Source organism: Peromyscus leucopus, chromosome 6, assembly GCF_004664715.2.
Source record: "Peromyscus leucopus breed LL Stock chromosome 6, UCI_PerLeu_2.1, whole genome shotgun sequence".
Classification (NCBI taxonomy): Eukaryota; Metazoa; Chordata; class Mammalia; order Rodentia; family Cricetidae; genus Peromyscus; species Peromyscus leucopus.
In genome coordinates, this window is record NC_051068.1 from 55,211,170 (window position 1) to 55,283,258 (window position 72,089).

Genomic DNA, 72,089 nt, shown 5'->3' on the forward strand with positions numbered 1-72,089 from the left:
GTCTCTTTTGCTGTTAGTTTGTGTCTTTCTTGTCCTTTCCCTAATATAATTATTTAATTTTAGGCAGACCTTTTAGAAGCAGTCCACTGATGACAGCCATTTCTATTTCTAATTTAAAATAAATTACAGGAATTATTTCAGTAGGGAAGGAGAAAATGTGGTAAAAAGGGAGAGACCAACAAAAAATTTCTAGCAAGAAAACTGCCTACAGGCATCTGAGAAAGTCCATTTTCTATCAACTACACTGTCCCATCTACATCTTCCTGTTGTCATTTTTATTTGCTCTACTTTCATTAGACAATTAATGTCATATGTTTTTTTTTTCTTATGCTGTCGGTAATTCCTTCAGTGCTCACAAGGTAACTACATACTATTGTAGATAGCTAAACCTTCCTTTAAAGATGAAAATAACCATCTTTTTGTTTATAGGGTAGAAATTTACACAAAGAGACAGTCATGAAGGTCTGTGTCATCCACAACTGCCCTCACAGGAAAGTGCATTTCAACACATACACACACACACACACACACACAGCACGCACACACACATGCATATTCACACACACAGTCAAATTGCCAGTTGTTAAAGCAATATTTCCAACTAAAAGAAATCAGTATTTTTCTGTTTCCAAATGCTTTCTGGTCTCTTTTCCATTTCTCTGGGTCAGGCATTTTCAATCACAGCTATTCTGAGCATTTTGAAAGAAGAGATAATTGATTTGTTTTTTTGTTTCCCCCAGTTAAGACTATATGTAATTGGATGGGGAAGAAAAATAATCATACAAGGATACACCATATTTTACAAAATATGAGCCCTAAACCTATACATGTGTTTGTTCTATGTGTGCATGATACACACACACACACACACACACACACACACACACACACACACGCACTCAAACTCATATATGTATGTGTGTATGTGTCTCTGTGTGTGTACATGTGTGTGTGTGTGTGTGTGTGTGTGTGTGTTTCTCTCTTGCTATAAACTACATAAGTAAAGATTCCTCTCAAAGTTTTAGTATTGAATTTCTCTTTATTCAGGTTTGGATGATTTAAGGAAGACTGATACCAGATCTATCATGTTCAAAAAATGTTCCCAAACAAACACAACTACAAATCCTTAAAAAAGGTCACAGATGATGCAAAAGTCAATAGAAATAGGAGATTATGTTAGGCAGACTTTTTGTCCCTGTGACAAAGAAGCTGTCAGGGATGGTTTAAGGGAGGAAAGATTTATTTCTTATTTCTGCTCATGTTTTTAGAAGTTTGAGTCCATTGTAGCTGAAGAACACGGTGGAACACAGCAACTAATATTGTCAGAGTGGAAAAGGGAAAAGAGGGGTTGTGGGGAGCATATGCTTACACTAACATGGTCATTTAGGCTCAACCCCTTTTAACTATGCTGGACTTCAGCCCATTGGATAGTGCAAACCAAATTCAACACATTTTCACCCCATTACTCTGGAAACACTTTCACAGACACAGCCAGTGTCACTCTTGAGGAATCTCCTAGCAGTTTCTCAGTTCAACTGACCATCAAGATTAAGTTCTCGAAGATAGAGAGATTAAAATGAATATTAATGTAGCTCCCTCCAAGTATTTATTTTTGTTCTTTTTTATATCCAGTTGTCTAGATGCTACTAAAATGATCTATCCATGATATTTTAATAATTAGCTGACTATAGTAACACTTAGGTGTATTATTGGGTGTTTTGCTATGAATTTTGACTCTATTCCTTCTTGTGAAAAGGCAATGCTGGGTATTATTTATCTTCAACTATCAAATAGAATTTCTATATTTGTTGTCTCTATCTCATTTCTGCCCCTTGCTCTAAAACATACCTTGAGTGAGATGTGACTACCTACCTCATAAAATTATTCTTATTACAATCACCCTGCAGGCCCAATACTCAAATCTCTTCATTCAGTTGATTCTACTTACTAGCAGTGATTGAGATTCTTTGTGCCTTGATCCCAAAATGCATTATTGGCTTATCTTTAGGAAACAATTCTAGTCTATATCTTATTCTTACTTTCTTACATCTCAGTTTTCCTTGCTGTTCTGCTCTGTCTACTCAATCCATAATCACCAGTAGGGATCATATCCAGCTTTTCTACCCAACCGGATCTGGTACGTCCATCTCTGGTGACTTCTGGACCCTAACTTCCACATACCCTCCCCAGCTGCCAGATCTAACCAGGGTCTGACATCCAGAGCTCCTGCCTAGTCTTTCCTCTATTTCTTGCACTACAACCAAAATCCAGGCTTCTGAAATGACCCACCCTGCCTGTCCCTGAATGACAGGCCCCTCTGACACCCATAGAATCTCCCTACCAAACCAGATCCACCTCCACACTACAGGCTTGGAACAGTACAGGCATCCTGCACATCAGTTCAATCTCTTCCGTCCACCTGAATTCATTCCACCGAAGTCATTTCCAACCTCTAGGCTCAACCTACTCTCACATACTTTCTTCTGCTCCAACCTCCTCTGTCCATACAAGACATCGGAGTAACAAAAAAAGTCTATATGTCCTGATCTTTTCACAAAAATACTAACCATATGAAAGATCAATCCAGTCTCCTTTCTCCAAAACCTACCAGTCCTGTAGAAATGTTTGTCCAAGAGAATTATCTAGGTGGGTCTGAGGACACAGAGTTTAAAATAACAATCATTAACTTCATAGAAGAATTCAAGGAGTTTAAAGAAGACGCAAAGAAATAACTCAGTGAAATTAAGGAGAAATAACTTAATGAGAATAAATGAGTGACATCCAAGAAAACACAACTACAAGGCTGATAGAAATGATAAAGGCAATCCAGGACTTGAAGACAGAATTCAAGAAAGAAATGGGAGCATAAGATTGGTGGAAATTATAAAATGATCTGATTAGGTAAATGTGAAAATGGGGGAAAGGCTCTGAATAGTGCAGAAAAGGGGATATCAATACGTAAAAGTAATAATACTGATGTCTGGAAGGTCATCAAGAACCATACTATTAACTATCTTCCTAACATACACATAATATACCTATAATGTATACAAATTGTGGTATAACTGTGTACACACACACACACACACACTCACACATTAAATAAAAATTTCCCCTCTAGGCTGACAATGCTTCCTCTAAGAGTCAAAGACCATCTAACAAAAACTTCAACACTAGACACTAGAGACCTTCTTTTAAGTTGTTCCTTGGTTTAACTAAGGGACTGCTGAAGTATCACAAGTTATTGCTTTTGCCTTTCTTTGACGCCCAGAGGTAGAAAGTAAATCTCTATTGCTGAAGACCCCATGCACTTCACAAACAGGGCCCAGAGCCCTTGAGCCAGAACTGACTTGAAAGACTTCATCCTGAGTATTAGATTTCATGATACCAGTAGACACCAAAACTTCCACAGGAGGGAAACAACCAAAAGACTTAGCTAGCTTTGATGTCTATGAACCACAATGATATACAGCATAGCATGATAAAACTGAGCATGCAGTAGTGGCACTCATAACTTGGTAGGAGGCAGAGGCAGGTGGATCTCTGTGAGTTCGAGGCCAGCCTGGCCTATAAAGCAAGTTCCAGGAAAGGCGCAAAGCTACACAGAGAAACCCTGTCTTGAAAAACCAAAAAAAAAAAAATAAAATAAAATAAAACCATGCTTAAAAGAGGGAAATTATACCTGTCATCAGAAATCTAGCCAACTACACAGGGCTAAGGAAGTCTTTGGTCTTGGAGAAGAACCTACAACACCAATAGACTAAATCAGCATAATCCCTAACTACATTATAAATACTCATCCTTAAACTCACACAAAGGTCTCTTCCAGCTAATGAAGGCCATTACACAAAACCACAACCAATCAAAATGCATAATTGTGGATCCTGTCCCAAAAATGCATCTACAATATAACTCCTACATCTACGGCTCATGGATCATTGAGAAAGAGATGGTGGAAAGGCTGTAGGAGCCATAGGAATAGGGTATTCGACCAAAACTGTGTATCCTAGAAATGACAGAAGCTAAACCCATAAGTTCCACTTAACATGACTGTCTAAACATTAGCAGAGCATGGACAACAATAGACATGCTAATGGCAACAGAGGAAACCCATGAGACATCAACCCTACCCAAAAAATTACAGCAATTAAGGAATATTGAGAGTAGAAGAAAGTATTTCGCAAGAAAAAGCACACCAATTGATTATCTAATACTTAACAGTAAGCACTTATAAAATACATATGTAAAACTATACAGACCAAGCAGGTTGAACTTACACATTTAGGAATACACACACACACACACACACACACACACACATACTCACTCACACATACAAACATAAGTTACACACAAAAGTGTGTATATTATATATACACTGTGTGTGTGTGTGTGTCTGTGTTTGTGACAACAATTAATTTAAAAAGAGGTCATGGATTGGAAAAAGGGAAGAGAGGGTATATGAAAGAGTTTTGATGGAAGAAATGAAAAGGGAAAGTAATGCAATTTTAGTCTCAAAAATAAAAGAAACAATATATTTTTAAAAAATAACAGTATGCCCAGAACTAAATTGATATCTATTCTCTTTCACTTACGCCCAACCTCTAGGAATGAAGTCATCTCAGGGACATTAAATATCATATATTCATGTAAAAAAACAATTACTTATTCATTCTAGATATTATCCTTGAATTAATGCTCAATGTATCCAATAGCCTCCTTACAATTCAACTTGAATGTATAAAAAGAAGTCATATTCAACACGGATGAAGTCAAGATGATTTAATGACAGACAAGTATCAGCTCTTTATCCCATATTCTTGGGCTAATGAGTAAGCAGCACCCAGTGAGAAAGTATATTTCCTAGTAACCCTCCTCATGTATTGCTAAGTGACCCTGTTTACTTTGTATAACAGTATTCAGGGAAGTATTGTCATCGTTCTGGAGCTGGAAGGAGGAAACCTGGGTACTTTGATGTTCTGCCAACTGGCAGAGCAATGGGGTCATCCTAAAGCCAGGAGGTGATCTTCATCACAATTTTTACTAAATACCTATTGCAGATATTTAGAATTACCAAACTGAAATATTCATAAGGGGTTATATGTCACAAATAATAATCATTTACTTTCCTAATGAAAGTTTCAATAAAATTATCAGTGATAATCTAGTTGTTAATCTGTAATAGAGGTAAGTTCTTAAGAAATAGGATCAATTCACAACTACTTAACTTGAGTTGGATAGTTTTCCTGGGTACTTCTCTTTTTTGCCCACATTTTATCTCCAACTTACCTACAACTTCAGCTGAAGAAAAAAACCAAAATAAACTCATGTTCTCAGTATCTTAGTACATTATTTGATCTATCCAGTATCCTGCTTTATGTGAACTGTATTTTTCTGTTCATCTTTTGCAATTCTAGATTCTTTACCTGCAACAGTTGTTCATAGACATGTTAAACACTGTCTGGTCATTGGCAAGCATAGTAGACACTGTTACAGAGATAAATCTGAGGAAACTTATTAGTGAATGGCGTGGGGACAGTCACTTACGCAAGAGATGAATGCAGGAAGATGAGCTGCAGTGCAGTGGCATCTAAAGCTTCAGCTAACAACCTGGAGAGTTCACTTTGAAAGTGACCGTGGTCATGAGCAACTTTTTGAAGGTTAAGTAGGGATACTGAGTACAAGAAACCACAGCCATTCAAAATACATAGTTGTGGCTCCAGTCCCAAGGAATGCATCTACAATACAAGTCCCACACCAAAGGCTCATGGGTTATTGAGAAAGGTACAACATATCCTGCAGCATGGTTGCAGCTGGCCACAGGAAAGAGGCTCTGCTTAGGGCAAGGCATTTCTTCACTTACTACAATAAAAATAAAAAGGAACACTAATAACAAGCATTTCCAATGCATCAGGAATAAGGTCTTCAGGCCCAAAGGGGATAAAGAAAGTACATAGTAGGGTCCAGACACTGAGTCATATCACCTCATGCCTTGTAGAAAAAATTCCACTGCCATCCCTTCCAACTTGTGGACAAGTTTGCATACCTTTCCCACCACTTAATGATCTGGCAACTGACTTTTGGACATCATTTTTTTCCACAATGCCAACATTATTTGCTTTGTGTCAGTCTGGCAGTGTGTGTGTGTGTATGTGTGTATGTGTGTATGTGTGTGTGTGTGTGTGTGTGTAACATGAATCTTAAAGGGTCTTATTAATAAAAATAAACCCAGAGCCAGATATTGGGATGGATGCTGAATGATCAGAGAAAACAGAACAAGCCACAGTCACCTCACCTTGCCAGTACCTCAGCTGATCCTGTTTCCTCAGAATGGAAGCCTCTGAGTCCTCATCCAAATGGATCTCAGCTGAACTGCTGCTCAAAAATCTAAAAGCTTAACCAGACTCTAGTTTCTGGTCCTCACGCCTTGCCTTATATACCTTTCTGCTTCCTGCCATCACTTCCTGGGATTAAAGGCATGTGTCACCATGTCTGGCTGTTTCCAGTGTGGCTTTGAACTCACAGAGATCCAGATGGATCTCTGTCTCCTGAATTCTAAGATTAAAGGCATGTGTGCCACCATTTTCTGGCCTCTATGTCTGTCTGGTGCCTGTTCTGTTCTCTGACCCCAGATAAGTTTATTAGGGTGCACAATATATTGGGGAACACACTATCACTGTGTGTGTGTGTGTGTGTGTGTGTGTGTGTGTGTGTGTGTAAATTTCATAGCTGACATCTGATTTTCTGGACATCTGTGCTTGCTCATACTTACTTTTCTACCTGGGACAATATGGTTAATCTGTATATTACATAAGTTTTACCCTTACTTAAGTCCAGTATTTTTCCCCATACAAAAAACATTGGCAAATATTTAAAAATTGTGGGACATATGGTGTTTGTCACAATATCTCACAATTACATCCTAATGCCAAAGCATATCCCAACCTGTGCAGTAGCACGATATACAATGTACAACATATGAATGATTGTGTTTGGCTGTATTCCCTAAATACTTTGTTTACAAGAATATTTGGCTGGAGTAGACTTTGCTGACCTCAACTTTAGTCAGCTCTTGGCTCAAGTATGTACTCATGGTGAAAGGCAAACAGATGGTCAGTAACTGATGATGACTTGATTTCTAATTTGTTGACTTAAGATGTTGCAAAGTTGGTACACATTCAGAAGCAACCATATTCTGAGCCTGAATTTTGATCTTTGTCTGGGCTAACTATAAGTGGTATGAGACTCTTCCTTAGTGATGGATGGTGGCAGAAAGCCAAAGCCATCAACCAGCCTGGCAAGCACAAAGGGAGGCACTGTTGATTCACAATGCAGTGGGCCAAGCTGTACTATTTGTAGGATAGCTCGATGGAATGCATATTCACATTGTGGGGTTTTTCATTTATTTGGGGTTTGTTGGGACATAACCCACTCATAAGTTAGGAGAGTTAGAGGCCATTAGCTAAGGAGCTTATTATGAATGCTACTTGCTTAAATGCCTATTCTGGCCCTAACGATCACAGCCTGTGCTACCTTAGGTACTTTGTGCCTTGATCCAAAATGTGGATCATACTTTCTGTATCAGGTTCTGTTTAGGGTTGAATTATTTGGAACATATACAAGTAGTGTAATGATACTTGACACAAGAATAGATCCAGTCAACAGGTACTGCCATTGTTCTCAATCTCATCTCATGACTTTGTCCTTACTATTTACACTTAGGTTTTAAAATCCTGTGAGATCTTTCACTTCCTCTAATTTGCCAAGCATAGTGATAGCAGCATTCTCTGTTTTATTCAGTGGTAAATTGCCCAATATTTCCTCACATAAAACATACCTTCAATAATATTTTTGAGGGAATAAATGAAACAAGAAAGTTTTGGATTTTGATAGTTTTATATTAAATTGATGTTGATATTAGAATGATGGTGAACAATAGACTAAGGGCAAGAGTTTCCTACCAAATGTACCAATAGTTATATTTGTGGCCCATTCACTTACCCAAACAGCTATCTTTATTTGACAACATAATGGTTACTCAATGAAGAATAATTCACAGCAAATAACAAGACTATAGGTCAAAAGTAGCTTCATTTTCCTTTGTCTCAAGATCATGTATAGATGCATGGACACACATCTGAGAATGGTATTCAATGGTCAGGTGTATTGATCTACGCCTCCTGCTTTATCCTGGTATCTTAATGAACATCAGCAGCAACACACACAAACAGGTACAGTGGTGATGGTTTCCTGGAAAGGTAGGATATTCCCTCCCAAGTCAGGATGTGCAAAGCCTAACACATTAGTTAAATTAAACTAAACACTCCCCTACTTTAAACCTCATTTATGAGTCATGAGCCCTGTTACAAGTAAGTAAACTTTAAACAATTTATTTGACAATCTCTGCTTTATTGAAGTTCCAAGGGAAAAGTTAGAATGATTCTTATTTATAATGTTCCTTGTTATTTCTATTCTAGAAAGTCCTGTCTCTTTTTTGTACATGTCAAAAACCTGCCTCGTGTCAGCCCTCCTTTTTCCTCTGCCAATGCAAGGAACTGTAGTAAATCTGTCACCTGAAGACACCCTGCTGTCCCCTTCATGCTGCAGTTATAGTGCCCTCATCCCAACATTGTTTTTCAAAAATGGTTTGTCATCTTTTTAATATGGTACAGCAGTATAATCTGTTCATGAGTTTATTTTGTGTTGCCTCCCTCCCTGGAACATAAGTTCCACAGGGCAGCAATGTTCGTAACTGATGACATGCCCTGAGTGCTGGCAACATTATCTCACAGGCACTGTGTCTGACTGAGTGTGTACTGAGTATCTTTCCCTTAACACATTGCTGTTCTGCTCATTTTTCATTTCATTCATTGTTTTTGTTTTTGTACTCTCTGAATGGATTTGTGCTTATTTCCTTCCAAAATTAGATCATTAAGTTGAGAAATGACATATCTCTTCTCTACATGCCCCAATGCAAAACAATTAAGAGCAATATTGCCAAAGTCTGAGAACCCCAGGAACCATTTGAATTCCTGGGTAAATGGATAAATGAACAAACAGCACTTCCCAGACATGCCATCCTCCCAGCTGCAGCAACTCTAAATTCAGGAATACTGTCCCTGTTCTTTGTTCTTGCATTTAAATAGGATGGGTGTAAATTTGCATTAACATGTGTTCTAATATTTTCTTTGAAGAAATAATAACCTTTAGCTGACAAAAGCTGAAGTTTAGCTTCAAAGGCTTTAATAAATCGTTAGTGTAAGTGAGAGTTTCCACAAACCCTGAGGCATCAACATTGCCAGGCCAAACTGGAGGTTTAAGAGAAAGGAATTATTACCACAGAAAGTGGTGTTTCAAACTGTTTGTTTCTTCCCACAGTCTTTTTTTATAACTTCATGTGAGCACTGCATCCACCACACACTAGCCTGCCTTTCCCAACTCAAATTCAGGAGTTCTGCTTATTATGCTCACCTTTGTGAGGGTTTCCTTGTTATTTTCAGTCTCAGTGATAGAGAGATCAAAGGGAAGTTGAACTATCATTCTGAGACTGTGCAGTGAAGAAGGGCTTGAAACCTCATGGTCTGTGCAGAAGTGATTTTCAAGGAAAATATTCACATCAAGATGTTTAATTGTAAAAGGGAATAATACATTCTGGGGTCTCTAAATCTACCTTCTTAACTGATTTAGAAATATAGCTAAACAAATTGATTAGAATGGTATTCATCTTACTCATAAACATGTATGAAAGCAAAGATTTTACATTTACTTAATTTGTCCTACACTGGAATACATATTTTCATGCTGCATCAAATCCTACCTATGAACCATTTTTGCATTTATTTAGTTAGTCCTATAACAGAATACATATTTCATATTGTATTAAACTCTTCATATAAGCCATTACTGTAGCTTCAGGCTCACAACAGTCTCAGACTATTGTAGCCAAGCAGAAAGATGGCAACATTAACACAAATTGACAATATTTGCATATTATTAAATTTGCAAGCAGCAGAGTAATTCTGATAGTCAATTTTGAGAGTTAACAATCAATAGAAATTTACCTAGGGAGAGTTAACATTTTTCCACACAACTGCTGAGAGTGCTTTAGATAATTCATTTTAAACCTGAAGAATCAAATGAAGTTCATGTTTAAAATATTATCAATATTTCTCTATCTTAGAGAATAAGTTCTTTAGAAAAATTGAATTGTTACATGGCTATACCAAGACTCACTAAAAATCACAAATACGAATGTTTTATTTGAGAGAAAAGCTAAAATTTAACACTCAGATTTATCACTTCCAGTATCATGTTTCTATTCATTGTAAGAAAATGAGCCATTTCTCCCAAGACCCATCACCAGAGAATAGGTGTCCTGTGCTAACTTTGTATCTTCATTGTTGTTCAATTAGTAGGATTTTTTATTGGTGCTATGATGCTTCACAAGATTCCCTAATACTATGTACTATCAGCAGCTAAGAAGAGTTTTAGGTATAACACACAGAGTCTTCACTGATAAAGTCATAAAATATATTCACAATTTTAGCCACATTTGCTGTGGGATGTCTTTCATTATGCTGTGAATATGTATTGCTTTGATTGGTTGATAAATAAAGCTGCACTGGCCTATGGCAAGGCAGGATGGAACCGGGTGGGAAAATCCAAGAGAGAGAGAGGAGAAAGGAGAGTGGGAGGAGATGCCAACCCCCAGTTCAAAGAACAGCCTGTAATGGGACACAGGTAAAGCCACGGAACACGTGATGATACATAGATTAATAGTTATGGGTTGAGCTAGCTAGCAAGAGGCCTGCCATAGGCTACACAGTTTGTAAATAATATTAAGCCTCTGAGTGATTAGTTCATAAGCCAGTGACCAAACCTGAGGTTCCACCAGGTTTCTTGTGTGATTTCCTTAAAAAAAAAAAAAAAACCATCCTGCTGTCCTCTGTATATATTTTCTCTCTTTCTTCCCCAAGTTTCTCTTTCTGAAGGGCCTAGATTGTCCCTTCATACAAGCATAAGCAAATAGTCAGTGAATCTGTTTCATAGGTGAAACTCACTGGGAATTTGTGAGAAATTTCATTTTCTTTCACACCACTCTTCCACACCCTGCAGTGAAAATGAGAGAAAGGAGGAAATGTATTGGAAATTTTATCAGCTACAAACAGGTTTACCATACTGCATATTTATGATTCAGCTTTTTTTTTAACATTTCTGCTGCACTTTATCAATTTAGTTAATGATTAGTTCAAGTGTACATGTGATTTATTAAAATTTGAGAAATAACATCATAATTTAGCATAGGATATAATCATGAAATCAAATAGTATTTGATGTCTTTATTTCACATACACAAAGTATTTCTTTCTGAGATGGTGTGACGTGGCTCAAGCTGCTTAATATTTGCATTCTAAGTCCATCCATTCTCTTCTCACACATGCAGAACCAATAATATATGTATGTATGTACAAAAAATATAAAGTTAAATGTAAATGGGTGATAAAGCACTGAATTCAGGCAATGGACACATGTTATGAAAGAAGATATAAGATTGTTTTTCTAGTTCAAAATTGGTCATGAATTTTTGTTTTGTTTTCTTTTGGTGGTGGATAATTGTATAAAGCATATTTGATAATGAAATTTAGAATGTAATCTGAAGCTTCACAGCTTCTGTTTCTAATTACAGTTCTAACTATATGTAAGTTCATTAAGTTGTACATAATTTGGGTCTGGTTAGTTTGCATGTATGATGTCTATTTATTTGCAAATTATTTTATAATAAAGTATATTTTAAAAATAATGAAATCTTTTGGAAATTTTGATTTTATTTTCTACCATTTTGTAGAAATAATGATCTTTAAGTGTTGAGAATTTATACATTATCACAGAAATCAACCTATGAAATTCTTTTCTGGGTACCAGGGAATTGAGACAGAATCTTCCTATGTGGCTCTGGATGGTTTAGATCTCAACAAGTAGCTGAGGTTGGGTCCAACCTAACAATAATCCTCTGTCACTCAAGTGCACATACATGCCACCAAACTCAGGAGTTGTTTATTGGCTTTAAATATGAGATTACTAATAGTACATACATGTAAGAAGCTCTCATGATAGATATCAAAATGAAAAACTAGCATGGCTTGCATTTAAACTAATTTATTTGTTTCTATTTTATTATTTTATCATTAAATTATTCTAAAGACATTTATTAAAAATCTATTTCTTTTCTAATTCTAATTTTTCATAAGTGCATGATAAGGGTTACTGTCACATAAAATTGGAGCTGAGTCAGCATGTTTTGAGTAATGCCATGCACATATTTTCATATGATTCAGTGGATCCAAATTATCTGGAAGTCACACAAAAATAACGGGGTAGCAATTTTATTTAAACAATAAAACAAAAGCAAAATGTCTCTCCAGATTTGAGTGTAGCTGGCTAGAAACACAGTGGACCAGAAGAGCCGCACAGACATGAAAAGGAAGGCCTCCTTGCAGAAGTCCAGCCATCATGATATTCAGAAAAGCAGCAGAGATTTTCACTGCTCTCTTTATGAGTGTTTTGCTTAAATTGAGTATTGATGAGTTTGGTCCCCATTGCTAAGTGGATAACAAAATCCTTGCTCAGAGCAATTAAAAGGAATAAGGGGATGACAGATAACGATGTCTGTGAAAAGGGAAAGTGGAGCCTAATAGGCCTGCCAACGGACTGTACTCCACAGCAAGAGCCTTGTTAGAAGATTTGATTATGTAGTTTTGCTGCAACAAGTCCCCAGGGAGCAGACTGCATCTCTGCTTTGCATTACCACTGGGGCATTTAATCACTACTGCTACCTTGTGCTACACCATTTCCTGGAAACCTGCATACATCACTACGGGAGTTCAACTTCTTACTCTATTTATTAGGTTGTGTGTGTGTGTGTGTGTGTGTGTGTGTGTGTGTGTGTGTGTGTGTGGTGTTAGTCTCTTCCAATCTCTTCTATTTGGATTGAGGAAATGAGTTTAGGAGTATTTAGATAATTCCAACCTATTGAGTAGCTTCTCCAGGTCCTGCCAAGGCAGGAACAGGACTAGTTACCAATTTCAGAAAATAGATGTGCCCTGTGTTCTCAATATGGCCACAAGGATGAATGATATGTGTGGACCCAGGGCAGTAGTCTCTCCTTCCCAGAGATTATGCCCTTGATATTTCCATCTGCCCAGGCAAGCAATCCGTGATGCATGGTCCTTTCCACACTGTTTGTCCACATGTTCTGGCTTTACATCACCTGCCTATGTCTCCTCTAGGAGAACATGACAGTGCGATCCAATCTGTCTTTTCCACTCCTTGAGAACAAATTCTACACCTGAAAATTGAGTCAAGCTATATATAGTTGTAGCTCAGTTCCAAGTTCTGTTAGTCAGAGAGAAAAACTATTTCTCAGGATTGGGATGCTATTGGAGGAGGTGTTGTCCTAAACCCCAGCAGCAGGGCACACATTTCTGTCTGTCCTTGAAGAACTTTATCTAGGTGACTTGCCCAAGCCTATCTATCTCTCTTCAGTGTACCTAATGTACTTTTTTTAATCTGGCTGTTGCACATTCTTTTGACAACAGCAGTACAGAAAAATTGACTGTAAGGTGAAATGTTTCCCTAGGAAGAACTTTGCATACTCTAGGTTGTTATTTTTATGGCATTATATCCATAACCCCTGCAGTGTTCAATGAAATTACAAAGCACATTGCTGTCAGTGTTTTAAGCAAATGAACACACCATATAACCAAAGCCGGAGAGCCTGTAAGTCATTAAAACACATATATTGCCTAACAGGCCAGCTCCAATGCAGCATCCAATCCAGAATTGAGGTAGGCAAGAACTTTCCAAAATTCTCCACTGTTCTGCAGTTTCTCTAGCAGAAGTCCAAATCGAAAGGAAATCTAGAAAGACAAGAAGAAATGGAGGAAGAAGAAGAAGAAAAGAAAGGCAAGGATGAAGATGAGAAGGACAATGAATGAAGTACTAAGAAACAAAGTGGAGCTGAAAACCTGACTGCATTTTTCTAAGAGGATATCCTAATATTCACGCATCTAAGAAACACTAGTTTTTACCTTAATCATGCTACTAACAGGTGACACTGGGGTCTAATTTGAGGAAGGCTGTCATTGTCTATAGCAGTTAGCTGACACCAAGACTTTTCTCTTAGAAAAATGCACATACTTAATTACTTCTAGATGGTGATTACTGAGCAATTTTGTTGAAGAGAGGCAATGATAACAGATATACATTCACTCCACATGGACCAACTGATATGACTTATGGAAGTAATTATCAAAAGCCTTTCCAAGATGTTCATGAACTCATAGATGAAAGGAACCTAGAAAATGCACATAGTTAAATGATGCACAAAAACACAGGTATTGCAAAGCTATGAAAATAAAATTTATCTAGAGACTGCAGCATACCAGACACCTCTTTAAGTTTTTCACACATATAAATCGTTTTAAGTAGGGTGACTATTGCTGTGATGAAACACCATGCCCAAAACAACCTATAGAAGAAGGAGTGTATTTCACTCACACTTACAAGTAACAGTTTATAATCTAAATCAATTAGGACCTGGAGGCAGGAGCTGATGCAGAGGCTATAGAGGGGTGCTGCTTGCTGGCTTGCTCCGCATGGCTTGGTCAGCCTGCTTCCTTATAGAACCAGGATCGTCAACGCAGAGTGGTACCACCTACAGTGGGGTGGACCCTTCCACTCTCCCCAATCAATCGCTAATTAAGATAATTAAAAGACTGTACTGTCTTACCTATAGCACAGTTTTATAGAGACATTTTCTCATATTAGGCTCCTTCCTCATGTAAAACTATAGCTGTGTCAAGTTGACATAAAACCAGCCAACACCTAAACCAATTCGCATTTATCACCAATGTAGAGACACATAAGATCCTAACGTCTGTTTTACAAAGAAAGTGAAGCAGAACCAAGTGAGATATGTAATGTTAAAATGAGTCCCATGGGCTCATGTGTTTGAACCCTTGCTTCTCAGATAGTCATGGTCATTTGAGAGACTATAGAACCTAAGTCATAAGGCCTAGCTGGGTGAGTTAAGTCATTAGGGAAAAATGACAAGGATTTCAACACTAAATGTGGTACACCATGTGAACACACCACAATGTAAGGTCCTTAGCCTCACATTATGCCATTTCAATAATGCACTGACCCCTGTAAATTGTGAGCCAAAATAAACCCACAGTTGCCTTTGTGAGACATTTGTCACAGCGTTGAGAAAAGTAACTAACCCAGTCGCCCATGTTAGCACAGCTACTGTGAGCCAAGGTGACAGTCTGACACTTGAATCTTAAAAATAGTACAAAATGTGCTTCCAGCTTGTGATGCACAGGCCTCCAAAGTGCAGAAGTGACATATGTGAAGATGTATCAGGAGACGTGACATTTTAGCAGAATTCAAGAGATGTTCGGCAAGATGTTCTCCAGTCCGTTCTGAAACATCTATGTAAGTACAATATTTCCTACACAGTGCTCCTCTTAATGCATCTTAACCCTCCAATGGCTTCCAGTCTAATAGTGCTGCTTTTTTTTTTTTTGCTTTACATGAGAATTCATTTTCCTTTCCTGAATTCAAAAGTCAGAAATTGGCACGAAGAGGATCATTTGAGAACATGGACCTAACTTACTTTCCCATCAAGATTTGTTTTAAGTTTAGAAATACCTATTTGTAGAAGGTGGGGAAATTGTCTTTGAACCTTCATATGTACTTCTTTAACATTTACAATAACCCAACACCCTCATGTCACATGGTATCACATGATAAATCTCTACCCGGGTCTGAAAATGAAGTAAGGAGTTGTTTCCTCTGATGTCTGCAGTATGGACTTCCTCTTAATGTTGATGCTTAGAAAACCTTACTCTAAGCTGTTTATAATTTTATAATCCATCATATGTTCTAATAACAATCAGCATGGAACATTTCTTAGGAAGGACAGCCTGGAATAAGGTATAAGCTGATGCCAAGTCAGACAGACACTTGAAGAGGCTGACAGGGGCTGAGAATGACCTGTAACTGTAATGGGAAGACAAAAATAGTTCTAACCACAGAAGGGATTCATTGTGGCTTTCATATGTAAAATGTTGCCTTTGGATGCTTTATAGGGGAAGAGTTCCACAGAAGCAAAGGCAAAATCAGAAATATGCTACAAGACCATAAAAAAAAATGACCAGGTAGCAAGAGATAGGGTCATGCACCAGGCTAGTGACACAGGCAGAGAGAACCAAAGATAAGTGTTTAAGCACAGAAAGTAGATGATGTCAGGAAGCAAGGCAAAAAATAAATTGGGGCCATGAAAGAACCTCTGTTTTTCACAACCAGGGAGCAGCCTAAAGCTGGAGTTGAGGGCATAGGGCTAAAGGAACAAGAATCATAATAACAATCTTGTTGGGAGAAGGGGGTCAAACAGATAATAGAATACTTATATAATGATATTATCTATGCACCACCACTGACATCTGTACAGAAATTAGACAAAAATATAAAACTTCAAATTATTTAACAGACTTTTAGGAATACAAAAAGGTTTATTTCTTCAAAGTATAACATTATTTTTCATAGCAGCTCCAATGATGATCTCACCTTTAAAATAGAAAAAAAAGATTATGAATAGTAAGTTCCAGATTCACTGACTTTTCAAAGCACCTGTCTCCCATCACAGGTGTGCAGAAAATGTTGGAGATGTAACTCCCTCGTGCTGTTAAGGAGAATGGAAGCTTTGCTTCCCCCCTCCCACCCACCCAATGATGGATGAGGCCAAGATTCTTCTCTGGTCCTGAGTTATTTAGTTCTTGAGATTTGTGCCTTGTCAGCTAAGAAGAAAATTCTGTTTTTTACAAACAGCTCTCTAATGATAACAAATGGTCAAGTTCAACTTGGCAGAAGCCCTTTCTCTGGATGTTCTTTCTGGGGATTGATGACGCCACCTCGGTGTGCCTACAGACAGAAAACCTCCTTAAGAAGATGACTAAAATGACCAGCAACGCAGTATCCTAAGTAAGTGTCTCTTCATTTAGGTCCTCTACACACGCCATCCCATTTTCCATAACACTGTAGCTGATTAGACTGCCCTAATTTTAAGTAAATCAGAATGCATGTTTTCAGAGACTTCAGAAGACAAAAGCTCAGGTGACCCCTGAACCAGTTTGTCTCCTATTTATCCTTTAATGCTGAATAAATAATAAATAAAATGTATCATGGAAATCTACACAGGTGCTGTGTAAGCCAAAGATCGCAGCAGCACAGCAGAGCTCCTATCTGAAAGCTAATAAATCAAGAGCAGTCTGTGTACTAAAACTGCAAGAACAGCGCAGCTGCCAGAGAGTTTCTCAGCCACGCTGACTTAAATCAGAAAAAGAACAATGGGGCTCCTTTGTTTTTTCCCACTTAAATCTAATAGAAGCAGAAATACAAGTGTTTATGATTCTTTCAGCAAAATAGACTTCAAAAGATGGATGCATCTACTTCGTTACACTTGCATCATAGATCGTGTCAGCCGACACTAGGCTTCTCTCATTGATAGAAGTTATGATACGTAAAACATGTTCCCTAAATTCAGCAGCAAGGAAGATGAACCATTTCTCTACCCACACATAGTGAAACAGACCTTGTTTTATTGATGTATTCACTTAGTAAGCCCATGATACCTCATTAAGTGAAAGAGCTACAGAAAACTGCAACACTTTGCAGACTATTATGTCAGACTCATTAGGGATTAAGTAAAAGGATTGTGAAACAATTCAGCAGGATTGCTAAAAGATAATCAGGTGAAGACTGTGCCTGATGCTCACGAACAGGGCATTCCTGGAAATGAGATTCGCTTAGAAGCCTCTTCCCATTCTTCTTTGGAAATGTGAAAGTTGTCACTGAACAATCTTTCTTAGAATAAAATTTTGAAAAGTAGTATATCTTTGAACCAAAATGTATAACTATAAAATCTCTAAATAAAGTTCTTTGTAAAATATAAGTAAATGGGTATATTATTTTAAAGCTCTATATTTAAAGTAATCATATTAAAAATAGAAACTATGGAATCTATTCCAGTAGTAGCACATGGGCTTGGCATGCATAAGGCCCTGTGTTTGGTTCCCAGAGTAAAATGTGTGTCTATAGAGATGTAAAAAGAACTATGTTGTGTCTTTTAAAAACATATTATAGATATTTATTGTATGTTAAAGCTGTTTTATCTAGAAGCTGTGTAGTATTAAGATACAATCTCGATACTAGGACCCTGAGTCATGGCAGCCTTTTGGGAGGCCAGCCTGGTCCTAGTCACTCCAGAGGCTAGTTTGAATCTAGGAACTCCAGACTGTATCCCCACCTCTGGGCTCTATATCCCTGCCTACTACTTTGGAAGAAGTTATTGGCTTTATCAGATGCCAGGCAGGATCTAGGAATCCTGGGTAGAAAACCACCCACTGCTAGCTAACACTCCTTAAAACATGCACAATAACCCGACTGTACCCCTCCTCTGAGCTCTATACTAGGGCCCACAGCCCAATCAGTCTTACGAGAGGCAAGACTGGTCCTAAGAATCCCAGGTAAGACATTTCCTTAAAGTCTGCCCAACAACCCCAGACTGCATCCCCACACATACCAATATCCTGGTCTATAGCTTTGGAAGAAGATTTCTGTTTTACCAGAGGCCAGGCCTGGTGTAGAGACCCCAGGCAAGATACCTCCCACTGTCTGCTAACACTCCTTAAAGCCCACCCAGCAACCTCAGAATGTACCCCTTCCCAAGGGTCACAGTCTGGCAGCTTTCCTGAACACCAGAGTGGCACCAGAGACAGCAGAGAATTAACCACCCACCACCCACTAAACCCCTTTAAGCATGTGCAACAACCTCAGAATATACTCCCTCTCCTGGGCTCCATATCCCTGCCTACTTCTTTGGAAGAAGTCTTTGATTTTACCAGATTCCAGGCAAGGTCTAGGAACCTCAGATAGAACATCACCCACTGCCAGCTATATTCCTCAAAACACATCCAATAACCCAAGACTGTCTCCTCTCCCCTGGCCTCCATACTAGGGCCCACAGCCCCAGCAGTCTTAACGGGAGGCCAGGCTGGTCCTAGGAACCCTAGGTAAGACACTGCCTATGGGCTACAAAACCCCTCTAGACTTCCCTAACAACCCAGGTAGCACCTTCTTCCCCCAGGTTCCATATTCCATATCCTGATCTACAACTTTGGAAATGACTTCCACTTTACCAGAGGCCAGGCCAGATCTAGGGACCCCAGGCCAGAAGACCAGAGAGGAAAGAGATACCAAGGAAGAAAACACCCACCCAACAAAGACAAATGCAGGAATCAATACCTAGACTCATAATCATCCCAAATTCAGATGCATAAATGTCAGTATAAGAACCCAATCAATAACAGAGAAGGCAATATGGTATGATGAGGCCCAGCTATCCTACAACAGCAAAGACCTGCATATTCCAACACAGCTGAAGCATGAGAAAATGACCTTAAAATGACTTTATAAGGATGAAGGAGGTCCTTAAAGAGAATATGAAAAAAAAATCCCTTAAAGAAATTGAGGAAAAGACAAAGAAAAAAAACTAGAAAGAAAGCAAAAGGGGGGGAACAGATGAAGGAAAACTGTTCAAGGCCAGAAAATGGAAATAAAAGCAATAAAGAAAGCACAAACAGAAGGAATCCTGGAAATGGAAAATCTGGGGAAGTGAATAGGAACTACAGATGCAAGCATCACCAACACAGTATAAGAGATGGAAGACAGAATCTCAGGCATTGAAGACACAATAGAGGAAATAGATTCATCAGTCAAAGAAAAGGTTAAATTTAAAAAATCCCTAACACAAAAATCCAGGAACCCTTGGAAACTATGAAAAGACCAAATCTAAGAATAATAGGAATAAAAGAAAGAGAAGAAACCCATCTCAAAATGCAGAGAATATATTTAATAAGGTCATAGCAGAAAATTTTCCCAACCTAAAGAAGATGTCTATTTAAAGGTACAAGAACCTTACAGAACACCAAATAGATTAGACCAGAAAAGAAAATCCCCTTGCAAGGGGGAAAGGCTACATAATGTACTAGAATCATACCCAGATAGTAGCTCAGCAGAGACCGTTAAAATCCAAAAAGACTGATGTCTTGTAGACTCTATGTTCATCTATGCTCATGGCAACTTTATTCATAATAACCAGAACCTGGAAACAACCTAGATGTCCCTCAACTGAGAACTGGATAAAGTAAATGTGGTACATTTACACAATGGAGTATTACTCAGATGTTAAAACTATAACATCACGAAATTTGAAGGCAAATGGATGGAACTAGAAAAAATTCATCCTGAGTGAGGTGACCCAGACTAAGAAAAAAAAACATGGTGTGTACTCACTCATGAGTGGATATCAGCTGTACAGTGAAGGATAACTATGCCCCATCCACAGACACAGAGATACTAGGTAACAATGTGGGTTCAAGGAGGAGCACCCAGATCTCCCTGAGAAAGGGAATAGAAGAGATTTTGTGAGTGGGCTGTGGGCAGGTGGGGATAGGAACATGGAAGATTGGGTTGTGTCTGGTTGGAGTGGAGGGTAACTGAAAGAAACTACTGGAAAGGGGGGTCATTTGGGCTTCAGATTAAAACCTAGTGCAAGGGAATCTCCCAGGAATCTGCAAGGATGATCCCAGACAAAATGCCTAGCAATAGTGTATATGTATCCTAAACTGGCCATCTCCTGTGATCATAGTGGTATCTTGCCCAATTGTCATCACAGGCTTTATTCAACAACTAATGCAAACAGATGCAGAGTAGGGGAATCCTGCAGAAGAGGGGGAGAAAGGGCTGTAGGAGCCAGAGGGGACAAGAACACCACACAAAAACTCACACAATCAACTAACCAGGGCTTACAGGGGCTCACAGAGACTAAACAGATACCAGGCAGCCTGCATGGGACTGACCTAGGCACTCTGTATGTGTGTTATAGTTGTGTAGCTTAGTTCAGTTGTGAGACTTCTAACAGTGAAAACAGGGGCCGTCTCAGACTCTTACTGACTTTTGGGATCCTATGCCTCATACTGGGTCACCTTGCCCAATTTTAATACATAGGGAGTGTATTAGGCTTAATGCAACTTGATATGCCATGTTCTGTTGATACTCATGGGAGACCTGCCTTTTCCTAAATAGAAACAGAGGGGGAGTGGATTGGTGGTTGGTGACAGAGGGGAGATGGGGAAGGGAGGAACTGGGAGGAGAGGAGGGAGGGGAAAATACAGTAGGGATGTAAAATAAATAAATTATTTTATTTTATTTTAAAAGACATAATCTCTCTAGTCCAATCCCCAGTTGTGGTTGTTTGCCCCTTAAAAAATTATAGACTCTTCTGATCTACTTACCTCATCTAGAAAACAAAGTCTGGTAATGATCAGACTCTTTCCCATCTTCTAGGACTGTTAAAGAATTTCTTGGTGGATACAGTTAAAATGCTTATAACAAGGGCTAGTGCACTACATGATAAAATGAAAGCAATTTTTATTATACCCAGTTTTTACCTTTTGTGTACTCTGGCTCCTTTTTACATGTGCTAAATTGATTTTTACGGTAGCATTATCTTTTATTCTCATTTAATTCATGATTAGTAATTTTATGTATTTATGACATAAAGTATGCTCATTTATTATAAATGTATATTATTTTATGATTAAATCAGATAACTTGGCATTTTCTTCCCTTGTACATTTATCATTTGTCTGAGTTGAGAAACTAAGTTTCTGTCTTTTAGTTTTTTATAAAATACATAATAATTTGTTATGGATTTGCCCATGTACGATGCTCTAGAGCATTAAAGCTCAGGTTTTCTGAGCAGTTGCACAGCTGTCTCTGAACCTGTCTGCCCACCTTTATTTCCTGTGGTGAGACCACCTCAGTCTCTGTTGCTCTAATACATGGTACATGCTTTTCTGTACCTGGTTTACTTAACCATGTCCTCTAAGATCTTTCCAGGTTGCTAGAAATGACAAGGTATCTTTTGGTGGCTGAATAATCTTACACTGTCTTCATTTTATCCATTCTCTCAGCAATGACTGCCTCAGTTTTTCCTATGTGAGTTACTAAGAATAGTGCTACAATGGACACAAGAATGCATGTATTTCTTTGATGAACTTATTTCTATCCCTTTGAATATTGATTTGATATTGAAATTACTAAATGATATTCTTCTGTTTTGTTTTTTATTATCTTTAGATCATCCATACACTATACTGTAGTGCCTTCCTCTAAGAATTTACATCCTCAAGAGCAGACTTAAGGATTCTTTTCTCTTCACATCTCTGACAGTATCTCTTATATTTTGCTATTTTCATTTTTACTGTGGTCATTCTTCACTGAGCTGAATTTTTCCCTATGGCTTGAATCTGTTGCCATTCTTGATTGTTTTCAAATAAGAGGTGGACTGGAGATTATTTTCCATGTTTATATTAGAATTTTGACTGGTTTGAACTTGTACTGGTCATATTCAGGTAACCACAGATCAGGATTGCAACAGCGATAGTCTACCCACATGAGAGCATTTCAAAGTCATCTTCTTCATCTTCTATTCTTGCATTCCATTGTATTCCCTGAACTTGGATGGGCAAAGGGCTGGCTGACAGGCTGAGAATTTAATTTCTGATTCTCAGCACTTCAAACAGTTCTTCATCTCTCTGTTGGATATGGCCCCTGCAATGAAGCTTCTCGGTCCAAAATCAAGAGTATTCCAGGTCTATGGGTATAAGCATAAATATTTATAAGGCTATTTGACAACATGACCATTTCACAAAATAGCAATAGCAGGATCTATCCTAGGGCCTATATTCTCCCCAGCCATGGACTTTAGGCCAGCATTACATTACTGGGCATGAAATGCTGTCCTGTGGAGCAGGCCTGAAATCTAATCAGAAAGTAATTAGTTATCCTATCACAGTTATCTCACTATTGCATCTATGGGCATATCTTGCCTGGCAAGTTGGTATTACAACATTTAGAATCCAGCATTGAGCAGAAACATTCATGTCTTTTCTCTCCAGCAGCTTGCATATCACTTTACAGCACCATGAAAGCCAGCCAGCCAGCAGAGAGAGAGGATAGGGTAGTGAATGCATTAGTCAAAATTAAGAATGCATGAAAATGCATTATAAAAACTTTATAGAAATTTTAAGACAAAATTATCCTGCGTGGGTGGGCAATGTTACTATCAGAATACCAGGATAATCAAATGAAAATTACAATATAAGGCATGATACCTCCTTATGAGTTATTGATCACAGAGATACCAATGATCTCTAAAACAACACAGGCTAATACCATTTCTCCTATTACCCCCAAAACTACATAGTAATTTATTATTGATGAGGACACCATACATTTTTGCCTCCATGGTATAAAGAAACCAAACTCAAAATTTGGACCTTTGTAAATCAAATGGTAGCGCTCTTTCAAAAATTTAAAATTCACCAATATTCTTAAATGATCAAATATGGCCTTGTATGATAATATTCATAAGATCTGAAACATAAAATTTAAATAAGAAGCAACAGTAATATTTTTCAAAGATGTTATATCAGTGATAAAAGAGTTGATTATAGAAACACTTACTAAGCAATTTGAATAAAAACATCCTAAATTCTTAAAACAGTATATAGCAAAGAACATTTACATAAAAGCCAACCATGGGTCAGATTCAGAGTAGGAGGGAGCATGACATGTAAACAGATGATGATTATGAGGGATTTTAAGGACTATATCTAATCTCATAGATGTTGCAGAGCCAAAACTGAAAATTTCTCATATCTTCAGTGCATTTCATTATAAGTGTAAATATCATCAATATTTCCTAAACCCCTATGTATGAGTACTTCTTGCAAGTTCTAGCAGTAGAATTAGTTTATCACTATAAGTCACAAAATTGATACAATAAGTCCAGTTGCACAGTTTTATATTATAAATAAATGGATGGAGAAATGAGTAATAGAAGACAGTGAGATCTGTAATAAACAAAATGATTTGCTTTCAAAATTAATTCCCAGTTTATTTTATATATATAATTCGGCATGCATATGAAGAGCAGTTATTTAATTATCATTAGATTATTTCATTAATGGTTGCAAAATAATATTGTTTTTCATAACAATAAAATTGTCTCTGATGAGAGTATTTTTCGTTGAAAAATATTATATATATATATATATATATATATATATATATATATATATATATATATATTTGGTCATATTTTTTTCCTTCCTCAATTTCTACCAGAACATTCCTACCTTCTTCCCGTCCACAAAATTTCATGTTATTTCTCTCTTAGAAACATAATCAGAAAAAAATAACCAAGAAAAAAATCAAAACAAGAAAACCAAAACACAAATAACAAACCAAAAAAAAAAAAATAGAAAAGCCATAAAGCAATAAATACCCAAACAAAACATAATGTGTGTGTGTGTGTGTGTGTGTGTGTGTGTGTTGAGATTATAAATAATAACAGTTTTTCCTTTCTTTATTCCCTTCAAACTTTCCCATATACCCCATCACAATCACTTTCAGATTCATGGCTTCCTTTTGCACTAAATTTTATTGCATACATATATGTACATGTATATATGTATATATCCATTCCAAATTATAACCTTTTCAGTATGTATAAAGTTACCTGAATGTATGTCTTTAGGGCTGACAATTAGGCACTGATGAAATCTGAGAATAAGAATGGCAGCCTTCACAGGGAATAGCACACCAATTGGCTGTGCACCAGAATATCTTGCAGGCAGGTCTCTATTGTGGGTCCCAGGTCTCATAGCAATGCTGTTGTATTCTATTTACAGTAGGCTGAAATTGGAAACAGCCTAGATATCCTTAATTGTTGAATCATGAAAATATGAAACGTTTACACATTTACACAATGCAATGCTATTCAGTTGTTAAGAAAAATAAAATTATGATACTTGAAGATAAGTGACTGGAGATAGAAAATAGCCACACTGAGTAAGGTAACCCAGATCCCTAAAGAAACACATCACATGTATTCTCTTAGGTGTGGTTGTTACTTTTTTGAATTTTATTTTCCTTTCAATGAAAATAGATTTTCTTTTCATACGATATACCCTGGTTACCATTTCTGCTCCCTCTACCACTAGTTCCTCCACACCTCCTTTCCAACTCATATCCACACCATCTCTGTTTCTCATTAGAAAGCAAGTAGGCATCCAAGGAATAATGAGAATAATAATATAAAACAAAACAAAACAAAAACAAGTCAGAATAGGACAAAACAAGCAAACACAAGGAAAGGGGCTAAAGAAAAAGCAAAATAGATATATTTAGACACAGATATACACGTGTGTACATACACACACAGGCAGGAATCCTATAAAAACACAAAACAGGCGGCCATAAGACACACCCAAAAAACTTGTAAGGAAAAGAAAATCTGTGACTCAACATTATGAGAAAAAACCTCCAAGATGTCATTCAGTTTGGTTCATGTTGCCATCATGTTCAAGCCCTATGCATGTTGCCACAGTCTCTGAGTTCTTGTGGCTGTTGGTCCAGCTGTGTTTAGAAGGCCTTATTTCCTTGTCCTCCATCCCCTCTGGTCCTTACACTTTTTTGCCTCCATTTCCACAGTGACCTCCTCTGCTATTTGATCTTTGTTTACCAATAAAGCAGAACCTACTCTTTACATTGCTCATATATTGAACTTTGGGCTCATGTCTGGTCATTCCTATTCCTCATTCACCACTTTATAGAATGTTAGCAATAATAGTTACTTTACCTCGAATATATTCAGAATTCAATCCTTTAAGTTCCCCAGTGATATTTGTAAATTTACCATAATTTATCACTTAACTTACAGAAATAACTATCTACTTAATTGGTCTCTGTACATAAAGAAACAAAAAAAACTAAATATGAGTTAATCTACCAGATTTTATGTATATATAATATACATTCATATTTATATATGTGTGCATATGTGTGCGTGCATGTGTGTCTAGACAGAGCCTCAGTGTGTAATTCAGTTGTTTTTGAATTCATAATACTCCTGTCTCAGCCTCGCTGTAGCTGAGACTATAGGTGTGAACAACCATATCCAGTCTACAGAATTATGTATATCAGTTCTCCAGTGTTCTCTGCTGTTTTATTTCCTAGCTGCAATCACAACTCATCCCTCTAGCCATATCTTATTTCTTACCACAATAATTTTAGCTACCTAAGTGTGAAAACTGTTTTTTTTATTTGAGTATGCTGTTCTGCATAGACTATCTGCTTTTACATCAGTAAATAATTAATATAAATTTCAAGAACCATAAGTACAATCTACTTTACAAGCTTTTGAACTTAAAGTAAATAACTACTTCATTATGTATATATATGAAAACACCATAGTGCTATCTGTTATTTTGTAGAATAAATACACACTGTGAAAAGTTTCAAAAGATTATTGTGGTGATATTTTATTTTTTTCTTTAATAAATAAAGCTTTCTGGAGATCAGAGGAAATAGCCAGCCATTATAAGTAAACAAAGAAGTCGGGCAACAGTAGCACACGCCCTTAATCCTATCACTTGGCAGGCAGGATCTCCTGTGTTCAAGGCACACTGGAAACAGAGCCAGAGGTGGTGGCACACGCCTTAAATTCAAAACTAGTTAATAATGGAGGCCTGGAGGTCTGTGCAGACAGACAGAAAGCTAAAGAGTTGTGGAGGAAGATGAAGTGATGTAGCTGAACAGAGAGAGCAAATGAGATGGCAGAACAGCAAGACATACAGACATGGGTAGACAGAAAGTAACTTGCATTTGGAAGCTGCAGAGTTGGTGAGGTAAGGTTAGCTGTGGCTTTTCCTATTCTGATCTCTCTAAAGCTTTCACCCCTATATTTGGCTCTGTTTGCTTTATTTAAAAAGACCATTTAGAAATTCGTCTACAGATTATGACTTTGAGTAAAATAGAACAGTCACTTCACACATTTTTTTCTTTAAAAAAGGAAGTTAGATACAATGATCTATGGTAGTGTTTTGCTCCTGTGCTTTAAGAATCTGAACCTTCTTTTAAAGAAACCACAATACAGATGATTAGAGGTAAACAGTAGCCACTAAATTCTATAGATCTTGAAAAAAGTAAATTAGATGTCATTCCAAGGTTAAATCTCTTGTCAAAAATGAGGCATATTGGGAATGTGACTCAAAAGCCTGGCAGTTTTGTCACTGAGACTATACCCATGATTCAAAGATGGCACACAGAAATCAACCATGTGTGAGAAAGGGATTCTCACACATTCATCTTGTAGCTTCCTTTCTGACACATTAGACATGATTCAATCCAACATTGAAGAAGTTCTTCCTTACACTATGGCACTAAAGGATTCATGATGACATCCAGGATAATGAAAACCACTTTAGAAAGAGTAGAGAAAAAAAAATCTGATCACAAGGCAATTTGAGTAATAGTGGTACTGATTCCCAACATGAGAGTGGGTATGTATGGCATCAACACTACTGTGTTTCTGATATGGGGTTTTCTTCTTCTGAACCATAAGCTGGCCTAAAACTCTATGTAGACCAGATTAGCCTTAACTTCCTAATACTTCACCTGAGCATCTCAAATGCTGGAGTACAGAGCTGTGCCACCATGCACAGCTATATGGATAACTCATTTAATGCTCAAAGCAGATTTGCAAAAGTGAATATATAGTAGAAAGGATTAAATATAAGCATATATTCAAGTAAGAAGTAAAATTGAACATGAATGATGAGTGCATTTTAACATCAAAGTTCTTATTCCTTAAACCACATCAATTTTGCTCTCATTAGGGTACGTTGTAACACAATAATGATTAGGAAAATGCTAAGTGTAAAGAAAATACTCTTACTGACAATTATTTGTGTAAACAGACACATGTACATCTTTAAACATAAATTTTAAAGCATTATAAATGTCTAGATGACTATAAATTTTATGATGATAATGAAATTATTTGATTTGTACATATTAAATAGGGCTAAAGATCCTGATTAGTTAGACTTCACAATACTAAATACTATTAACAAGTGGCCATATATACCCAAGTAGGTACAAAGTTACATAACAGCTTGCATATCTTTCCTTCTAAGTACATATATTTTCCTATGATAATATTCTCATGTCTGTGAAACTTGGTAACCATGGCATAATGAAGCAAAGCATGAAAAAGAAAAGATCTTATGCATTTTTATTTGTAATATGTAAAAAAATTCAACCGTTTTTGTTCCATTCCTTATGCTGACCTTTTAAATTCATATTCAGGATTACACCAGAAAGCTGATTATAGAAAACCTTTTTAAATGTCAAGGGAACACAAAGTCATGCCTTGGGTGCAAAAAAAAAAAAACAAATGAAATATTTTGTAATAAGTTCTATAGAGAGGATGAGTGCAAAGAGAGTTTTTGAATCCAAAAGAAAGAATAATGGGTTCTTCCCACAATAGGAAAGTATTTAGTTCGTACCAGAAAGACCTGAGAGAGAAGATGTAATTTGAACCATGCCTTGAAGGATAGCTGAACTCCACTGGGTTGAAAAGAGGGAAATAAAATTTCAGAAGGAATGAACAACATGAACAGAAGCCCAGAGGAACCAGAAAGAATGGCTTGTTCATTTCACCTGTGCAAAAACACAGCTCACATTGGAAATAGAATAAGTTTTATTCTGAATAAGAAATGAGTGACCATGGCCTGAGAACATGGATATAAGTTGTCCTGAATAACATGTTTCATTATAGAAGTGGTTTGAAGAATGTTTTTATGGTTACAGAACAAAAGAAAGTAATAAATCTAGGTATTGATAACATACATGATAGAGATAGAGCTATATCAGTTAAAACAACGTGGGGGAAAACTGTAACATGTATTCTAGGTCTTATCTGATAATGCTATTGGTCTGAGATGTTCAAAACTAGTAGTCTGATAAGTTAACTCAATCTTTCTAATGCTTTGACCTTTTAACACAGTTCCTTGTGTTGTGGTGACCTCAAACCATAAGATTACTTTCATTGCTACTTTGTAACTGTGATTTTACTACCGTCATGAATCATAATGTTAATATTTTGGGAGATAGAGGTTTACCAAAGGGGTTGCAACCCACAGATGGAGTTACACTGCTCTAAAAGTTTTTAGCTGTTAGCTGAAAGGAAAATATGTTAGACACAAAAGGATGTAAAATGAATTGTCTATCTAGAGGACACAAGATAACTTGGGCCTCAGTCTATAACATCCCTATTCTGCCATGAAATTCAGGTCTATGAAACTTTGAACATACGTAACAGTGTTGGAATTCTTCGGGTTTTACAATCCAAGCTTGCCAGGTGTGATCTTAAGGAAAAACTTAGGTGACACATTTTAAAGGAGAGACTGAAATTTACCATATTCATTACAAGTGGGAGCACATTAAGTATGTAAATGAGAAGCAATAAAGGTTTCACTTACAAATTAATTTAATTCATATTTCACTAAATTAATATGCATCATTGAGAATAAACTTAAGGAGAAAACCATTACAATAGTTTAGTTAATAAGAAAGAACCAACAATTATTTGGAAAAGGAGTAAAAAGGATTCATGCCAAGGGTATTTCCAAAGTAGGAAAAAGCCTGGGATATAAAGACAATAGTCTGAAAAAAATGAGAAAACTAAGGAGCTTCTGGTGTTTCTCATTTGGGCAATTGAATAGATGCCACAGACAGATGATGCCAGCAACTGTAATAGAAACACTCATGATGCACATCTTTCCAAAGCTGAATTCCATCTATCTGAAAGAACTCTAAATGAATATGATTAAACAGTTGGAGCATTGTCCAGGAGAAGATTAGAAAACTAAAAGATAATAGTTAGTATTACTAGAGTATTATGGCAACCTGCACTTATAACCTGAATCCAATGCAATTACCTGTCGGTGCACCAGTATGCAAATGTAGTGTTTCACTCTTTGTGATAGGAAAACAAAAAGAGAACATAAACAATGCTGAATCTGGTGATGAAGACAGGGATGCAAATCATACACTTGAACCACAAAAGCATTAATGAATATCACTCATGGTTATTATTCTAGGGGTGGATGATTTAATGATGAGAACATGTAAGACATGTCCAGAAAAGAAAATACAGTGGAAGAAAACAAAATATAAAAGAAATTCAAACAGTTGGGAATAGAGAAATCTAACACTTTCAGAGAAACAGGGACAAAACACAGTAGACAGTAATAAGGTCAAGTCCTGCAGAGCAGAGCACACTGAGAGTTCAGTATTGTCTAAGAAGATCAAAAACAACACAGAAACAGCAGAAAGTTGTGAGTTTCATGATGTGTGATTAGGGACAGTATGAGGGGCATATACACAGCACTGATTTTGTTCATTTCTTTTGGAATTGTGTGAACTTTGCAAGAGTCCATTCATTCTGAAAATATTTCAATTTATTCAGTAAATAAAGATTTAGAGACTGTTTTATGCCAAGACTGCAAAAAAAAAATGTAATGTTATAACCAAATGCAGATAAACCTGTTGCAGAAATTCACAGATGTGTCCATGCTGCAGCAATCAGAAGAGCCCATACAGAGTGGAGCACTGAAATAGGAGAGAGAGGCCTGGGGCAGACATTATGGGAAGGAAGAGGGTTGGAAAAACACAAGAAAGAGAATGACAGTTGGGTTCCACCTGGATTTAAAGAAGATATTTCTTGGCATTTCCTCCTTTTAATACATGTACCAAAAGAAAAAGGAAAGTGGACAAAATCAGTTATGTAAAGAAAGAAAGTAGGAAAGCTCTAGCCAGACATTTGGAAATACCCTCCTTGATGTAATGTATGATATTGGGCCATCACTCATAGCAGCACAGATATTGATGCCCTTGTCAAAGTACAGCCCTGGGTTCAACACTTTTCAAGATGTAGCATTAATAAGAAAGAATCTAGTTTCAATTGAGCCTTATCAAATTTATTATCCAAATTTGATTCTGCTGAGACACAAATGCTCATTTTTCAAAACCACCCATCAGAAATGTTATGGATGTGTAGGTCACGTTTGCATTGAGTTGGACAACTTTGTTGCCTTGTTAAATGTAGTCTGTACAGTTATGTAATAAATTATGGTGAATATACACCATAATAATATGAATAATCCTGAAAGTAACAATAATGCAGAACCATTTCACCATATAATCACTGAAGTAATATGGTAACTTGTATATAGATATGAAATTATAAAGAAAAAGTATTTTAATAAATGATTACTTATTGACTGTCAATTTCTATACCTTCACTTTCTCACACAAGATTTTAACTATGTATAACCAGAGGAATACTGTATAAGTGTTCATGTGTCATTCATTACAAATTCATGTTGACAGATATTATGCAAATACCCATCATAACAAATACAAAATGAATGTAATAGGAAAGTTAATGAGGTTTAATGCCAGTGAAAGTAGGCCAAATACTAAGTAATAACTTCAACATAATTTATATTACTAATGTCCCCATGCTCTGAAAAGTAGTATTTAATGACATTTTGTAGGAATTAAAATATTAAATGTATAGTCTAGAAATTTTTCTATCATTGTATATAAAATGATCTGAACTATATTGGAGATAATTAATGTGATAATCAGAAAAATTCCTTTAGTGTAAAAACATATTTTCTTAGATAACTAGAATAATGTTAGTGAAACAAAACCTTCTTCTAGTCATAAATTTACTGTAAAATTACATTAGATGTGGAAAATGAGGGCATATTATATAAACTTAAATATACTTCCACTTAAGAATTGTTCTAGAAAAGTGCTTTAATAGCAAAATTTGCTATGAAAAATCTCATGCCATAAAATTTGGTTTATTTAAAATTATAATGTGATAGTCACCAAGTTCTCAATGCCTGTGTTCATTTCATGAAACATTATTTTAAAATAATTGTCAAAAATGATTATCAATAGTAATTAGCATCTCATCTCGAAGACTTCCTCAAAATAATTCCTATCATTTTGTATGCATTTTTCTTACTTGTCTCTGTGAATACAAATTTCCAGTAATGTAATAAATTTTAATGTGAAAACAAAACAACATTAAAGTACTATAATTACATATATTTTAAATAATTATCAGAATCTTGAAGCTTTATTAAATAGTCTTTGAACAAGCCTGTAATATAAGGGTTTCTTCTTTGTAATCCCTACAGATTCAGTAAATACTGAAAAGAGCATACAAATAAAAATTCCTGGAACAAGTCAATGGCAAGTTCCTGAAAAAACATACTTTATATTCAAGAAAAAGTAATTGTTTAACTGATTGACATTATCAAAAGAATATAAAATTAAATGGAAATTCTAAAGTATTTACACTTCAACTTGATTAAGAAAAATAAATGTTTCTATTGGATAGCTGGGCAGTTTCATATCAAAATATATAACCAACAGTTCACCATTTTTCCTTTCCAATTCTAATAAATAATTTCACAAATTTCAGGCAACAAAAAATAGGCAACAGTGCCCAAAGTCTGTCTGACCAGTAAATTTCCACCCAGAGTCCCTCACCTAAAATTCACTTCTGAAAACTCTTCTGCAATTTTGTATTCTCTGCTCTGGTCATGTCCCTGCAGAAAAGAGGGCAGTATCTGTCCTGCTGTTTGAGTTTTGTAAATAACATTTTACTGGAACACAGCCACATTCATTACCTACATCTTTCTACAGCTGTTTCCCTGACACTGCAACAGAGCTGGTCCTTATGAGAAAGGTGATGTGGCCCAAAGTCAAAACATATTGGCTAACTGGTATTGTAAAGAAAAATCAAGGCCGGGCGGTGGTGGCGCACGCCTTTAATCCCAGCCCTTGGGAGGCAGAGGCAGGCGGATCTCTGTGAGTTCGAGGCCAGCCTGGGCTACCAAGTGAGTTCCAGGAAAGGCGCAAAGCTACATAGAGAAACCCTGTCTCGAAAAACCAAAAAAAAAAAAAAAAAAAGAAAAATCAAATTGGAAAACTGTGTTCTAGAAACTGTAAAGCTTCCAATTAGTAGCACACATTACTGTACATGACATGAGTATAAACACCTTTTCCTCTTCAAACATGTTATTTGTTTTCAGGAATGAAGACATGAAGTGAGGATAGTAGACTGTCACTTAAGTCTTGCCGGAGGTGCAGAAAGAGAAGAAGCTCTGTCCAAGCAAAACACTATTAAATGGCAGAACCATAGTTGCAAATGAAGCCTTCATCCCCGCTGAAGGCCAGACTACCCTTACAGGGGAGAGGCAGTCAAATTTCAACACATAAAATAACTCAACATGATTAATACAGAAGAATACACAGTATAAAATTGTAATGGACTATGCAACTTCTTAATTATCTTTGCTAGTAAGTTTCTTGGGTTTTTTCTTTTCTTTTCATCATTGTATTATCTTGTATAGTAGATTGACCTATACTCCCCAATAGATAAGTGATTCCTATTTGTTTGTTTGTTTATTTGAAGGTAGATTCTTCTCTCACATGATAATCCTGACCACAGTTCCTGCTCCCTCGACCCCTCACAGCTCCCTGCCCTCTCTTCCCTCTCTCGCAGAGCCATGCTCCCTCACTCCATTTTTTCTTTAGAAAAGAGCAGGCCTCTGAGAGACAGAGGCCAAACAGGACAAAACATGATAAAATAAGGCAAGGCAAAAGCCCTCATATCAAGGCTGGACAAGGCTATCCAATTGGAGGAAAAGAGTTCCAAGAGCAGACAAAAGAGTTGGAGACACATCCATTCCTACTTTTAGGAGTTTCACAAAAATATCAAGCTAAATATCTGACAAAATGGGCCCATTAGATTCTGACCAATTGCTATTCCACTTATCTCTTCAATTGCCTTAAATAAGTACATGTCACTGTTGATTCTCTCTCTCTCTCCATCTCTCTCTCTCTCTCTCTCTCTCTCTCTCTCTCTCTCTCTCTCTCTCTCTCTCTCCTCTCCTCTCCTCTCCTCTCCATCTCTGCATTCTTATGGGCTTCTACACTCTGGGAAGAAGATTAATTATGTAATTACTCATTTATTTATTTCTGTGTTTTGTAATTTTAGGTATTCTGCTGGAAATTAAAACTGACAACACCTCCACTTACCTTTCATTGCCTTTGCAACACTTTTTTTATTTTTTGCTGCTTATGGCATAAAATATAAAACAGTTCTTATAACTCAACTTTTTAAGCTATTGGCAAATATCAGAATCACACCTTTGATGGTTTCTATTAAAATATGAGCAGTTCCCCCAGCTTCCTTTTGTGATGAAGCTATGAAAACTCTATACTTTAAAGTTTGAAATCTTGAATAAGCATAACATATCAGTTGCTGAAAAGCATTGGAAAGCAGTAGGTAATTATTAAATAAATAAATAAATAAATAAGAAAAAATATCAAGCTAATAGCTGTAACGTATACACAGAGGACCTGGTGCAGACCCATTCAGGCCCTGTGCTTGCCGCTTCAGTCTCTGTGAGCCCATATGAGCCGTGCTTAGTTGATTCGACGAACAGTACTCTCCTGATGTCCTCAAGGCCCCAATTCCTAAAATCCTTTCTTCCCTTCTTCCCTGTCTCTGAGGGAAGGACACAATGAAGACCTCCGATGTATACTCTCTCTGCAAAGTGTCTTGCTGTGTGTGTCTGCACCCTCTCTGACCTGCTGCCAGAGGAAGCCTCTGGTGAGGACTAGACAAAGCACTCATCTCTGAGTATAGCAGAATAGCATTAGGAATCATTTCATTGATTTCTTTGCTTTTCTTTTTCTTTCTGCCTTTCAATATAATCATTTTCAGTATTTTATTTCTGATATGTACTGTCCTAAGAAGGATTGTATTGTGTGTGTTTTGATTTTTTTTAACTTTCTTTATATTTATCTGTTACGTCTTTCACATCATGCATCTCGATCCCATTTATATTCAGTCCTTTCATATCTACCCTTTGTTGTTGCAACCTACCCCACAAAGTAAAATAAAATAAAATGTAAGAGAAAAAAGAGAAAAAAAATCTCCTCATGGAAGCTGTAGTTTAACAGTGAGCAGTGCAATAAACCCTCTTATATGTGTATCTTTACTTGCAAGTGTTTATTGCAAAGAGTCATTGGTTTGGTACAAGGCCTCTGGTTTCTGCTTCACTATTGATACTGGTTGATACTGGGCTTTCACTGGGACTCTCCTTGGATATCCTGTTGTTGCCCTGTGTAATGGAGATCCTGCAGGACTGGCCCCTTCATGTGCTCCCGAAGATCACAAATGGGGTGCATATTGGGGTGGACCTACTCATAACTCTGGTTCTAGGCCTGAGTAGTTGCAGGGTTGGTCAGCCTGCCAGCTCTCTCCAGTCTCCAGCATTGCTTGGGCTTGTTCACCCCTTGCAGTCATGAGCAAGGGGCAGAGCCAGTTCTATTTACATGTCCTTGGGGTAGGTTCTCCCACACCTACACCTGCAAGGTCAACTCCCCTGTGTTGTTGCTCAGGCCAGGTGCAAGGGCTTCTTTCCAGAGTGCTGCAATTGATGAGGAGCACAGACAGCTCTTCTGCTCTTATGACCTCAGGGCCAGCTCGTCTACTTGCCACAGGTGGAAGTGGGGTATCTCTCCCCTGCCCACATTCCTGAATGATGGACAAGTAGTGGGAACAGCTCTTCCATGCTCACAATTTTGAGGCTGGCTTACTTACCTCTCTGCCAACTTGGTCAACTCTATTATGCTGTGCTGCCAAGGCAAGGTGCAGTGCCTGTTCTCCCGAGTGCTGTATCTGGTGAGGAGCAGGAGCAGCTCCCTTGCTCTTATGACCTCAGGGCCAGCTTCCCCCCCTGTCTCAGTCATACAGGGACAGGAGGGGAGGTCATCTCTCTCCCACACATGCTGTAATATGGCAGATGAAGGGTGAGGCCAGATCTCCCACATTCACATTCTGAGGGACAGCTCACCTGTGCCCATGTCAACAGGATCAGCTCTGGTATTCTGCCCAGATGAGGTGCAGGGTCCACTTTCCCAAGTGTTGTAGCTAGTAAAGGGGAGGGTCAACTTTGCCACTAGCTGGGTGCAGTAGGGACTGGGGGAAGGACACCGTTCCCTTGCCCCTCCATACACACCAGAGATGGGGGAAGTGGTAACAGCTATGCCCTTCTCACGCCATCAGGGCTGGCTCACCAGTGTCACTGTCTACATGTCAACTCTACTATGCTGCCCAAGTTAGGCACAGAGCCCATTCTCTAGAGTGCTGCAGCTGGTGAGGGGTTGGGTCAGGTCCCCCAACTGCTGCAGGTGTCAAGGAGACGGGAAGAGGACATCTTTCCCTCTTGCATGCCACAACATGGTAGACTAGAGGGGAGCGATTTGCTCTAGCATTCTCATGCCGTCAGGGCCAGCTCATGCAGGCCCTGTGAACAGGGTCAGCTCTATTATGCTTCCCAGGTGAGGAATAGATCCTTCTCCCCTGAGTGCTCCAGCCACTCAGGGGCAGGAATAATTTTCCCTAGTGTTGCAGCCAGTGTGGAGTGGAGCCAACTCTGTGTAGTTGTATCCTCTTGGCCTTCAGTGGTATCAGGAGGCATGGACATCAACACAGACTAGAGCTGTGTGGGGGCCATAAACCCAGACATGGGCCCCAGCAGCAGCCCAGGCCCAGATACCACCATGGCCCTGGGTGGCAATCAAGCCATCCACCTCAGACCACTCCTCACTACTCTTGCCTCTTCAGATATGCCTCTGTCCACAGAAAATGAACCATGTCTGTCTCTCTTTCTCTCTGCCTACCACACCATACATTTGTTCACCGCAATAGTACCCATCTGACCAGTGCCACAACAGGCCCATGTTTTCTCCTCAGAGCCCTGGGAAGACTGAAATAGACCTGCATGTGGGTCCCTTTGTCCCACTCAGTGCTGTGTTTTTATTTCCAAGATTATAGGCCCCAGAGTCTTTGAGAACACTTCCTAAACATACAGAATCAGCTACATACCCTGGTGCTTTTTTCATTGTTGTTCAAAATATCCTTTACTGGTTTAAACATAACAAAAGAAACCATGCTACTCAACATTTCAGTATTTAACTTTGTTTTGGGTGTAACAGTGCACCATTGTCTTAAAGTAACTTAAGTTTGAAGAAGAGGTGAATGGAGGAAAAGAGAAAAGAAAGCTCCTTTTTGTGTGTGTATGACAAGCCAAGAGCAATTTGTTTGTAAGGTGTATTTGTGCTTAAATCAAATTCTCAAGGCTGTCAGATGAGAAAAATCCCATTAATACCTTATATTTACACTAATGTCAATGAAAATTCTACCAATCCAGCCCAAAAGAAAAACATGCAAGTAAATATAAAAGCTAAAATTGGATTCACCATAACTTAAAATCCATTCTCCTGACCAAAACCTTGAGCATGGTTACTAAGATTTGATTGGCACAATCTTCCTATCATATTTCTGGAGTTTACATGTTCAAATGTTCTATGTGTGTAGATGTAACCAACCATCTTATTAAAATAAGAAACACAGAACCAATGTAAAAGAGAAAGCCAAGAGGTCAGAGCTCAGAGCTAAAATCTTACCTCCTGTAGTGCTCCTAGCTTCCCCAAAAGAGAGCTACTTCCTGTGTGTCTGTCTTTAAATAGTCTTTCTGTTCTGCCTTCTCATTGGTTGTAAACCCAAACACACGACTGCCTCATCACTGCCTGTAAGTACCACCCTCCAGGTCTTAAAGGGTATGTCTCCAATGCTGGCTGTATCCCTGAACACACAGAGATCTACCTAGCTCTCCTACCAAGTGCTGGGATTAAAGGCGTGTACCACCACCACCACCACCACCACCACCACCACCACCACCACCACGCTCTTGCTGTGGCTTTTCTAAAACAGAAAGGTGATATCCTCAGCAACTGTGGCATTTCAGAACAAAAGCAGAACACTGAGCTGAAACTCAGGTACCACACTGGCTAGACAGTGCCAGAGAGAGGATGTCAGCTTGGAGTTCTGATACCAGATGGAATTTTCTGTACATTTTATCAACACTTAAGTTGGCAAAATGAAGAATGTAGCATTTGACATGCATAAAAAAGACACGGGGGCTCTTGACTATGCTGCTATTATTCCTTGCACGAGATGCTCAAACCTACCAAATGGATCTTATGTAACTCCTTTGGCCACAGCACCAGTAGTGAAACAACAATTGCTCCTTCAATGAAATCTGTCATCCAAAAGGAATAGTCAGGTCAGCCTTTCTGGTAGCCAGTGCTTTGTGTTGAGGAATGGTCAACTGAAATGCTCTTATAGAGCAATAAATAGCTGTAGAAACTACTCTGGAACCAGTGAGGTGCACCAGCCGATATAGGGACCTGCCACTAAGCCTGGTGACCTGAATTTTCCTTGGGACTCACATAGTGAAAGAAAAGAACTTACTCCCAAAAGTTGCCTTCTGACCTCTAAGCATGTTCTTATGTACTCACACTGCCCCTCACACAATAAAAAAAAAATGAATTTTAATTAAACAATTAGAAGTCACAGGGTTTTGTTTTCTGATGTTAGGGTTTTATTGTTGAAGATACACATTTTACTACTACCTCTGTTTTATATACACTGATGATAGAAAAAAAAAACATTTAGTTCAAGCCTGTTGCAAAAGTCAAATCACATTTCAAGGAAGCAGATCATTATTTACTGTTTTAATTAAGTTAGTGGAAATTTATGTCTTAGTCTATTTTCTTTTCTTTTTTTTTTAAATAGATGTGTACTGTGCATCACCTGTGTTTCTGCTGATTTTGTTAGAAGTCATTGACGTGTTTTTTTTGCCTCTGGGGCTTTATTGACCAGTTAACTTAACTGATACCCACTTCAGCAGTTCCTTGGTCCCTTTCCAGATTATTGTGTAATCTCACGTGCCTTTTAGAGTGAGGATGACAAGCCCATCTTGTGATTCATCCAATCTATATAAAACAGAACCTCAAAAAAAAAACATTACCACGGAGATCCACAAAGATACCCCCACAAAAGACTGCTGACAATGGTCGAGAGACGGCAGGAACTGACCTACTCTGGTGATGGGATGGCCAGACACCCTGTTAGTTGTGCCATAAACCCCATCCAAGGAAGGTCTGAGGAATCTGGATGCAGACATCCACGGCTGGGCCCCTGGTGGAGCACTGGGATTCTAATTAGTGAGAAAGAAGAGGGTTTATATGAGCGAGAATTGTTGAAGCCAAGGTTGGATAAAGCACAGGGACAAATAACCAAATGAATGGAAGCACAGGATCTATGAACCAAAGGCTGAGGGGCCCCCAACTGGATCAGGCCCCCTGAACGGGTGAGACAGTCATTTGGCTTGATCTGTTTGGGAGGCAGCTGTGTGTTGGTGCCGGGTCCTGGGCTCGTTGCATGAGTTGGCTGTTTGAATCCTGGGACCTATGCAGGGACGCTTGGCTCGGTCTGGGAGGGGGGGACTGGACCTGGCTGGACTGAGTCTACCAGGTCGATCCCGGTCCTCGGGGGAGACCTTGATCTGGAGGAGGTGGGAATGAGAGGTGGGGTGGGGGGAGGGGGAGGGGGGCGAGAGTGGGAGAACAGGGGAATCTGTGGCTATTATGTTGAACTAAATGATGTTGTAAAATAAATTTACTAAAAAATAAAAAAAAAAGCATTAACTCTGGGTGCAAGCAAGTTTGCATATTCTCCTATAAGAGTAGATGTCTTATCAGAAAATCTAATATGACTTCTAAAATTGAAATTTGTAGATAAGCAGCTGGACATTGAGTGTGATAATAGTATGCCCACTGTTACTTAGAGCTGTAGATTATAGCTTCTGTGACTATCACATCCCCTAATTTATTCCAAATAGACTTTCAATTATTTTGAGATTGGCATAAAAATGATAGTTAAAAAGAGCATGACCTAATAACTAAAATGCAGATTTTATATAATAGTACTTTTCCAACTGTCATATATTTGAGATCAGTCTTCCTCAAACATGACTATATGTTAGAATAATCTTTAGTGGACAGGAAGAAATGCGTTAGTCTCATCCTAGAATCATATGAAGTGGAGATTCAAAACAGTGAATCTTTAAGAGCTGACAGGTGATTATGCTGTACAACAAAATTGAAGCATAGTACATTTAAGACAAAGCAAACTGACATATGACATAAAAGTCTGTTTAAAAATTAAAGATCTAGTATATAGCATGTAACTTGTGTTCTTACTAAAACAAAGAAAGAGTTGGTGGTAATACCAATATGACCTCTTTTTCCTCAGCAACAATTAATTGCCTGTGACTACTCAGGGAAGGGTAGTGATTTAGGATTCTAACCCGTATTTTAATACAGAATGTTGTTAAGCAAGTGTTATGCAGGTCTTTTGCTGATAGCAACTGCTGCTGTGAGTTTATGGGTGCAGCAATCCTGTCTTAGGCAGAGGACAGATTTTCATGGAACACTTTCCTGACCCAGCTTTTACATTCTTTTCACTCACTCTTTGGTGGTATCTTCTTAGCTTTGGATGGGTTGATATAGATGTCTCATTAAGTACTTTGACCAGTTATGAGTCTGTGTTAACCATTACCCACTGCAAAGAGAAGCTTTTCTTTTCATTGAAAATAGATGATTTTCTAATATCCTGATTACAGTTCTCCTCCCTCTACTCCTCCCCTCCCTTGCCCTCCACATCCACTCCCTTTATGTCTCACATTAGAAAAGAACAGGCTTTTAAGAGATAACAACCAACCATGACAACATAAAAAAATAATAAGATAAAACAAAACCATCACATACAGGCTAGGCAAGGCAATCCAACAGAAGGAAAAGAGCCCCAGAGAGCACACAACCATTCATTATCACAGTCAGCAGTCCCACAAAAACACTAAGCTGAAAGCTATAATATATATGTAGAGGACCCGATACAGACACATGTAAGACCCATGCTTTCTGCTTCAGTCTCTGTGAGTTCACATCAGCCTTGTTGAATTGATTTATAGGGGCTTATTCTCCCGGTGTCCTCCATCCCCTCTGGCTCTTACACTCTTTTTGCCACCTATTTGTCAGGGTTACTAGAGGAAAAATTTGATGGAGACATCCCATTTAGAGCTGTGTTTCAAGGACTGACTCTCTCTCTCTCTCTCTCTCTCTCTCTCTCTCTCTCTCTCTCTCTCTCTCTCTCTCTCTCTCATGTCTAACTATGGATCTCTGCATCTGTTCCTGTCTGCTGCAGAAGGGATATTCTCTGATGATGACTGAATAAGCCACTGATCTATTAGTATGGCGGAATAGCATTAGGGGTCACTTCAATGTTTTTGTTTTTGTTTTTGTTTTTTGTTTTGTGACCAGTAGTGTTTGGTTCTACCCTAAGTCTCTCTGGTTCTTGGTCACCCAGGCAGTATGTTATGGGTCTGTCTTGTGAAGTGGGCCTTAAGTTAAATCAGACATTGATTGACAACTCCCACAAGTTCTCTCCAACCATTGCTCTAGCATATCTTACAGGGAGGGCAGATTGTAGGTCAAAGATTCTGTGGCTGAGCTGCTGTTTACACTTCTCCTTTGTTAGCCTGCAGACTATCTTCCCACACAATGACACTAGAACATTGGGATGAAGGTCCCATGTAGACACCAGGATATTTTCTTCTACAAAGGTGCCTCATTGTCAGTGAGCAGAGAGCAACACATTGTCTTAGTGTTAGCCTGGATTATTTGGGGATTTCCACAGGATCCCCTGGTCAATAAGTCAATTCAACACAACCCAGGCCCACTACTGGAAGCCAAAGACAAACTTTTCTAAAAAGTCTAAGAGCAACACTAATCTAGTGGTATAGATATAAATACTTTCAAAGGCATTGGACAACACGTCAATTTATTAAAAACAGTAGTAGTGTCCCCTTAGGACCTATGGACTTCCCAGTTATGAGCATTTTTGTCCAAGTGTACTGAACCAGGCATGAATTTCTCCTGTGGAATGGGCCTCAATCCAATCATAAAACAGTTTGTTAGTTCCACAACAGTCAAACCACTATTGTGCCAGGAGTACATCTTATGTCACAGGTTAACTTTAGAGCTTGCAGAGCTCACAGCCAGATAGAACTATCCATGGCTTTTCCCCTCAGCAACAAACACACTTTCCTCACTATGAAAGATAGCTAGCAGGAAGGCTGTTTCCAGCTTAGTTCCAACATGATTTCTGTATGTCCTGCATCCAAGGTATATATTGTCTTCAGCAATTGGGTTCAATCATCTATTCTAGTGTGAAACCCAAAGCAATGGCAACAGCCTGTATTTTTGGTGGAGACTCTAAAGTCTTTTGAATAACAACTGGAATTTTTATTTAATAGCCTATGACTTCAGGAAGTAGCATTATTCACCCATGCAAGGAATTACACTTCAAACTATTTTTATTGTATTTTCAACTAACAGATGATGAAGAAACCCATATGGCTTCTCATACATCTTAATTTCATTAACCCTGTCCCCCACACCAACCTTCATTCCTCCCTCTCCATCCTCACTTAAAACTTTCTACTTCCTCCTTCAAGAAAGTAAGGCCTCCCATGGGGAGTCAGCAGAGCCTGGTACATTCAGTAGAGGTAGGTTCAAGCCTCTCCCACTGCCTCAAGGCTGTTCAAGGTATCCCACAATAGGTAGTGGGCTCCAAAAAGCCAGCTCATGCACCAGATGGATGCTGATCCTACTGCCAGGGATCCCCTTCAGCAGATCAAGTTGTAGCTAGAATTTTCTTGCCTGGCCCACAGTCAGGACAAATCTCTGTCACCTGCCAGTCCCACAGCCGCTCAGACCCAACCAAGTAAACACAGAGACATATTGTTTAAACTGTTTGGCCTAAAGGCTCAGGCTTCTAGCTATCTAGTTCTTACATCCTAAATTAATCCATTTCTATAAATCTATACCTTGCCATGCGGCTCATGGCTTACCAGCATCTTCATATGCTACTTGTCATGTGGCAGCTGGCAGTGTCTCTCTGACCCAGCCTTCCAATTCCCAGAATTCTCCTATCTCCTTGTCCCGCCTATACTTCCTGCCTGGCCCCTGGCCAATCAGTGTTTTATTTATACAGAATGATATCCACAGCATCAAGTCACACTGCTGTCTCACTTATGCTGAGGGCCTAGTACAGTCCCATGAAGGTTCCACAGGTGTTGCTCTAAATTCATGAGTTCCACTATTTTGGTTTTCTTGTCATTGTAGGTTTCCCCATCATGATCTTGATGCCCCTTGCTCATAGAATCCCTCTTCCCTCTCTTCGACTGGACTCCTAGAAATCGGCCTGGTGTTTGGCTGTGGATCACTGCACCTGTGTCTATCAGTTACTGGAGAAAAACTCTATGATGACAGGGTATTCACCAATCTGATTACTCTGGTAAGCTAGTTCAGGCACCCTCTCTACTATTGCTAGTAGTCTAAGCAGGTGTTATCCTTGTGGATTCCTGGGAACTTCCCTAGCACCCAGGTTCTCCCTATCCTATTAAGTCTCCCTATCCCCATGAAGTCTCCCTCTAACATCTCTTTTATTGCTCTCCCACTCCATCCCTGTTCCAGCTCAACCATTTTGTTCCCTTATGTTCTCATCCCCCATCCCCTACCCTTCATCGCACCCCATCCCCAGTTTACTCTCTCCCAGGGCAATCTATATATCTCTCTTAAGGTCCTCCTTGTTAGCTATCTTCTCTGGAGCTGTGGTTTGTAGTCTGATTATCCTTTGCTTTATCTAGTATCCACTTATGAGCAAGTACATACCATGTTTGTCCTTCTGAGTCTGAGTTACTCATTCAGGATGTTATCTTCTAGTTCCATCCATTTGTCTGCAAATTACTTGATGTCTTTTTTTTTTACTGCCAAGTAGTACTCCATTATGTATATGTACCACATTTTCTTAATCCATTCTTTGGTTGAGGGACATCTAGGTTGTTTCCAGGTTCTGACTATTACAAATAATGCTACTATGAATATAGTTGAGCATGTGTCCTTGTGGTATGCTTGAGCATTCCTTGGGCATATGTCCAAGAGTGGTATAGCTGGGCCTTGAGGAAAATTGATTCCCAGTTTTCTGAGAAACCGCCATACTGATTTCCAAAGTGGCTGTATAAGTTTGCATTCCCCACCAACAGTGTAGGAGTGTTCCCCTTGCTCCACATCCTCTCCAACATAAGCTGTGTTCAGTGTTTTTGACCTTAACCATTCTGACAGGTGTAAGATGGTATCTCAGAGTTGTTTTGATTTTCATTTCACTGATGACTAAGGATGTTGATCAATCCATAAATGTCTTTCGGCTATGGGGGGGATTTGTGGGGGGGGGCATGGGAGAGGCTGGAGGGGCAGGAGGAAGGAAGAGGGGGATCTGTGATTGGTGTGTAAAATGAATAAAAAAATTCTTAATAAAAAATAAAAAAAGTAGTAGAAAGAAAAACAACTTTCTACTTCCAATACACCTCCTCTACTTTCATGTCACAGGAGTTCTTCTAGTCTCACTTCTCTTAAGCCCTCTTCACTGTTCACTCCATGGCCTCTACCTAGCTCCCTGATCTCTCCATATGTACTCCAAGTTAAACACAGAAATCTAAAAATTCAAAGCTAAGTTCTGCATAAGAGAAAATTTGTAGCATTTGTCTTCTGTTTTCATTATAATGTTTTCTAGTTCCATTCATTTACTTGCATATTTCATATTTTTTTAGCTGAATAAAATTTAAATATATCTTGAAAGTATCCATTTTTTGATCTCAGGATTAAGAGACTACATTTCTTTAAATAATATTAAGCAATAGTAAAACTTACTAGAATTTAGCCTGCTTGTTATTATCACTATGTGTAGAAATTTCATTAGTTTTTCTTGAATTCTATATGACTCTAGATGGACATTCTATAAGGAAATTGTATGCCTATATCTTTATCTGTAGACAGATAAGCAAATAGACAGGCAGACAGATGGACAGACATAGATAGATAGACAGATGATAGATACTCACATACATAGATACCTTCATGCATACATGCATAGATGCTGTGGGATAATGTTTTTGTACACTGATTTAATAAAACGCTGATTGGCCAGTATCCAGGCAGGAAGTACAGGCAGGATAAAGCAGACAAGGAGAATTCTGGGAAGAGGAAGGGCAGCAGCATGTAATGGCACACATGATGATATATAGATTAACAGAAATGGGCTGAGTTTAAGTGTAAGAGCTAGTCAGTAGTAAACCTGAGCAAAATCTGGTAATAACGTGTCTGTAGAAGAAAGAGAGATGAAAGAATGAATGCTTGCACTCAGTTCATTTTTTCCTCCCATACATTTCAAGCTTCCCTGCCTAGATAATGGTACCTCCACCTCCACAGTGGGTGGGTCTTTTTGTCTTAAATAACATAATCAATATAATTCATCAAATATGAGTCCATAAGTCAATCTAATATAAACAATAACTCATTGAGTCTATCAGGTGATGCTGCATATTTCAAAACCCAACCATCACAGAAGTTTAGAAACTCTGATCAAAATAATTGAAATAAAACAAGGAGTGTCTTTTGCCATGAAATAAAACATAAGAGATTGACAAATAGAATGAAAACATGTAAGTGTCCTTCAGGTATGACAACTCTAAAGTGTCTGCTGTTGCTTAGAACATATAACCACTTAGAATCAAAACTAGGGGAAGATCAGAGAACTGTGGATGGCAGAATAAGAGTCTGAGAATGAAGGAGGATTGCCATGTTTGTTTGAAGATGTGAGAGATGTAAGCTGTCTGACCACCCTAGTAGAGAAGTAAGCTAGTCACAACAGAATGATTCATCATGAGAAGTAAGCTTTGGAATGTTCTGGAAAGCTATAAAAAGAGATTTTTATATATTGCTGATCTTTTGAACCTAGAATCATACCAGGGTAATTGATTATTTTTATTTTATTTTTAGAAGACTGAACTTTGACAACTACATCAGATATGTAAACAATTTTCTCTTTGCTCTGCTATGCTGATCAAGTATAAACACCTAGCATTGAAAGAATGCTATAAAAACCTGGGCGGTGGTGGCACATGCCTTTAATCCCAGCACTCAGGAGGCAGAAGCAGGTGGATCTCTGTGAGTTCGAGGCCAGCCTGGTCTCCAAAGCGAGTTCCAGGAAAGGCGCAAAGTTACACAGAGAAACCTGGTCTTGAAAAACCAAAATAAATAAATAAATAAATAAATAAATAAAATAAAATAAAAAAGGAGAAGAGATAAACCACATTAAAAAAATTCAGCAAGAACACGAACAGTGCAAACCTGCTGAGAGGTGGTGGGAAGCACACAGTTGAGTGCAAAGGGGCATTATGTACCTGGCCATAGACAGCGTAGCTATCTAAAGTGCATCACTCACACATGAAAAAATCCTCTCATGAGGCACACACAGGAAAGATGTTTCATTGAAGGCAACACATGGAAAAGGGAAGTAATTGGGTTCATTACAAAATATATATTAATTTAGCATGACATATCCCCTAGGTTGTCTTCTCATCTACTATTTGTGTTCTTACATTTTTGGCTTTGACACTAAATACCCAGACCTCTATGTGTTAGCTAATTGTCCATTAGGATAATGAAATATCCAGGACAAATAACTTATATTTAAAAAAAAAAAGATTTGTTTTGTCTCAAGGCTTGAAGGACTCAGTCCATGATTAATTGCAGAGTCTTGAGACTGTGGAGAAGCAGCATATCATGTATATTAATCAGGATTCTCTAAAGGAACAGAACTAAAATATAATATAATATAATTATGTGAGCATATATTAAAATGTGATTTATTAGTGTGCCTTACAGTCTGTGGTCTGAACAGTGTAACAATGGCTGTCTCTTAAAGAAATGTCAAGGATTTGGTAGTTGTTAAGTCCAAGAGATTGAGAATAACTCAGCAGTCCCAATCTGGTGTTGGAGACTTAGGGAAGTTCTAGAGAGCTACGCTGGAATCCCAAAGAAGTAGGTTCTAACACCAGTGAAGGAATACTTCAGGAACAGGATAGATGAACTTGCCAAGGAGAGTGAGGGCAAGAAGGCCAGAAACAAAGACTTCCCTTTCGTATGTCCTTATTTCTGGACTGCCACTAGAAGTTGGACCCAAGACCTTCTGACCTTAAATGGTCTGGATTTAATGTAAGTATTCCACCTCACACAATCCACCCAAGAAAAATCCCTCACAGATGTGCCCAGCTGCTTGCATTTTAGCTAATTCCAGATGATGTCAAGTTGACCAACAAGGTTAGCTATCACATCATGATAGAAGTATGTAATGGGAAAAGCAGTTTAGATCACAGTCAAGGAGCACAGAGTAATGAGGAGTGTTCTGAGACTGTACAAAGCCCTCAAAAGGATCCCCCCTCGAAGACTCAAAGATGGCTCCCTAGCCCCCCTTCCTACTGACTCCACTGCCATCTACGGTGCTAAGTTATGGATCAAACTTTTTTACTTGGGTCTTTGAGTAGATATTCAAGATCTAAACTATGGCACTGTCTAACGGTTTCAATTTTGCCTTATATGCAGTTTATTTTTGCAGATAAATTTAGCTCCCCATGAGGCATACAACCATGATTTTCCATTTTACATACTTGACTGTGCCTAAATAGTAAAGGCATAGCACAGTAGAACTTATGAACATTCCATGCACTGCAGAGGGTACTGCCAGATAATTAGAAATTCTTTTTTTTTTTTTTTTGTTATCTCTAACAGATTTCACATGAGTGACAAGGATTCTTCATACTTTAAATGCACTTTATCACAGTAAAGTTTTCTACAGTTGGGATATGAGAAATATGGTCAGAATCAAGCACAAATCTTCCTCATGAATGTCTATGGTCAGAACAACTCAACACTATTACATGCCAACAATCAGTCTTTAACCACAAAACCCAGTTCTAAGATAAACTCTCCTTGTCTCACACAGTAGCCACTGAGGCAGCCTTTAGCACAGTACCTGAAATCTTAATAATTGGACCCCAATTCATATACAGAAAGACAGATAATGTTCTTTTGGACAAGATGGCCAATTAAGAAGTCAAAGGCAGAGCTGAAACATTGTCACAATAAGCCTCAGGCTGATGAGAGGAAGATGGCTCCAGAATTATTTTGAAGGTGACTTTATCAATTTAAATTAAGAGCTTGGACGACAGAAGACCATTCCTGGCATTTTAGCTAATTGAAGGGAAATGCAGAGTGAGAAAACAGTACCAGATTTTTTAACTAATATTTGAGCTGGAGGAAATCTGAGCACTCTCTCTTCATCATGTGAACCTGCCCATGGATGGACAATTCAGCAACATTTACACAAAATATGTAAGATTAACAACTATTATTTAAAGTTACACACACTTGAGTGCATAGCACAATATTAAACATTCCAAACAGTTATTCTGAGTTATTGTCTATAAATACAGGAGCAGCTCTACACTTATATACTGGCTGTTCAAATAATTTTGGAGGAAAAGTTGCATTAAATTTTACCTTAAATTTAGCAAAATATTTGAGCAAGTTATGAAATATGAGAATAAAAATGAAGGTCTGTGTCCACTGTGGAGTGCACTGTGCTCTTTACTATGGTTATTGTATTCGTGATGGAAGACAGCAGCTAGTGAGTGGGGCTTATTCTAGTACAGCACATTACAGTGAAAGTAGAGGATCCATTGAGTGTGTATGGCTCCAAAATCTGACCAGAAAGGGAAACTCTTTAAATTCTACAGGAGCATTCAAAAGGGTCAATGTGGTCTAACATGTTTTAACTAGGGACACAAGCAAGAACTCTCCTACTAGCAGTTTGGGCCCCAGAAGACAATGCAGGAAGTGGAGGGAATCAACGTGCATCCCAGTTAGGAAGGGATAGAAACTATTTTTATATTTTATTTCAATCGTTCCTGGTACGTAAGTGTTTCTCAATTATTTTGTTTTAGTTTTATTGCTTTATTTGCGTCATGATTGTTCTACAGTTTCTGTACTTATTCTAATTCAGCTCTAATTATTTCTCTTGTTTACCATCCATTCACTTTCCCTTCATCCTGTCTTCCTCTTTGGACAATCTTGTTAGCTCTTTATTTTCAAATTATAGCTTGCCGTAGCTTCAATGATGTTTATACTCAGTTTACCCTAACAGTACCCCAACACCCCATCTTGAGATTTACTTTGCTCTCATCCAATATTTTTCTCTATCATTTTGTTGTGTGACAGACATTTACTAGAAAGACAATAACACACACATATCTACTTAGCCCATGACATATGAATGGGAAGCCATGACAGGCCTAAGTAATGACTGCACCAAAGTCTAACTTGATGAACCTATAAGTTTTATTTGGAATATTAAAGAAGTTACTTACAGAAACAGGGATGACTTCAGGGCAGCTGCATCACTGAGAAGCCCACCACAACATGGACGACAGCTCATGAGAGCTACAACCATACAGTTCTGCTCAAATTGCAGGCAGCTCAATCATTGAGAGATCTCCTCTCAGCAGCTTGGCTGGTCAGGACCCAGTAGTCAGTTATTCCATCTATAAAGCTTGGGAGGGACTTTCAATAATCTTACAAGTGTCCATTTCTTTCAGTAATTGGACTTATGGCCCCTCCCCTATGAAGAGACTATTTCAAGTTGGAGGAAACTACTCAGCCACGTACTATAATAGTAATCCATTGCTTTAAACACCTGGTTTTCTTTCCCTTCTTGCCTTTAGTAATATTCCGAGTCACTTTATACTATCCTGGTTTCTTTATCCTGCCCAAGTTATTGGAGTTGAGGGCCTATAGTTTCTTGATGACTATTACTATATTTTCACAGCATTCCTTCTGATCAGTTCCTCTTGCTTCAGTAGCTACAATTCTACCTAGAGGGGTACTAGAGTTTATACTCAATGGGCTAAGCACATGACACAAAGCCTGAGCTGCTGAGATATGTACTCAGTCCAAAGAGCTGCAACCACATCTCAGCTCTGTAACAACTTAGTTCTACTTTAATAATTGTTAATACTTAAGAAATAAAAGAAATATTTCAAAAAAGTCAGTTTTTTTTTAAATATGAAAGGCTGAATAAGTCAAATAGATACTCAATGGAAAAACTTCATTAGTGTAACAAGTCAAGTTAAACATAAAATAAAAGATTCAGATGACAAGATAGATGAATTAGAGCATTTAAACTAATAGCTATCAACCTGTGGGTCATGAATCCATTTGGCATCAAAGGACCCTTTCACAGGGGTTGCTAAAGACCATTGGAAAACACAGATATTAACATTATGATTGATGACTTTGGGAAAATTACAGTTGTGAAGTGGAGAACAAAAATAATTTTATAGTTGGTGATCACCACAACAGGAGGAACTATATTAAATGGAAACAGCATTAGGAAGGTTGAGAATCAATAATTTCGACAATAAAGATAAATTATTTTTAGAGTATGAACAGGATATAGGAGACTAATGGGACACAATTGAAAGATCAAATCTATACATTATAGGCATATAGGAGGGACAAGAAGAGCGAGCTTTAAAGGAATAGAAAAGTATAAATAAAATAGTAACAGAAAATCTCACAAATGTAACTAAGGAGAAAGCCACTAAGATACAGAAGGTATGTAGAAGGCCTTACAGACAGGAAGAGAAAAGAACCTCCTTACATCCTACTGTAATTAAAATACCGAGTATGGAAAACAAATAAACAATGCTGAAAGCTACAAGACACAAACATCAAGTCACCTGTGAAAGCACACTCTAGAGAAATAGCAACCAGCTCAACAGAGAGTCTAAAAGTCAGGACAGCGTGGAATCATGCATTTCAAGCTCTGAATGGCAACAGTCACCTACTGTGGGATACCAACTGGGAGACAAGCTCCCCCATTTTACCCCAGGATACTCTTGAGGAGAGAGGGATAAGAGATATAGATAGAAAGATAGAGAAGAGAAAAACAGATAGAAACATATAATAGCATCGGGAGGGCCTGGATCCTAAGCCACCAGATGCCTGGATCATTATCCACCTGCCCCTTCTGTCTCGTCTAAAGGGCTATTTATAGGAATGCCAAGGGGTAGAGCAAAAGACCTCCCTCTAGCTCAGCAAGTGTAGACCCTTCCAATCACCTAGAAACCATGCACATGGTCAAGCAATCTTCTAAGGCAGCTCTGCTGGGTAAAGCAAGCTCAGATCTCACTAGGAAATCTTTGTAGGTCTCCACTGCCTAACCAGACCTCTTTACCATAGCTTTTATGATTCATAATCAATCCTTTATAATTTAAGAAGAAATTCTTGACTATTATCCAACTACTGCAGTAAGTACTTGAAGAAACTTTGCATACTGGAGAGAATGACTAATTTCACCCATAAGGTAACCAGAAAAATAAAATAATACACTAAAAAGAAGTTAAATAAATTAAGGTTCAGAGTAACTAAAATTATAATAATGAAATTACACAAATAGCAAATAAATAACTAAAAAATATCTCTGAATCTTGATTTAATTTTTCAAGTCAAAAGACATAAGAATAAGACTTCTGAGTAAGATGGCAGAGTTGAAGATACATCTATTTGGTACGCTGAGCAAAAGTCAGAATAAAGAAAAGACAGATTCTGTGTTATGCCAAGCAGAGGGGAGCTTAAGAAATTCCCATCAAGTGTGGAAGTCAGTGCAGAGATTCACCAAACAACTAGAGAACAAACCACCATCTGCCTACCTACATTACCGCAGGGTAAATACCAGAAAACCTTTGTCAACATACCACAGAGAAACTTGCACAGCCATCTTTGTTGCAATACTTCTCACAATTGATAAGAAACAGAACCATTTCTGTTTATTAAGAAGTGAGCAAATAAAGTGTCATATAATAAATAAAGGGTTGCAAATACATGAAATTTTATCTACCCATAATGAAAATAAAAATCATATTTATAACTAAAGGGTTGCAACTAAAATAGTTTGTTAAGTGAAATAAGCAAGGAAATTAAAAGAAAAAAAGCAAGAAGCTTCCGTTCATATGTAGATGCTCTGGATTCAAATTTATACATGCATGTGAATGTGAGGGGTGTGTGTGTGTGTGTGTGTGTGTGTGTGTGTGTGTGTGTGTGTGGTATATGGGGCTACAGGGATGTATAGATCTTAAGGAACAGTGAGGGCAGAGAAAAGAGTCAAGAACATATAGGACATATGTGACATGAAAGTTGAAGTGGAAATATTTGAAAGAAAAAAGTGGAATATTTAAAGGGGATAGTGGAATAGAATGGGGCTGTATAAAAGAAGTATGAATAAGAACAAAATAAAAGAATAAAAACTGCTTGACACATTCAATTACAAAAGAGAAAAAGAGTAAAGCTAAATTTAAAATTCCAAGCCTACTCATTTTTCAAAAACAATGTCAATCATAGCTTAAATTGACTGGCAGGTAATACAGCGACCATTTAAGCAAATAATTAAAAATCTGCCAAAAATAGAGAAGCAAGAATATAATTCTCCAAAGTAAAGATATCAGGTGAAACTGACTAATTGTTTCTATAATTTATAACTTGCTTAAAAAACTGAAGAGAAAGAAAGTGAGTTAGTGAGCCGGGGGAAGAGAAGGAAAGGGAGAGAAAGAGATGGAAAAGAAGGGAGATGAAGGATGAAAGCGAGAGACCAAGAGAATAAGATAGACCAACAGATAAGAGAAGGTGGAAGGAAATTAAGAAATAAGGAAAGAAAAACTTTAAAAGAGGAAGCAAAGCAAAATGAGGAAATGACAGGTTCTGGCCAAACTGACTATCACATTTTTATAGAAATTATATGTTTAAACATACATGCCAGTCTGATATAAATGAGGAAATAACTTAAAATTCAAAAGTATGCATATTTCAAAGTAAGTAGTATCTATATTCCAAATAATTACAAGATTATCTGTATTTTTGTAAGGGAATCAAAACTTAAACTTTAAAAGAAAAAATAAGCAAATATACAAATAAGAATTTAGAATAATTGAAAATGGAAAAGGTTTTGATATTAGATAATGATTCTTTAGTATCATTATATGTGTCAGAAAAATAATAGCAAGTACAAAAGAAACACACACTAATATATAATATTTAAAAATGAGATCTAACTGTTTTTTGCCTCTAAGAAGTGTTCTTTACTGGTAAAGACAAACACAGTCTTGGGGAGAAACAACGGAAAAATAATTCCAGCCAGCAAACAGAACCAGAAATCAAGCAGTTATCTATATACTAATAGGTGACAAAGTAGATTTCAAACTAAAATCAGTTAGGCAGAGGTATATTAAGAGTTCACTTCATATTGGATATGGCGAAAAACTAAGAGCATTTCCTATACAATCTGGATCAGGACAAGGGTATCCACTTTTTCCATTCTTGTCAATAAAATTCTCAAAGTTTTAGCTAGAACGGTAACAATAGACAAGGAAAGACACAGGATCCAAACAGGAAAAGAACACATAAAATTGTCCCATTGGTATAGGATATAATCCTATAATTGACCATATAGACTCCAGCAGAAACTTTTAGAATAGGTAAAAATTTTCAACAAAGTTGTAGGTAACAAAATCAATATACAAAACCAGTAACTTTTCTATACACCAATAAAAAAAAACATATTGAGTGATAAAATAGAAAAACAATCAAATTCACAATACATTAGAATAAATCTAACCAATGATGCAAAGACCTCTACAATGAAACTTTTAAATCATTAAAAAAAGAAGACATTAGAAGATAGAAAGACCTCCTATTCTCAAAAATCGGTAGAATTAATATTGTGAAGTGCCTAGACTACCGAAAGCAATCTACAATATCACTGCAGTGCCCATTAAAATCCAATGACACTCTTCACAGAAATATGGGGAAAAAACTTGATAAAGTTAGCAAGGAAGCGACTTCCCTTCTGGACCAGAGGTGAGTATCCGGGCCCAACTCGGACCCCAACCCTGGGCACTAGCCACTCCAGGAAGACCTGTCCAACTTGGCCCCAGGTTCTGGCCACCAGGCAGGTCTCCTTCTAGCCCCACCGGGAGGGATCCCCTTTTCAAGCCCCCCCCCCTCCCGCAACCCCTGCAATCTCCACGACCTGCCTCCACGCCCATCTGCCCAAGACGCTACCCATTTCCTGAGACTTAGAGACAGGCCCCCAGTTCCCATCCTGCCCCCGACTTCCCTTCTGGACCAGAGACTTCCGGTCCAGATAAGAGCTTCCATCCTGCCCCGGAGTTCCCATTTGGACAAGAGAACTCCCACCTGGACAAGAGAGAGATACTTCCTGAATCTGTCAGCTTTTTCTGAACCAAGTACACTAATAAGACCAAGAAAGAACCACAAGGAGATGGGCAGACGTCAAGGCAGAAGTACATACAACAAAATGAAGAGCAATACAGCATCACCAGAACCTAGCCCGCCTCCAATATCTAGACCTGAACATCAAAAATTGGAAGAAGCAGAAGAAAGTAGCCTTATGAGTAACATCATGAAGAAGGTAGAGGCTTGTGTAGAGGAAAAGACAAAAAAATTGGAAGAACATTGTAAACAACTAGAGGAAAGGGCAAACAAATTAGAAGAAAACAATAAAGTCCTGCAAGAAAACAATAAAGTCCTGGAAGAAAACAATAAAGTACTGAAAGAAAATCATGAAAAAGCAATGAAACAAATAAAGGAAACAGTCCAAGACCTGAACAGGGAAATTGAAAAAATAAAGAAGACACAAACAGAGGGAATGCTGGAAATAGAAAACCTGAGTAAAAGATCAGGAACTTCAGATGCAAGGATAACCACCAGAATGCAAGAGATGGAAGAGAGGATCTCTGGCATTGAAGATACAGTAGAAGAAATAGTTTCATCAGTCGAAGGAAACACTAAAGCCAACAAAGTCATGAACCAAAATGCCCAAGAAATTTGGGACACCATGAAAAGACCAAACCTACGAATTATAGGGATAGAAGAAGGTGAAGAATACCAACTCAAAGGCACAGAAAATATATTTAACAAAATTATAGAAAAATACTTTCCCAACTTAAAGAAGGAAATGCCTATGAAGATACAAGAAGCCTATAGAACACCAAACAGAGTAGACCCCCCAAAAAATTCCCCTCGACACATAATAATTAAACAACTAAATGTACATAATAAAGAAAGAATATTAAGAGCAGCCAAGGAAAAAGGCCAAGTGACCTATAAAGGTAAACCCATCAGAATAACACCCAATTTCTCAATGGAGACTTTGAAAGCCAGAAGGACCTGGACAGATGTAATGCAGACACTAAGAGACCATGGATGTCAGCCCAGACTAATATACCCAGCAAAACTTTCAATCATCATAGACGGAAGGAACAAGACATTCCAAGACAAAGCCAGATTTAAACAATACCTATCCACAAACCCAGCCCTACAGAAAACACTAGAAGGAAAATTCCAACCGAAGGAAGTCAGATACACACTTGAAAACACAGGCAATAGATAAAGCCACAACAGTAAACCTCAAAGAAGAAAAGTACAAACACACTACCACCAAAAATAACAGGGATGAACAATCACTGGTCGTTAATATCCATTAATATCAATGGACTTAATTCACCTATAAAAAGACATAGGCTTACAGAATGGATATGAAAGCAGGACCCATCTTTCTGCTGCATACAAGAAACACATCTAAAATTCAAAGACAGACACTACTTAAGAATAAAAGGCTGGGAAAAGACTTTCCATTCAAATGGTCTTAAGAAACAAGCAGGGATAGCCATCCTGATATCCAACAAAATAAACTTCAAACTAAAATCAATCAAAAGAGATCAAGAAGGGCATTAAATACTCATCACAGGAAAGATCCACCAAGATGAAGTTTCAATTCTGAACATTTATGCACCAAACACAAGGGCACCCACATATGTAAAAGAAACATTACTAAAGCTTAAACCACATATAAAATCCCACACATTAATAGTGGGAGATCTCAACACCCTACTTTCACCACTGGACAGATCTCCCAAATCAAAACTTAACAGAGAAATAAAGGACTTAACTGATGTCATGAACCAATTGGAACTAATAGATATCTACAGAACATTCCATCCTAACAAGAAAGAATATACCTTCTTCTCAGCACTCCATGAAACTTTCTCTAAAATCAACCACATACTTGGCCACAAAGCAAATCTCAACAGATACAAAACAATTAGAATAACCTCCTGTGTTCTATCAGACCACCATGGTTTAAAGTTAGATTTCAACAACAACAAAAACTACAGAAAACCTACAATCTCATGGAAACTGAATAATGCTCAACTGAATCACCAATGGGTTAAGGAAGAAATAAAGAAAGAAATTAAAGACTTCCTAGAGATCAACGAAAATGAAGACACCACATACCCAAACTTATGGGACACTATGAAAGCAGTGCTAAGAGGGAAATTCATAGCACTAAATGCCAACATAAAGAAGTTGGAGAAATCCCACACTAGTGACTTAACAACAGACCTGAAAGCTCTAGAACAAGATGAAGCAAAGTCTCCCAGGAAGAATAGACACCAGGAAATTATCAAAGTGAGAGGTGAAATTAATAAATTAGAAACTAAGAGAATAATACAAAAAATTAATGAAACAAAGAGTTGGTTCTTTGAGAAAATCAACAAGATAGATAACCCCTTATCCAAACTAACCAAAAGACACACAGAGAGAATCCAAATCAACAAAATCAGAAATGAAAAGGGGGACATAACAACAGACATTGAGGAAATCCAGAGAATTATAAGGTCATATTTCAAAAACCTCTACTCCACAAAACTGGAAAACCCAGAAGAAATGGACATTTTTCTGGATAGGTACCACATACCTAAGTTAAATCAAGACCAGATAAACTGTTTAAATAGTCCAATAACCCCTAAGGAAATAGAAACAGTCACTAAAAGTCTCCCAACCAAAAAAAGCCCAGGACCAGATGGTTTCAGTAAAGAATTCTACCAGATCTTCAAAAAGAAGAGTTAATACCAATACTCTCTAAATTGCTCCACATAATAGAAACAGAAGGAACATTACCAAACTCCTTCTATGAGGCTACAATTACCCTGATTCCTAAACCAAACAAGGATGCAACAAAGAAAGAGAACTACAGACCGATCTCCCTCATGAACATTGATGCAAAAATACTCAATAAAATACTGGCAAACAGACTCCAAGAACACATCAGAACAATTATCCACCATGATCAAGTAGTCTTTATCCCAGGGATGCAAGGGTGGTTCAACATACATAAGTCCATCAATGTAATACACCATATAAACAAACTCAAAGAAAAAAACCACATGATCATCTCACTAGATGCAGAAAAGGCATTTGACAAAATCCAACACCCCTTCATGATAAAAGTCTTGGAGTGATCAGGAATACAGGGAACATACCTAAACATAATAAAGGCAATTTACAGCAAGTCAACAGCCAACATCAAATTAAATGGAGAGAAACTCAAAGCAATTCCACTAAAATCAGGAACGAGGCAAGGTTGTCCACTCTCCCCATACTTATTCAATATAGTACTTGAAGTTCTAACCAGAGCAATAAAACAACATAAGGAGATTAAGGGGATACAAATTGGAAAGGAAGAAGTCAAGCTTTCCCTATTTGCAGATGACATGATAGTATACTTGAGTGACCCCAAAGATTCCACCCAGGAATTGATAAAGCTTATAAACACCTTCAGCAACATAGCAGGATACAAGATCAACTCAAAAAAATCAGTAGCCCTCCTATATACAATGGACAAAGAAGCTGAGAAGGAAATCAGAGATACATCACCCTTTACAATAGCCACAAATGACATAAAATACCTTGGGGTAACACTAACCAAGCAAGTGAAGGACCTATATGACAAGAACTTTAAGTCCCTGAAAAAAGAAATTGAAGAAGATGTCAGAAAATGGAAAGATCTCCCATGCTCATGGAGAGGCAGGGTTAACATAGTAAAAATGGCAATCTTACCAAAAGCAATCTACAGATTCAATGCAATCCCCATCAAAATACCAACACAATTCTTCACAGAACTGGAAAGAATAATACTCAACTTCATATGGAAAAACAAAAACCCAGGATAGCCAAAAGAATCTTGTACAATAAAACAACCTCTGGAGGCATCACAATCATTGACTTCAAGCTCTACTATAGAGCTACAGTTATAAAAACAGCTTGGTATTGGCATAAAAACCGACATGTGGACCAATGCAATTGAATTGAAGACCCTGACATTAACCCACACACCTATGAACATATAATTTTTGACAAAGAAGCCAAAAGTGTACAATGGAAAAAAGAAAGCATCTTCAACAAATGGTGCTGGCATAACTGGATATCAACGTGTAGAAGGCTGCAAATAGATCCATATCTGTCACCGTGCACAAAACTTAAGTCCAAGGGGATCAAGGACATCAACATAAATCCAGCTACTCTGAACCTGCTAGAAGAGAAAGTAGGAAGTAGTCTTGAATGCATTGGCATCAGAGATCACTTGCTAAATATAACACCAGTAGCACAGGCACTGAGAGAAACAATCAATCAATGGGACCTCTTGAAACTGAGAAGCTTTTGTAGAGCAAAGGATACAGTCAACAAGGCAAAGTGACAGCCTACAAAATGGGAAAAGATCTTCACCAACCCCACATCTGACCAAGGACTGATAGCCAGAATATATAAGGAACTCAAGAAATTAGACATCAAAATGACCAACAGTCCAATTAAGAAAGGGGCTATAGAACTAAACAGAGAATTCTCAACAGAGGAAACTCAAATGGCTGAAAGACATTTAAGGAATTGATCAACATCCCTAATCATCAGGGAAATGCAAATCAAAACAACTCTGAGATACCACCTTATGCCTGTCAGAATGGCTAAGATCAAAAACACTGAAGACACTTTATGCTGGAGAGGATGTGGAACTAAGGGAACTCTCCTCCACTGCTGGTGGGAATGCAAGCTTGTACAACCACTTTGGAAATCAATATGGTGCTTTCTTAGAAAATTGGGAATCAATCTCCCCCAAGATCCAGCTATACCACTCCTGGGCATATACCCAAGAAATGCTCAATCATACCACAAGAGCACTTGCTCAGCTATGTTCATATCAGCATTGTTTGTAATAGCCAAAACCTGGAAACAACCTAGATGCCCTTCAACTGAAGAATGGATAAATAAATTGTGGCACATATACACAATGGAATACTATTCATCAGAGAAAAACAATGACATCATGAGGTTTGCAGACAAATGGATGGATCTAGAAAAAATCATCCTGAGTGAGGTAACCCAGACTCAGAAAGTCAAATATGGTATGTACTCACTCATAGGAGGATACCAGATGCAGAACAAGGATGACTGGACTGCTTCTCACATCACCAGTGAGGCTACCTGGGAAATGGGACCCCAAGAAAGACACAGAGAAATGGATGAGATCTACATGAACAGCCTGGACATGAGTGGGAGCAATGAAGGGCGAGGGTCGAGGGAAAGAAAGCGGAGATCCTAGCTGGGTCAAGAAAAGAGAGGGAGAACAAGGAATAGGAGACCATGGTAAATGAAGACCACATGAGAAAAGGAAGAAACAAAGAGCTAAAGAGGCCCACAGAAATCCACAAAGATACCCCCACAAAAGACTGATGGCAATGGTCGAGAGACAGCCGGGACTGACCTACTCTGGTGATGGGATGGCCAAACACCCTAATAGTTGTGCCAGAAACCCCATCCAAGGTCTGAGGAATCTAGATGCAGACATCCACAGCTAGGCCCCGGATGGAGCGCTGGGAGTCTAATTAGTGAGAAAGAGGAGGGTTTATATGAGCGAGAATTATAGAAACCAAGGCTGGATAAAGCACAGAGAAAAATAACCAAATGAATGGAAACACATGAACTCTGAACCAAAGGCTGAGGGGCCCCCAACTGGATCAGGCCCTCTGAATAGGTGAGACATTCAATTGGCTTGATCTGTTTGGGAGGCATCTAGGCAGTGGTACCAGGTCCTGGGCTCATTGCATGAGTTAGCTCTTTGAAACCTTGGACTTATGCAGGGACGCTTGGCTCTGTCTGGGAGGAGGGGACTGGACCTGCCTGGACTGAGTCTATGAGGTCAATCCCAGTCCTCGGGGGAGACCTTGATCTGGAGGAGGTGGGAATGGGGGTTGCCTGGGGGGAGAGGGAGGGGGCAGGAAGGGAGATAACAGGAAGGGAATCTGTGGCTATTATGTAGAAATGAATAGTATTGTAAAATAAATTTTAAAAAAAGGAAAAAAAAGTTAACAAGGAAGCAAAACAATATGCCTAATGAAGCAAAGACATTTATGATTTAGAAACCTATCCTAAATGGCCTCCAAGTCTTTCAGTTTTCTAGCTATCTCACATCCACCCATCATGAGTTGGTCAGCTACTTCCCTTGGTGTGGTGGTTTGAAAGTAAATGGCCCCCAAAGAAAATGGCACTATTAGGAGGTGTAGCCTTATTGGAGGAAGTGTTTCACTCTGGGGGCAGGCTTTGAGGTCTCTTTTTCTCAAGTTCTCTTTTGGGGGGGCATTTTTTCATCCTCCAGTTTATGTATTCAGGTCAGTTTGAATACAGAAAAATAAAAGGTGTGTGTGTGTGTGTGTGTGTGTGTGTGTGTGTGTGTGTGTGTGTATGTGTATGTATGTATACACACACACACACACACACACACATATATATATATATATATAAATTCTGTGGGTAAAACTGATTTTAATGACTTGAGAGGCAGTCTAGAATGTTAAATATATTTGGCTACACAACCATAAAACAAGAAGCTCCAATGAGACATCTTCCATATCTCTTTGGTCTTCCAACCACAAAGTCTTTCTGTGATTCTCTTGTTTCTCCTTCCTGTATGTGTTCAGTTGGAACCCCTGCTGGCCCCGCACAAGCTGGGAAACCCTGTCTTCACTAGTTCCCCCAATCTCACCTACACCAAGAAAACTCTAAACAAAGAAATGGTGCAAAAAGCCCAGATCCGTGTTTCTGGCAGCCAATGAACCCTTCTTCCTGACATGTCCAGTTCACTCAAGTGCCCACACAAGGGCTTAGCTTTTGATCATACTGGGGCTTTTAGAAAACCTCCCTGCCTTAGCCCAGGCATGTTACTTTTTTTGGCCCTGTTCTTTGGGACTAATGAACTCGACCAGGAGCAATGCCAAATAAACCTGCATTTATTTGCTTTTAATCTGACCTGATCTGGCCTTTTGTGTCCCAACAGCATGGAAGACCATAAGGGAAGACAGGGACCTGTCAGATTCGTCTCTTTAACCAAAACACCCATAACATCTGTCTTGGCCTCCCTCATGATACTGAGAAGTGGGGGCTTTCTGGTCAGTTTTCTTACAAATTCAAAGACTGAACCACGGTTGATGGAAATGTGAGGTGCATAAAGGAAATTTATTATAGGTGAATGCTTAAGATAAATGAAGCAAGTAGGCTTCTGCATAGCAGTAACAAATCCCAAGAATGAGCTCTCACCAAGGGTTTCTATGTAGAGGTTAATAATGCTTTAGTGAGCTGAGGTAAAGGGATTGGGTGTGAGCAGGTTAGTTCAGTTGTCTTGCCCATGAAGTCCATATCTTATGCATCACAACCTATTTGCTGGAGTTTTATACACACCTTTTAGGGCCAATGAAATATCTAATCACACATACCTTCCAAGAATCTGTATTCATAAACTTGTTATGTGATAGAAGAAAGATAAATGCAGGAAACCATAATATGAGCGAGTGTCTCTCAATATTTTCCTTACTTCTGGCCTTCCACCACAACTAATTGACCAGTAGAACTTAGGACATTTCTGGCTTCTAGTGAAGATGGATCTAGTTGTCAAGGTGTGGTGTAACAGTGTCCTATGAGACTGGAACATTCTATCCTTCAGAGAAGCTCCTTAAGCCGGATGGTAAACTACTCAAAATAGCTTCAGGAAGTCCATGAAACTGACCAGATTCTTTAGTGCCCTCCCTACCAGAATAAAAACTGAAAACTAAGAGTTCCTCTCAGGTGAACAGAGCTGCAAAGAAGACTCTGAGAGGAGAAAAGCTGCAAAGAAGTTTCTGAGACCAGAGCTCTACCTGGAAGAAGCAGAACCAGTGGAGATGTCTGGGAGATGTTTAGACAAACTGACTTACCTGGAAATGACACTCCCCAACCTGTTGATCTCCCTGCAGGTTATGCAGTGTGCTCCAGGTTTTCTAGCTTTTCTGAGCTGCCACCATGCTGAAATGATCCTTGCTGATACAACTCTCTTTGAGCCATTTCTGTTCCTGTTTGTAACCCCTCAAACAAATCCCTCTAAGTAACCACAATAAAACTCATTGGTTTACCGAGTTGGACTTTCATGGTGTCTGTACTTTGTTCTGTCACAGCTTCCTTATATAGTGTGAGTAGACATTAGTGTTGTGTCTCCCAAGAAAGAGCTGTGTCACACAACACAAGGACAAGAAATGTTTATTTTCAAGGTCTTGGCCCCTAAGATACCTAACTGATGCCTTTCTTCTTTTCTCACAATTTTCCATAGTATTACTTCTAACATGCCTTTATGTAGCTCATAACTATGTACAATGACTATATACAAATACATTTAAATATACATAAGGAACAAAACAATCACAAAAGTCAGTAACATAGCTTATTAACAGTGAAATGTTTAGAAAACTATTTTTAACTTAAAATTTTGTTTGACCAAAAGACAAAATGTCTTATAATTACCCTATAAATTATTCAAATATGTATTTTTATTCCTTCCAAAATTGTTAAAGCAATAGAATAGCTTATATTTTCTCTGTCTTGTTTATATTCTCATCTAATTTATTTCTACTTACAATTAAAATATTTGTTTACAATCTTACTGTCATAGATGGTAGCCAAATACAACCGGCTAAGGCTCCTAATATGAAAAGAATGGGAAATACTAAAGTGACGAAGTTTCTGGTGGACATTTCACATTTGGAGTTCTCAGGTTCAACACTAAGCGAATTTGTAGTTAATAAAAAATCCTTCAAGTTCACCTCTCCAGTCCTCATGCCCACAACCTGTGGACACATTCCAATTTTAGAGAACCAAGAATAAAGCAAAAGAACTTTGTGGGGTTTTGTTTGGTTGGTTGGTTGTTGTTGTTCCTTGTGTTACCTCTTCTTTTTTGTTTTTACTACACATTTAGTAGTTTTCTGACACTGGCTATCTTTTTAAATATTTATTTTTTGTTTTGTGTGTTTGTGCATTGTGGTATGACAGACTTTACCTAGGGAGATGTAACACACACATCCACTCATGCCAGGAAGGGAGCCCAGGATAGACCAAAGTAATGATTGCACCAAGGTTCAATTTGGTATAGTGATGAGTTTTTATTTCTGTTTGTTACTGGAGTCACTAACATGAGTGTATGTGAAGTGTTACTTATCATATGCAAGGATAACTCAAAAGCAACTGCATCAGCAAGAATCCCACACCCCACACCAACATGGATGCTGACTCCCAGAGCTATAACCCTCAGATCATCTGTGCAGCTTGCAGGTAGCTCCACAGTAGGAACACCTCTTTCTATAAACAGTTTGTCCGGTCTAGTTCTCCATTGCATCAATTGTTAACTCTATTTTTATCACAGCTGGATAGGGGCCTCCAAGAACCTTCAAAATTCCTGTCTTCCCTCCACAGTGACCTTACATATATCTCCTGTTTATCATCAGAGGCCAGAGTCCCCTTTCTCCTAGAACTTTGGAGTTAAAATTGAAATACAGAAGAATAGGTCATACAACTCGTGTGTTTGTGTGTGTGTATATCTCCTGTTTATCATCAGAGGCCAGCATCCCTTTTCTCCTAGAACTTTGGAATTAAAGTTGAAATACAGAAGAATAGGCCATACAACTTGTGTGTGTGTGTGTGTGTGTGTGTATGTGTGTGTGCATGTATGCATGTACACCACATGCATGTTAGGCACCCATGTAGGCCAGAGAAGGGCTTGGGATTTCATGGAGCTGAAGTTGCAAGCAGTGGTGAGCTTCCTGAAATGGGTGCTGGGAACCTAATCCTGCTATTCTGCCAAAGCATCAAGTGCTCTCAAGTACTGAGCTACCTCCCTATCTTATTTTTAAAGCATTTATGGTTTTCTTTATTCCCCTTCTTAAATTCATCTAATGTTGTTTATATATTCTTCTGTGTGGGAGGTGCTCTTCATGCAACACGAACAACGTTCTGAATGCAGCTTTAATTCGAGAGTTTCTGGGGAATTGTGAGGTAGAAACTGAAGTGGAGCAAGAAAACCAGGTCAGTGTCCTTGGATAAGATATTTAGTATGAAAACAAAGCATTTCTATGAGGCCTTTTGAAAAGTAAATTGGTTGATCCCTTTATGCAAGCTCTCCAGTTTCTTCAGGGTGTGAAAGCATCACTCTTGTCTTTGCACAGTTGAGTCCGATGCTGGTCTCTAGACACTCAGACACTGTCCTCTTGGTTAAACAGCAGATCCAGCTGAGCAGAAGCGTCTCACTAGCTCAAATTCAAATGTGGTCATGAAAATAAACAGATGCAACAAATAGATTCTCCAGGCTACAACAGATATTGATTTAAAAACACACTTTGATACATGTTCACTAATTCTTATAAGAAGTAATTTGGATAACAAGTATTTAGATGTGTGAATAAGGAAGAAATAGACTTGGAAAAATTCAAAAACAGCTCTTAAGCCTGTTGTAAGTTAACTCTGATATTATACCTGATACTTATGAAAGACAGACAGCCTCCCTATGTTGTTTGATTGATTTTAAAAATTCTGCTTTCAAAAGAAAAAGAGATATAACCACCTTCCACCAAGAGGCAACAAAGAATTATGTTCATGAGATTATGTGATGTTGCTCTTGGGGAAATTCAAATAAAATACTTCAGTAAGTGCAGTATATTATGTGAACAATCTAATTTAAACTTTGCATGTAATTATCCTTATCTAAACAGCTGCAATAATGTTATGAACAAAATTACTATAAAAGATGTTATATTGTACTTTATTATATATAAACACATGTTGATTATATTTGAATAAATATATATTTTGAATATGATACACATAAAGCAAAATGGTATATGAAGTCTGCAAATCTTAAACATATTTGAATTCTCAAAAGGATAACCCTCTTTACCTCTCACAGGTGAAACACCACACACACCCACACACACAAGCAGACACTCTCTGACTTGGGTCTCCCTAACAAAGTATAAAAGACTAGAAGATTTAAATAAGAGTGATACATTGTGCTTGCAGAGACTAGCAGCTTGAGATCGAGATGCCAAGTGACCACAATGCAGAAAGCTATGTAGTCCCAGATTCATAAAAACCTCCACTCTCATCACTATGTTTCCCTCTGAGATAAGGGAAATGGAGACAAAATAATTCCTTTATTATCCAGGGATATGTAGATATGCTGAGAAGCTTTGTTTTTTAACAAATTTCATCTTTCAGTTCTCACATTTAGCACTAAAAGTCAGTGATGTTTGATTAATTATTTGACACAAGATAATATTTGGCAAAAAGGGTTCTTAGGGCAACTGAATGTGGTGAGGATGGGAGGTTCAGTCTCATTCCACTGTAAGATGAGGCACCTGATGCTCAGCTTAACTGAGCTCTTTGCACAACATACTGCATTTGAACACAATGAATTCATAAAAGTTTTTAAATTAGAAAACAAAATACTGAAAAAATCAAATGGCGACACTACAAGTGAATAAAGCCTTCACAATATAAGATGCACTGAATGGCTTTCTAAAAGAAACTTACTTTATATCTAACAGTTTCTAAAATGGAGCATATAAATAAAAATGATTTCAATAGATACTTCTATCAAATATCTAGGGATGAATTAGCATGAACCAAACACAGAAATTTTCAGTGAGGTAAAGCATTTAGCTAAACTAAATATTCAAATGTATTCAATATAATTCACACTATCAGTGGAGTACAGAAGAAAAAAAGTTTTATGGTCTTATTCATCAATACAGAAAAATATCTTTAATAAAATGTGAAAACCAACAAAGTTATAATTCTCAGTTGCATAAGAATAAAGAAGATATTTCTTAACTGGCAGAAAGCAAAACCAACGGAAAACATTACTATAAGAGATTGTAGGAGTAAACACTGTCCCTGGAGATTTGGGAAAAGTTGAGGAGACTCTCATGACTCTTACTGAGTATAGTGATGGAAGTTGTAGCTAGGCAACAAGAAAGAAAAATGAAAGACATTCAAGTGAGAACAGAGGAATAACAGCAAGCCTTTCTAAAGATGACATCATTGTCTATGGATAAAAGTAGAGTGTCGAACAAGGAGCAAAATAGCTCAATGGCCTACTAAATGAGTTTAGCAAGGGTTATGATATGAAAAAAAATATGTGCATCTCTTTTTTCCATTTTTATAAATTAAAATGAGTACAAGGACACCAAAATTGTAAATATGTATTTATGAAAGGGATTGGTTGGTTGTTTGTTTTTGTTTTGTTTTGGGTTTTTTTTTTTGTGTGTGTGTATAGAAAGAGACAGAGAGAGAACAGGAGCTTGCTAATCGAGTGAAAATAACTCAGAACAGCAAAATGTAAAATTTTCCATAAATAAGACTAAAATAAGTAAGCTTTATGACATTGTCAATTTATTAGTTAAGAATATAATCTCTCAAGCAATGGGGAATAATTGAATGCTCACAAATAATCCCCCAAATATGCCCAACTTATTTTCTTAGTGATAAGCAGTAAATCAATGAAGACAGAAGGTAATTTTACCAAATGATAATGGATCAATTGGATATCTACAGGAAAAGAAAGGAGGAATGGAGGGAAGAAGGGAGAGAGATCAAGCTCTGATATAATACCTACAAGAATATCAACCACAGGTTAAGTGCAAAATGCAAATAATTATTAAATCTTTTATAAAAACATTTCAAATAAATAAAAACATCCCACATCAAAATTTATCAGAAAAAATAAAAACTGGCATTGAAAACCTTCAGGATTTAGAACCATACAAATAGATTTTGAGACTGGCACTATTAATGTGAACTGTAAAACTAAAATTAGATGAACTGAACCAAAAAAAAAAAAAACCACCAAAAACTACCCTTTACTCTGTGCATGACTCTATGAAGTGAAAGGATTAGAGATATACAGGATATAGATAAATGAAAGATACCTTTTTAGAAAAAGAGTCCTTCAAATATTAAACAGAGAACTCTCAAGACTTAACAATAAGTAGATTATGAAAAAATGTATGTACACACTAATCTTACACAACTAATAAATTTGGCATTAACAGATGTTCAACACAAGGATGCTGTTATGAAAATGTAAATTAAAACATCAGGTTGGCTAAAATAAAAGTTTGTATGGATGTCACTGCTGTATGGATGTAGGGACTTATGTGAATAGAGAATAGTACAAACATTGTAATAAACATTAGACAGCTTTTAAGATGCCTCCATTTACCATGAAATCCAGTAATTGATGAAGATTCTCAGGCTTTAAAGATATTTTAAAGTGCTTAGCAAAAGGCTAGAAAATTAAATTACTAGCTCATTATGCTTAAGGATGTTGCTTACACAATTGTTCTTTTTGTTTGTTTGTTTGTTTGTTTGTTTTGTTTTTTGTTTTTTCGAGACAGGGTTTCTCTGCATACCTTTGCGCCTTTCCTGGAGCTCACTTGGTAGCCCAGGCTGGCCTCAAACTCACAGAGATCCGCCTGGCTCTGCCTCCCGAGTGCTGGGATTAAAGGCGTGCGCCACCACCGCCCGGCACACAATTGTTCTTTAAAATTCAGATTTTATTCACTTTATTTTATATGTGTTCCTATTTTGCTTGCATGTATGCATAGACACTGTGTGCATGCCTCCTGCCCTCAGAGGTCAGAAGAGGGTAACCGATGCCCTGAAACTGTGAACCATGATATAGATATTGGGAACCAAACATGGGTCTCTGTAATCATACCAAGTGCTCTCAACTACTGAGCCATGTTTACAGCCCCCACTCACAGAATATTGGTGTCCAGGAAATGGGCAACATACACAGTCAGTTCATAATCAAGCAACCAATTCAATGCTTAGCTACTTTAATAACAAATAAGTACAAAATTTTAAAACATTCAGAAAAACACAATTACCATCCTCAATAAATATTCATATCTAGAGATGAAACTAATAGACAAATAAATAATTCCTGAATGGCTAATACTAAATTCTAAGTTGTGAGAATTGCATATATTGTTGTATAATATTATTTTAAGATGTGTTACATTTGTTTATGCTTTGGAACATTTGTTTAATGATGCAAAGATGGGTTGCATCTTTTATGTTGCATTTGTTTAACTCTGTAAAGCTGTGTTACTTTGCCTGTCTAAAACACCTGATGGTCTAATAAAAAGTTGAACGACCAATAGCAAGGCAGAACAAAGGATGAGTGGGGCTGGCAGAGAGAATAAATGGGAGGGGAAATCTAAGAGGAGAGAAAAAAGGAGCAAGAGAACAAGGAGAGGAGGATGCTTGGAACCAGACACCCAGCCACACAGCCAGCCATGGAGTAAGAGTGAAAGTAAGATTACAGAAGCAAGAAAAGGAAAAAGCCCAGAGGCAAAAGGTAGATGTGATAATTTTGAGTTAAGAAAAGCTGGCAAGAAACAAGCCAAGCTAAGGCATGGCATTCATAAGTAATAATAAGCCACTGTATGTGTTTCCTTAGGAGCTGGGTGACTGGCCGTCAAAAGAGTAAAAAGAGCAAAAACAAACAACAACATATATAATAGCTACAATTTCATGGAAAATTAACTTTATATTTTCATGAAAAAGAATAGTCAGAATTGTATCCTTTTAATGGACAGAGGTTAGTTAATACAGAAGCCCAAGAATGGTTAAAATGTAGAGAGTAAATGACTCCAGAGTACTCATCCATAAACTGGGCATCTATATTACAACTCTTCCCCATGAGGCTCAAAGACCATCCTGATGGCAGAAGGATCATAAGACTGAGAAGTCAGGAAAAAATGTCATGGTTGTGTTGTCTAGATGTGACAATGTCATTGCACCGATGAACTCATGGCCCCTGTGGTTGTCTGAACAATACCTGTACAAAATCAAGAGAGTCAACATTGCTGCTTAGACGAGGGAAGGGTGACTGTGAGAGACCAGCTCTCACGATCAGCTCAGGGTAACAAAAGGAATGTCTCAGAGTAGCAAGGGATAGAAAACTTTTTTTATTAATCTGAGGGTAATTAGGAATAAGTTTCAATTTATCTATGGCTGGTGAAATAAGGAAACACACATGCTTTCTGATGATAACTTTCTCTTTTACTCCATCTTAAAAATGGTCTCTGACTCTTTCTGTCTTCACAAAGCTACATATCTCCATACTGCTGCATACAGCTACATATCTTTACATACATACATTTTCACATAGCTGTACACCTTTCCTTTGCATACATTTCTCTTCTACATCTCTTTTCTGCACAGCTTCATCTTCCTTGCCTCCACACAGTTACAAATCTCCACACAGCCACAGCTAAGCATCTGATTTACATAGTTCTTTCACCATACAGCACTTACACAGTTCCTAGGCAGAGCTCATCTACATAGCAACAGCTCTTACATACAGCTCTTTCTCTCACACTCATTCACACACACACACACACACACACACACACACACACACACACACTTCCAGATTATTCATGCACTCTTTACTCACTTACTCTTTCACCCATTCACTCCCTCAGACTTCTATCATGCTTCTTCTCTTCCTCTTCTTCTTCCTCCTCATCCTCCTTCTTCTTCATCTCTCACTGAGCACACATACACTCACTTCACTCACGTTCTGCAGCAGCTCTCACATAGCTCTACACAGCCATCTCTCTCAACATGGCTGCTGCTCCCTCACAGCCAAACTCTGGACAATTATAATTTACATTTTCAGGGCCCTATCCATTCTCAAAACACAAGATAAGTCAGGTAGTTTCTCTTAGACTAGTAATGTCACATTGACCCATGCACACAGCTCTAAGTTGGTGAAGGGTCCCAGACATTAAACAATTGGCTGAACCTTGATCGGTCAGGGTATGTGCAGAAAGAGAGCTACTGCAAGGAGCCAATCCCAGTGTAAACAGCCTGGCCTTGATTTAGAAATAAACAATAATTGGGAGTTAGTCTTTGTGTATATTCTGTAGGGGCAGCTTAGTCTGTTTTGGACTTGTTCTAAGGTCTTTGCAAAATGTGTGAAAGGCTGTCTTAGAGACTGAGAATACTGTTACTTTCCTGTATCAATAAAGAAGAATATTCTGTTAATATTTTTGTTCACAGAATTATACAGCTTAAACAGAAATCCACAGCTAAATGTGTTCCCAGAAATGTAAAACACACTACCGAAGGGGTGTGGAAAGAACCCCACAGCTGTTCTTATAGGGAAGTATAATGGTGGCACATGAGAAAGTTATAGAGAGAAAACAACCAGCTTCCACAGCCAGTGTCCCCATGGCTTTGCCAGGTGGGGCTCCCCATCAGGGAGTTATAAGTCTGGTAGGTTGATTTGTCAAATACTAGTTGTCACCTGCTGTATACTCCCACAGCCCTCAGCAGGCCCATGAGGCCCTATCCTTAGTAGGGAGATTTTGCTGTTGATAGGTGCTAGGAGATAAAGCTTTCTTGGTAGATTGTCCATGCTGCAGTGGATTGTCTGCATTCATGAGCATATGGGCCACACTAATTAGCCTTACTGGGCTATAGAAACCTACAAAGCCATAAAGTTTGGAAGGATATGGAGGAAGGAGAATAAGGGAATTAGAAGTGAGTGACGATGGTGGATAGGATCAAAATATATTGTGTGCATGCGTGGAATTCTCAGAGTAAATACAATTTTAAAACAGACATGATTAAATAAATAAATAATAACAGAAGTAAACAAGGAAGGACTTGGGAGAAAATTCTCAGTGCAGAACATGGCAACCGTGGACAACTCATGGACAGCTTCACTAGTACATGGCCTCTGCTGCCCATAAGCCTCTGGCTTTCCTCTGGCAGCTATCAGTGGGCATGCACACTGGGTGGGAGGGAGGTATTTCTTGATTTTCTAATTGATAAGGAGTACTTAGCACAGTGTGGGCACTAATACCCCTGGGCAGCTGGGCCTGGCTTGTATACAGAGGCCAAATGAACAGAAACAGAGAGCAAGCCAATAAGCACTGTTCCTTCACAGACTCTACTTCAGATCCTCCTCCAGATTCCAGCTTGAGTTCCTGCAATGACTTTGCTCCATGATGGACTATGACGTGGAAGTGTAAGCCAACCAAAATTTTTCTCTCACAGCTTGCTTTGGGTCAGGTGTTTATCAAAGCAATAAAAAACAAACTAGAACACTCATTAATCTACTTAGTGTGATTTTTTTTATTAAAATGAAGGGTTTAAAATAAAACAGGATTCTGTCTAATGTAACTAGGAAGCAGAGTGCAAAATGTAAACAATTCTCTCTCTCTCTCTCTCTCTCTCTCTCTCTCTCTCTCTCTCTCTCTCTCTCTCTCTCTCTCCCCTCACCTTTATGAAGCTGTAAGGGAGAAGAGAACTAATTCATTTTCATCCCTGTTAATAACTTCAAATAACAGAAGATAATTAAAAAGCTGAGTAACTTTCTTGATTAAAGGCCAAGTAAGATAAAACATAAATCTTTAATAAACATTATTTTTTATTTATTATAAAAGCTCATTGAAATTAGTTATTCATTAATGGAGCCCTCATTTTTAAGAATTTATAAAAGAATATATTTTACCATTTAACATTTCTTGGGAATAACAACGCATTAGAATTTTCAAAGTGTTATCATACTTATGAATTTATTAATCTACTTAGGTCAAGCACACCTAAATTATGCTAAAAGTAAAGCAGAATTTTTAAATTAAATATATTTTAAATATTTATTTAAAGTCTCAAGATATAATGGACTATAAATTGTCTTATTACACAATCATCTTCTTAATTAAGAGATATAAGATTTTAAATAATCTTTCAATTATCTGTATGCTCTGTGCCATGATTGGAATTGATGAGAGAGGCAGACAGAA